Genomic DNA, 72,089 nt, shown 5'->3' on the forward strand with positions numbered 1-72,089 from the left:
TGCAGATCGTATTGCAAGACTAGGGCACTCGATGTCAGATTTATAGGCCTATTACTTTTAACCTCATTTTTGTCTCCTTTCTCTGGTAGCCTTTAACAGAGCTATTTTAGCTGTTTCCCAAACTCCCTAGTCCTGCACAATACCAAAAGACTTGGTAAAAAATAACTCTGAGCAGTTCAACTATTCTTAACCTTAATCTCACCTAACACAAGCAATTTTAATTCTTTGCTGTCTGGTGCTGTTTTCAGAGTGCCACAACCCAAATCTAGAAGCAAGAAGAGAAATGCATGTGCTTGCACATCACATGAGGTACTCCTAGAGCTCTGCCAGCAGTAAAAATACATTGGGGAAGAATGAATCTCTGCCTAGAATGGATTTCTTAAGGCCAAATCTCAATCTAAATTAGTTTGTTATCTTACAAGATGCACTGCTTACACTGCTTCTGACAGACTTAGCTGAGGAAGGTAAGTGGTGCAGTGACTGCCTGTGCCCAAGATCTAGGAGAAATATTTATCCTCTCTGCCCCATTCTTACTGTGATCCTGTGCTGTGTGATTTGCTTAAGAATTAAATTGTTGCTCTGTACCTATGGTTTTAATTCTTTGGTTAGAATTGCTCTTAGTAGTTTTCTTTAGAGTAGCTGACAAGCAGCTCTGTGTGTGTGGTGTTTGTGCAACATGGGGGTTCCCAGGAACACTGATTTGCACCAGTTAGTACCTCAGGCTAACAAAAGGTTAGTGGGTTAACCTTGTTGGTGAACGAGTCTAATGCTGCATTTTGTTTGGCAAAACAAGTGTCTGTGTTATCTGACAGACCTTTAAATAATCCATATTTGTCATTCTGTTGAAATGTTCTTCTGTGCTAAGCCCAAAATCCAAACAGGGCTGTTAGGGATTTCATATTTGTTGCTTTTGTGTCCTGTTTATATAAAGTCTGATTTAATAGATGTTGATTGTCTTCAGCATATGGTGTGTAATTTAGTTCCTGTGGTAGGTTGAGAGAGGGCCTAACTCTCTCTCCTCCGCAGAGTAAGAAAAACCACAGCTAAACCCAGTCGGAGGAGCAAAGCTATATATTTACAAGCATATATGGAAAGCAGGTTATATATAACACAATATACACAGGTATTTACAACATATACACAGAAATATACAGCAAAGAGAAATAACACAACAAAAATCCCTTCCCGAGGAGGGATCCCCTCCCTATAACCCCCTCTCTCCCCCCCACCTCCCTTTTTTCCCAAAAAGGGGTTAGAGAGAAAGAAAGGCAAGTTTTTAAGGAAAAGAATTGTTAGTAAGCTTCAAAAGCCCATGCAGGATTAGTTTTTGCTTATCTCAAGGCCAACTCCAGCAGTTCGCGAAGAAGCAGGCAGGGAGAACAGGCTGAAACCCACACTCCCCCAACTCCCAAACCAAACTGAACTGAGAGAAAAAAAACTTCCAACTGCTCAACAATTTAAAGTTGCATTTTGTCTATCCACCAATGAAATTCGTTTAGAATATCAGAATGCTTTTGTTCTAGTACCGAAAACATTCAGCCAGAGTGTCCCAGCACTGTTTTGTCTTAAAGGCACAGCCTCGAACGATCACAGTTCCCTACTACTTCTATACACAGTATATGAGCTTGGAGGAAAATTAAGAAAAAAAAGCATTAATTAATTCTAATGCCTGGAATACCACTGAGTCACCCTGATAACGGCATCTTGTTTCAGAAGATATTTCATATTCTCATGGCTGTGCAAAAGAACATGTATATTAAAAGAAAAGCTAAGTGAAAACATCAGAAAAACAAGACCATTCAAAAAGCAAGATACCTAAACTGGAGAAGCAGAACACTCTTTAAGAAAAAAAAAATAATTTTCTGGTGGTCTTATGTTTCCTTTTTCAGTATTTAGGCCTTATATGAGATTATTTAAAAACTGATGTTATAATACTAATTCTGCAATATGTTTTAGCCCATCTGAGTCTGCCTAATAGAATGCGTGGCAGAATGCCTGGCACTGTCTTCCTCCCCTTATCTTTTGGTCCAGAGTAGGTTGTGGGATTTTTAATATTTTTTTCCCCTTTCCCCTTTATTATTAGTTTTGCAAATCCGTCATGTGAAAGGCTGTATCATGAAGATAGTTTGCTATCCACTGTCTGACAACTCACTCAAATTCCTGAAGAAAAATAAATATTTTATTTTCTAGCCTAGTTCTGGAAGTGTTCATGAATACAAATAACAAATGCAAATGGTACAGAAACGGGTATTAGAAATTGAAATGCCCATTGTGTATTTGATACAAATATATTCATTATGCTAGAAATGCATGATGACTGAGAGATAGTCCCTGTTGGTCAGTGGTGGCTACAGTTGATGGATACAGATTATTAAATTTTATCTTAATAACAAGTAGTGACAAAGTGGCGCAGTGCTTAGCAATGCATGCAGGTGTCTGCTATATGAACACATGCAAATATATTTTTGTAACAGTCAGTAAAATCCCATCACTTCTCTTAGCTTGCAGGAAGAAGCTGATTTGAGTCCATATGCACCTAAAAGTATATAAAATTAGGAAGTCGTTCAAAATGTGCTTCCTCACAGCTTCAAGGCAGTACTGGTACAGGTCTCTAGGCCAGGCAAGTTGAGTGGACAAACACAGTGACTCATTGAGGGGTTGCATTCAGGGTTTTGGTATGGGCTGGGAAGGCAATTTTAATTGTATCAAATCCTAGCACCTCAGTGGGACATTCCTGTGGCCATTGGTACTGGCTTCTGATGCCCTGCATCTTCAGTGCTCTCATGACGATGGGTGGGCTGCTGAGGCTGTTCCTGGGGTCAATCCTGGCAGTATGACCTGTTCTCCTTAAGATATCAGGCCTGACCAAATGTAGTTACCAGAAATGCTTGCTAGGGGCAGCCCAGATTCTTGAGTGTAATAAGCCATGTGCTGCTTGTAATGAATGGCAAACCTGTGACTGATTTTAGGGTAGTGGGGACCAGAACATAGCACCTGTGAAGGGCACTAGAGCAAGCAATGAGGCTCCTGGAGAGCCACCCCAGGCTGCATTACTGTCAGCATGTGGGGCTGGAGCCACGCTGCTCACCAGCTTAGCCAAGGGATTGTCTTGGGGGAGCTTTGGCTGTCTCTAATGCTTTCTACACCCTCATTCTCAAACCCAGCAGGACAGACGTGAAGGACTTTTGTGGGGAGGCTCTGCAAGGTATGGAAACAGCGTGCTGGTGATTTGACCATTAAATGTTCTGCATTTATGGATTCTCCCATTTCTCTGACCTTCTGGCCTCACAGTTTGCCTTACAAACAAGGTCTGAGCTGCTCTGAGTTTGAAGGAGTGTGTTTGACTTAGTCTTTGTGCTCTGGCAAACTCCCACTGCCTTCAGGACAAGTTTGATTTAATATAAGAGTAAAAATCCTTGGGGCTTGGCCTTAGGAGAGTAGTAAATACAATCAGCTTCTTTGGTCTGACAGAATGAATAAACAGAGGCTCTTGGGCATTCAGCATCAGCAGAGATTACGAGGGAAGATCTGGATCGCATTACTGATTCCCAGTTCGTGGTAACCACTTGTGATGTGGGCATCAGCCTGGACATCCCAGTGAGGGGCTCCCCTCCATGCTTTGTAGTAGTTAAAAAATAGTAAAGGTATCAGCTGGGAGAGTGAAATAACAAGAATATTAGAATAATATTATTATAAAAAAGCTTTCTTTGTGCTCAGTTCTTATTACTCTGACACTAAAAGGAAATAGCAGGAATGAGAGAGCTTTTACTGGGATGATGGAAATTTGTGGAGATGCCAAAAAACTTCTGAATGAGAAGAGAGTGAAGAGTTTGGTGCTATTTAATTTAGATGAAGATAAACAAGAAGGGACATGACAGAGTTACAGCAGGTAACTGAGGCAGTTGAGAAGGTAAATCCAGAACCAATTTGCCTCTTTTTAGGACACCTGAATAAAGGACAATTGATTAAATGGATAAAATGCACATTTAAGCCTAAAAAAGGAGATGTTTCAACTCATCTTAAAGAAGCTTATTGCAATGAGGTGCAGTCCAAGCCAAGCAGCTAGTGAATCTGTAAAAAGAATGAGACATTTACATAGTTTTTTATTTTTTCCTTTTCCCTTGAGTTAGCTTTGTTAAAAAGTACATGGCTTTAGGGGGAATTAAACTTTCAGGTTTCATGGTTAAAGAAAACCAAGATACTCCAGGTAACAATTTCTCTTATGTGCACAGCATTGTCAGGTTTGGAAGAGACCCCAAGGATCATCTAGTTCCAACCTTCTGCTACGGGCAGCAACACCTCACACTAGATCAGGGTGCCTAGAGCCACATCCAACCTGGCCTTAAAAACATCCAGGGATAGGGCTTCCACCATCTCCCTGGGCAACCTGTTCCAGTGTCTCAGCACCCTTATGGTGAAGAACTTTCTGACACCTAATCTGAATCTGCTCTCTTCTAGCCTGGATCTATTCCCCCTACTCCTATTAGTACCCAACACTCTAAAAAGGCCTTCACCGTCTTTCTTGTAGGCCCCCCTCAGATATTGGAAGGCCACAATAAGGGATTCTCTTTGCCTCCCATGGACTTCTTGCATTTTCTCTAAAACACCTGAAGCTGTGGCAGGACTCCTGCTCTGCTGCCTTATGCAGACCACTGCTTTTAACTGGCATGGCACTTCTGGAAATTTGACCTATGAAGTAAATAGTTTTACTCTTCCATATACAACCCAAACCAACTATATGTACAATATCTAGGTTGGACCCCAGTAGAGTATTGCATTAGTTCTGGCTAGCTGAGATCTGAGGTGCTGTACCACCTCTACACCAGTCTTGACCATGCTTAACTGCAGGTTAGTTTTAGTCCTTAACATTTTTCAGAGCAGCCATTCTCTGATATTTGTTATTGGCCTGGAATTTGCACAAATGAGTGCAAGTGCCAGGTAGGCCAGAGAAAAGGGCACACACCAAGTCCTTTTGTTTTCAGTACCTTGAGTCTCAGTAGTTTATGTGGCCTGACACTGTCCCCTGTGTGAACCGAAATGGACGGTTTAAGCTTGCATGCTCAATTTTGTAATTACTCTAGCTTAGGAGCAGGTAGAAGCTAATGAGCAATAACAAGTTTAGACATGGAAATCCACTCCCTATGACTGTCTCTGTACACCCATACTCTGTCTTATTAGGGTAAACAAACCAAATTAAATAAAGGTGTGAAAGGAAAATTTTCTTCACAATGTCTTCTACTAAGCTGGTGCTAATACACTTTGCCTCTTTCATTCAGTATGAAGTAAGGCTAGTCTGTAGATTTGATTTTGATAGCATGGGTATTACTGAAGTGAATACCAAATGCAGCTGCAGAGATTTTAGTTAAGATGATCAGGTTCTGAGGGATAAGTCTTTGAGAAAAAAAACCTAAATATGAATAAACAGATGAATATATGTAGCTCTGAAAATTGCATGAAGGAACTGTGGCTCTGTTCTCACTTCCTCCTTTTCCTTTTGCAGGGAGGATTCAGGATTACCTACTGACTCATTTCAGATGCAACTACTCAGGTCTGGGCTCATTCAAAGATAAGGAGCTTAAACCTCTTTTTTTTTTTTTTTTTTAAAGTTTATTTTATTTCAAAGAGTTACTAAACATAGCATCTCTGCTTGAAGTTGCTGTCTTACAACTCACATAAATACCTGGTGAGGAGAGGGTTAGCACTTTACTGCCTGAGGTGTGGTCAACACTGAAGTTCTCTTTTCACTTCTCTTTAAGTGAATTATATGTGCACTACCACTCCGGAGACACACTGCATGTTGCTTGGCCACATGGTAAATATGGTGTTTTAAGCTGCACATGGGGAAAAAACAAAACAGGCAATGAATTCCTGAAAGAAATTATCAACATAGAGAAAAAAATTATCAGAACTTACTGAAAATGTAATTTATTGTGTCCTAGTTTATAAAATGAGGTAATTTTATTGAAGTCATATTAATGGGAATGTAATTCTTTGTATCATAAGGAACAGGATTAGAAGTCTTCCTGTGCTTGTACATGTGCTAGGACTCTGGGTTAGCTGATCGCAGTCTGGCAGAGCTCTGTGGAGCAGGTGGCTTTTGGCCTCACTGTGATTCAGAGGCTTGACTTTCCTGAAGTGTTTTGTTTAACAGATGACAGGTTTGCCCTTTATGTACTCCAGCTCTGACCTCTTGGGTGAAAACCCAAATCCACAGCAACCCCTGAAGTTTTTCAAGTGGACCTTTCTTTGGCTTTATACAAGGTTCCCTATGTGAGAACATCACTGCTTTGTATGCTGTGGCTGAAGGGCCTTTGGGGCTGCACTGGGTTGCTCAGGACTGTCCAGTTGAAATCAACTGGAGTGATGCTCCAGTCAGTTTTATGAAGAAGCTCAAAATCAGTTTACTTCTTTTTCTTAAGCATTAATTGCTTTCTTTTGGAATCATACTCTCAGAAGTCTTGCAGATGAAGGCCAGATTTGGAAATAGCTTGGTGAAAGCTGATGTGGTTGAAGTAGGAGCCTCCTGAAAACTAGGTTCTGCAACCCACAGTATTTATTGCTGGTGCTTTGTATCTTTAGTGAATTGGGAAAGTGAGGACAGAAAGAAAAATAATTGATACAGTTTGGGCTTTTATGCATAAGGATGCTACATTAAAGTGGTAAAAGATTTGGTAGGTGTTAGGCTACACCTACAATATTGCATGAAATCCTGACAAAAAACACCATTACAAAATATTGACAAACCGTTGAGAAGCTGAGAGCAACAGCAAAGTGCTCAGAGGAGAAGGGCCCAAATGATGAGAAAAGATTAAAAAAAAGCTATGTGCCATCTCTATGACTTTGCTAGAAGATGATTGATGGAAAACACAGAGAACTTTGAAAGGAGCCTGAACTCAAAAAAAAAAAAAAAAAGAAAAAAAAAGAAAAAAAAAAAAGAGTAGTTAGGACAGTACAGGAAGGTATAACTAAGAGTGATGGGGTGAAATTAAGCAAGAGAAAATTTAAGCTGAATCTTAGGAAAAAATCATTACTGAAATATATTAAGCTGCTGAGTGATTGTCTGTGGGGACCAGTGCAGAATGCTGCCTGTAGATTGTGTAGCCTGGGCAAAATGTTTTCAGGCATGCAGCTGAGGAAGCTCCAGAAGCAGGAGACTGAAGTATACACCTTTATGAGTGGTATTGCTGTTTTATATGCATAGTTTACAGGCATAATTTGCTTAAACCTAGAAAACCAAAGTGTCTTTGATCACTCAGCCTTGTTGAAATTGGTGGGAGTAGGATATGTAAACATCTAACAGAGGTTTTGGTCTGACGGGCTTGATCTCATTAAGAGTAAGGAACACAACAGCAATGTGTTTTATTCCTAAATGTTAGTATGTCATCACAACCAGACCTAAGTGGGCTGTAGGAGTCCTGTGTAGGACATGGGGCATACTGTGCTATCTTGCACTGCACCAAGGCAGTGGCATCCATCAAGGTATCTCCACAGCTCCGTTGACTGGGCAGCCTGTGCCAGTGGGCCTGACTTACTTCCCACCCTCTCCAGCCCACAGGTGCTGTGTCCTGGCAATGTGTATCTTTTACTGCAGACACGGTAAAGCTTTTCAGGAAACAGCCACATTGTTCTTGAATCAGGAAGAAGGAAAACTTTCCTTCTCAGGTGTGCCTGAGCAAGATGGTGTCCCTTTCTGTGAAAGCTCATTGTTCTTAGCCAGGATGTGGGACCTTGTATTCCTAAAGATCTTCCTAGAAGTGGGGGTCAGGGTGGCATCTTGGTCTCCAGGAGAGTTTCTAGCTGAAATGTGGGTTTGAATGTGGGAACTTTGCAATTCCTGGCAGAAATTCCAGAATTTTTTAGAGAAGAACTTAAATTTCTTGGGCTGGGGGTTGACAAGAACAAGCCCAAATAGTCCACAAGCCAGGCACCCATTGGAAGCAACAAACCCAGTTTTCATTCTCTACTCTGGTGTCTTCCTTGAGAAGTGATGCTACTGCCTTCTCCATTTGCATTTCATGTATGATTTATGTTTTCTGGGTCTCAGGGTGTGAAAAGTGAAAACTTGTTTGTAGATTCCAATATGCAATACAGAGTCAGGCTGTAGGCTTCCCAGCTTGTCATGATTGTTAGAACCTTCCTGTAAACAAACTTTTAAGGAACATCTCAAAAATTGGTGTTGAAAAATGGAAGGCACCTATGGATTTTTGGGTGCCTTTGGAGACATCTGGCAGCTTAATGGGGGTCTGAGGACTTCAGTTTTCAATAAAGGTGGAATAAGCAAGTACTTGAGTGAGAGCAAAAAGTCACCAAGGTCTGGGTGGTCAGAGGTCCTGCTGGTTATGAGATGGTGTGTTTGTTTGTCATATGAAACTTCTGCAGCACTCAGTCTGCATTTGTGAGGGAGAAAACTAGAAAATGAGCCTTGATGAAGGAAACAAGCCCATTCTTTTACCTCTCTTTCTTCTTTTTAAGAAGTTTTGCTCCATAAAGCTTCATACTGTTTTTAGAGGTCTGGTTCTCCTATACAACCATTTGAAATAGTTTTGAGGTATTTTTTTCCTCTATTGCTGCCCTTTGGCTTTTATTCTATATATTCACTACTCTCTATCTAAAGAAACTCTGCCTAAATTCCTTGAGGGTCTGACCCTTCCCTTAGCTTTAGTTTATGCTCCTTTGTTCTTGTGTTTGACATAAGCTCAAACAGCCTTGTAAAATCTCATTTCTGTTCCCTTCAGGATTGTGTATTCCTCTATGAAACATTTTCCCCACCCTACTCTGCCCTGCCTCTTCCTAGAAAAGTGCTTCTATTTTAGTAACTGGTTTGTACAATTAGTTGTTATAGTTCTGGATTCTTTTGTCACTTTCTCCATTACTGTCTCCATTACACACTACTGTTCTACACTGAGTTTTAGTTATAAAAAAAGCTTTACTAGTGTTTTGGTTATTCAGGACTCCGTCTTCCTTTATATTCTCCTAATTTTTCTCTTCAGCAGTTCAGTAAAAGGCTCAACAAACTGTAGGTTGCTTTTATCACATTCTATTTTCAGAAAGGTGTATTTTGATCTAGGTTTGCTGCTGTTCACAATGGAAGATGGACTCTCTCTTCCCTGAAAGTTTTAAGTTATGTGCTTAATTAATCAAAATGATCCTATACAAAATTCTAAGTTACAAACCCCACAAGTGGCAATGGAAAATTCACTTTTGTAAAGTCTATTTGACTTTATGTTCCTTTTTAGCAAGAATTCCAACACCGAGTCCATACATTGGAATAGTCTTGCAAACTGCCCTCCTGTCTATAGCATAATGCAAATTATTTTTAAGCCAGGTGGTAAGTAGAATCCAGATAAACACATTGCTGCATGTGGCTTAAAATTAAAAGGAATTTGGCAAGAAGAAAGTTGGTTGAAGAAAGGAATGAAAAGTCACAGTGAAACTTGTTTGCTAATCATACAAAGGAGAGGAAAGCTTCTGCAACACATCTCTTAAACAGCTCATGCTGCTTTTTAGAACGTAATTTTCCAGTTTCTTTTCCCTGGAGTATGCCATTAGCTTCAATCCTCCATTAACTTCCTTGGTAACTTCTTAAAAGAACTCTCTAGAGATAAGCACGTCTCTGGAGGGCCAAATATCAGTTTGATGAAATTGAACAAATGAGTGACTTTACTGGGAGGCAATTTTGCTGCCTTTTTTTTAAGTTTGGCTTCAGTCAGGAAGTAGAAATTCTGCTGTCTTATGTTTTATGAAATATGGAATTAGTATTAATCTGGGCACCTCATAATTAGTTTATATGCTGCACTGGCTAGGAATTGAAAGGAAAAAAAATATAAACTCTCTCATCTCGAACATTTGTAATAGGTATTATTCACAAAATAGGATCCTTTATTCTGCAATTCTTACTGTGACCTTTACACACTTCCTGGGGTCTGCACTGTCTACAGAAGTTTCTCAAAATGAAATGCAAAATTTAACATAGGCTTTTTCTCCAGTTATGGATATTTTTCAGGATTAAGCTTTAAAAATAATATAGCTCACGTTTTAAATGATTCCTTCCCTCTACCCAAAGGAAGTACAACCGAAGACAGAGCAAAACCACTTCATCTTTTCAAGCAATATTATCCCAGAGTATTGTACAACATTTTCTAGCAGACTTTGTCAACCTACAGATTCCTACAATATTTAGTAATGAGTAAAACCCCAATTTTTTTATTATTGGCTAAAGTATATCACAGCTTTTTGTAATGTGGGTGAGTTTATGGTTTGCAGGGTTTCTGTTGTTACCACTCAGATATAGCAGGTGTCTCTGAGGTAGTGGTCTTATTCTAGAGCATAGGGCACTGTCCTCCCTTTACCTTGCAAAATTCAATGTAAGAAAAATGGATTCAAACACACGTTACAATTACTAGGATAAAAGGAAAACTGATAGCATTTACAGGCAACCAGCACCAGAACAAGGGGACACAGTCTCAAGCTGTGCCAGGGGAGGTTTAGACTCGAGGTGAGGAAAAAGTTCTTCACTGAGCGAGTCATTCGTCATTGGAATGGGCTGCCCAGGGAGGTGGTGGAGTCGCCGTCCCTGGAGGTGTTCAAGGGGAGATTGGACGTGGCACTTGGTGCCATGGTCTAGTTGTGAGGTCTGTTGGAACAGGTTGGACTTGATGATCCTTGGGGTCTCTTCCAACCTTAGTTACTGTGATACTGTAATATGTTATGTTCTGTATGAAGGCAGTTTTCATGGGCAAGAAACTTCTTCTCCCCAGAAGTATATATGTTCATATGTACATACATACAAATATGTATATATATGCATATTAAGATAATCATTAGGCAAAGGATTTTTTTTTTAATTAGCTATCCAATATAGAGGCCAAAGGTGTTTTGGCATGTAGTAGAATGACATGTTTAGAAAGAAAAGTCAAAGAAGTCTCCTGTCTACAAATAAAATTATCTATGTGTAAGCCATCCATGGGAGATAGGGAGATTTCTCTTTACAAAGATCAGGGAGATAATTTCTGTCACTGTGTAGTTTTTCAGGAAAAGGATTTCCCTCTTCCTTGTCCATCCCCCCCCTTCATATACACAAATCAGAAATGTACTGTCTTGGCTCAAGCTGTGGAAAAGTTTTCATAAGGGTACTTGCAGTAATGAACAAGACCAAGTTAGCAGACTTTTGCTTTGCTTTTTGAGAGCCATCTAGTATATTAAGATTCCCATCAAAGCTGATTACCTAGCCATTATGAGTGTACATTACCAGCTTCATGCTGGATAACTGCAGCAAATATTCTCCTCTTGGTGGAATGCAAGACACCTCTTTGCTGCATGGTATAAAAACAGCTGTTGGTTTTTATTCTTTGATCAAGTCAAAATTTAGCCTTGGGATGAGGAGTTAAAATGACAGTAGGGACTGGCAACCAGCCTGCTATCACAGCAGTACAGAAAAGATAGACTTAGCACGTTTCCAACATCCTCTGGCCTGTTTCAGCACTTTAAAGAAAACAGATGCAATTATGATGGCTTTCATATAGGGCTTTGCTTTTGTGCTGCAGCTAGAAATGGTGTTTTTATAGTGCACGCAGCACATTAGAGTCTTCTGTGTTCCACAATAATAATTTTGGTCTTTATCACTGTGCAGGTATCACATGGTCTAGGAGCTTAGCTGAGCTCTTGCAATAGCTTAACTTTTTTATCGACAATGAGAAAACAAATCTTGGCATTGTGGCAGGATCTGACTTTAGTCTTGAAGTTTATTGGACAACACACGATGTGTTTGCACAGCTCTGGAGATATTCTGGATACTTTACAGACAAATGTAAGCCCAGCCTTTGCTGCAAGGAACTTGCACCAAAAATGCAAGGTGGCACAGGAGTGGAAGAGAAAGCAGAAGATGACTGGCAGGAGGACTGGGAGTAAATCATTAATTTCTAGAGCAATGTTGACATCAATATGGTGAATACCTAAGTCACCCAAAAAGCTGCTATTTTTTGTTTTGTTTTGTTTTGTTTGAACTGTGTTTCTCTTTTCTCATTAAATACCCTATTTTACAATCACATTAATGTATAACCACTATGAGACCATGTGTGTGGCAGTTGCTATAGGTCTGAAGTCACAGGTCACTGTGCTGATGGCAGCATGACACACCACCAAACTAGCCATGGGCTACCAAGCACAAGGCAGCAGTGTTACTCTGAGCATGGTGCTACGGCACTGCTTCTACCCAGGAGCGCTCATCTCAAGACATGATGCCAAATCTGCCAGTTCACACACTGTACAAAATAACCGGGACAAGAGGACACAGTCTCAAGCTGTGCCAGGGGAGCTTTAAGCTGGAGGTTAGGAAGAAATTCTGCACAGAGAGAGTGATTGCCCATTGGAATGGGCTGCCTGGGGAGGTGGTAGAGTCACCATCATTGGAGGTGTTTAGGAGGAGACTTGATAGGGTGCTTGGTTGCATGGTTTAGTTGATTAGGTGGTGTTGGATGATAGGTTGGATGTGATGATCTCTAAGGTCTCTTCCAATCTGGTCTGGTCTGGTCTGGTCTGGTCTATTCTAGTCTATTCTAGTCTATTCTAGTCTATTCTATTCTATTTCTCTCTTGGTCACAGAACAATTTTAAGGACATAGCCCAGCGCAGTAGGGCTGTAATCTTGTTTATTCTTTGCAGACACTACATGGCTCTCTAAAAGCCTTAGAGATCATCACCCCCTTGTTATCATAGCAGGTATGCACCTTGTAATCTTTTCGTACTAATTGTTGAGAAAATGTGCTTGGTAGTCTACACCAGCAGAATCCCAATTGCCAAGGTAATTAATAGTGTTACAGACTTCAAGGCCATAATGCTCATCAGTTATTAATTAGCAATTCATTTTGCTGAATAAATAATACTTATGATTGATGATGGAACTTGTAATTGGGCACTAGTAGTGTTCCTCAAGGGAACAGCCTCTCTGCAAGTATTAACTATGACAGTAACAGCTCAGAAACCCAAGATCGTCTGAGAAAATCTACTCTGAACTACAGTGACACAATCTAGCATTTACATTCAGTGGTGGAAAAGTAGAGCCTCAACACTGGGGACTTGCCTATGGCAACTAAATGCTATTATTTTTGTTTATTTTGCTCCTATTTTGCTTCATTTCAAGCATTGCCTTCCTATAAGGAAATGTCCTATATAATTTTATGGCATGCATTACATTGTCTTTATGAACTTTCATACACATTCTTCATAAATTCAGAAGATTGTATAATAAAGGAAATACTTTCCCAAGCATAATAACCAGTTTAAAAGGAATTTGCTCTGATTAAATCTATTTCAGATTAATAGATGGTGGAAAATAAATTTTATTTTATATTAGTTGGCAATACCTTTTGGCATAAATAAAATTGAACTCAGCCCTCCATCCCCAGAACGGAAAGAGAAGCTGGTAAATAAAGCAAATAAGCTGTTAGGTTTAAATGGGTAGTCAACAAAGACAAGTATAGGAGGTCAGCTGCTGACCAGATGCTGCCTTCAATTAATATTCCAACTCTAAAAGACATTTATCGTTTAGTTTTAAAGGCGGAGCAGCTGAGTCATAAAAACAGCCCACAAAAGAAATTTTAAAGCATTTATAATGGCTAAATGGCTTGAAATAAATTAGCCCTGAAAATAAACATATTTTGTACAGTCTCTGTGAAACAAATTTCTTCTCTGTGTAAATTGCTTGGACTAAGTGGGAGTTTCTGTCTGACAAGAGCATACATTTGCTTCATTACTACATGTGGGTTATTTTTTTTCCTTTGAAAAAGGGTTAATAAACGATAAGATATCATTGCCAACTAAATGAGTCCTGAACCCTTTTAAGGGAGGAAGATGCTGCAGAAGAACAAGTTAAAATGAAATGCAGAGACTGTGTTGTAATGCTAACAGGCAATTAACAAACTCATGGGTGTTAATTATCTTCATACTGTATCATGTTCAATTAGCTCAGCCCCTGCAACAAAGGCAACCATGAGCAATTGCTTTGATAGGCGTACAGTACTTCATTTGTAGTTAATCGGTTTAAGCCTTGCAGTTGCTAGGCTACACCAGTCTCCAGAGGTAAAAAGCTGCACAGATGCACTATGTTTAAATGACGACAGAGAACTGTTTAAACTCAAACCATGTATAACTCTTTATCGATTTTTCACAGAAGATCTCAGCTCTGATGATAAGGTTTTGATATATTTTCCTGCTACAGCCAGTTCCTTGGAGTATTGCAGAAAAAAACCCCTGTCAATATGCTTCTATTATGATCTCTTGATCTGTGGCTATAAAAACCTTTAGCTGCAGCCCTTATTATAAAATAATGGGGGAAGCAATATTTGATTTTTTTTCTTTTCTTTTTCTTTCATTTTTTTTGTCCTTCTGCTCTATAATACATGGAGATTTTTTCCCCAGTACCTCCAGAACTAATTTACAGCATGTTACTTCTGTATTTCAGTGTTACAATAATACAGAAGAATTTCTAGTACTAATTAATTTGATTGACTCTCAGCACTAAAGGATCAGCTGTAGCATCATGAACTTTAACAATAACTACCGACTGATGGGCAGTTCACATCAATAAGACCATCACTAGCCTCCCTCACCTGTCACCAGGCAGGGAATGAGCAATAACCACCCCCTGCAGATGCACTGCTTAGCACTTTCTGCCCGATTAGCAATTTATAATGGTGATCAAGAAACAGTCAGCGGCAAATCAAGACAACTGTCTGCCTGCCTGTTTAATTGGCCTTGTTTGCTTTTTGATAAATGGCTCGTGACTGCTACAGGCCTCCGTATTTTGACTTTTAATAGGCCACTGTGATTAGACTACCAGCAGATACTAGGTCAAAACTGAGGGAAGGAGCAAAAAATGTTAATTAATATCAATAATAGGCAATTATTAGTTAGACAGAAGGACCTACTAGCTGCGTGCTCTAATGACTAAGAGATAACTTGAAGGGAAACAGTGCCAAATTAGCATAACTGTGTATGCAGGCTGCATGATGGATCCTAGCAAACATCTGTTATGCGAGTAATTCAAACAGGATTCTTTCTTTTTGCATGATAGTCACAAAATCATTGATTCTTTTTGGTAATTTCAAGACAGTAATGATACCCTAGTGGCTACTGATCTCTTGGCTGGGCTTTGTGACAGTCCTTCATACCAAGAGCTAAATAGTAAAAGTAGATTTGGGTGTGGCTTTCAAGATTTTAAAGTTAGTAATTCATATATAAAGGTCACTAATATTGTACTTGGAGGAACACATGCTGAGCAATCATGTAACTTAAGTATTGCTCCCACTACAAATAACTTCCCCCCAACTGTGTCTCTTTTAGGAAAACAAACAAGCAAACAACTGTGATCACTGAAATATTTTGTCATTGCTGACTTTCTGAAAATACATGAGGAGATATGATGTGGTGTGGTATGAGAGGTAAACCCACTAGGCATAGAAGCAAAGGAGCTCCTCAGACTCTCTAATGAATCTAGTAGTCTGTGATGGGTTTTAGGATGTCAAAAAGTCACCTTCATTGCAAGCATGACCAGGGAAAGAACACAGAAGCAAAGTGGAAGCATTTGACTTACAAGAAGTATTTTAAATAGACTTTAAAAATTAGGGTTATGGCCCTAGATTTTAGGGGATACTATATTCTTGCAAGCTTAAAACTCTATGTGAGCTGAACTCTTCTGATGGTAGAGGTTAGAGAGGGCTTGTTCAGGCTACGTTATCTTGTAAATGCTTTTATCACACTCTTGGTGTGATTGTCTCTTTTTCACTGAAATGGTCAGAAACAATTTTTAGTAGGGATGGTGGTAGTGTATACTATATGATACTGTTCTGCCTGTGTGTCTCCCACCCTGCCTGCACAAGCATCTGCATGTGTGTAAGGAATTAGTGAGAGTCAAACCCTGACAGAGCTTTGCTCTGGGTATTTATAAGGGAAAACTGCAGTCTCCTTTAATATCGATGTGACATTGATGGAAATTCTGTCATGACTGAAGAAGACATGTTGATTCAGAGTCAAGGCTTGATTATCAAGCCTAGAAGAAACATCTGTGTCTGCTGGCTCAGGGAAGTGCAGCAAGCGTCTGTAGAGGCTTATGCTGATGGAGATGGAAAAACGACCTCCAGTTAAGGGCCACATCTCCCTCCCTCCCTCTCTCTCTCTCTCTCTCTCCATCCATCCATCCCTCCTTTCCCAGGTGTAAAATCAACAGGTGCCACCAATCTCTGATTTTCCCAGTCAGTAACATATGCCAACCAAGATCAGGTTGATGGACTGTCTAATTTGGACATGGTCTGGCTCTTGGAACCCTTACTGCCTCAAGTGAGCCGACATATGCTACAATTGTTTGGAGAAGAAAATATTTGTGCAGAGCTTTCTTTGGTATTTCAAAGTCATTACATGACCTATATTCTAAAGTTAGGGGAAAATGCAGTATATGAGAGCTCAGTTCTGGTGACAAGATGAGAAGTATGCTGTTTCAGATGTCTTAAAAACAGTATTTGGAAAAGAGAATATGCTCCTGGCACATCTTCTTTTGTAGGATTCAGGTGTCTGACTGCTGAGAACCTGCAGTGCTGAATGACAGAAGAGGGAACAAAGTGTTTCATGCTTAGAAATGCTTTACTTGTCAAGGGAAATTTGCTGGAAGCTGAACCCCTCTATTCACTGAAAGGAAATTGCAAGGAGCCTGCAAGATTTGGGACACCGCTTGTAGGGTTGGACTAACATCTATGCACTGTGTTGTGTGGATGCCTTGTGCCTTGGATGAGGGCAGATGGTACATGGAAAAATAGAAACAACAGTCTAGGAGGGAAGAGAAAGTTGGGTAGTGGGTGCTGTTTGGGGACACCTTCTTCCTTGTCTGCTTGTCTGTCCCTTCCCAGGCAACTTGCATATGCCTTGTAGAAGCCACTCTTTCATTCCAACAAATACAGGTGGCAGGAAGCCTAAGTACTTACTTTCCTCATTTTTCTCTTCTGAGTGGCTTCTGTTGTTTAGTAACCTCCTTTCTAAGGTGTCACAGACCTTCCTGTTCTTGCAATTTGGCAGGCAGTGCCATGCAGCGGTGCCTTGACTTCTGCTTGGTAGCCTAATTCTTTGCAGCCACAGGTCTGTGAGAGCTCCCTTGGGCTAAAAGGAATTGTAGGCACAAGCACAAATTACCTCCACCTGTTATGACTGCTTTTCAATGTTGTTTCTTTGCAATAGAACAATATATACGAGCCCCAGAGGAGATGATGATATAATACTATGTGAAAACACCTGTCCCAAAGAGTTTAAGAGCTAAAAAAAGTGGAAAGAGATGTTTCCACTTCATTGCTGGAAGCAGAAGCAAAGACCAGCAGTGACTGAGGCAGGCTTGGTTCACTTTCCCAGGCTCCAGCCCCAAGTCTTAACTACAGAGCTATTCTCCTAAATACATCAAAAGCTTCCCAACTGCATTAGAAACAGTAATATACATTTAAACAATGCTTAATGGACACACATATCACCTGTGATTGTATTGTTTTTCTACTATAACTAATACACATAGACATTTTATTTTACATTTACAGGAAATTAAGAATTATCTCCCCACTTAGAATCAGTTTTGTTTTTTATCTTACACTGAGGAGTAAGAAAATATGTCATCTAAGCATTCCAGGCAGCAATTGCCACCTTTTACCTCATAAGAAAGATATTTTACTGCTCATCTTGTGCAAAGACAGAGGTACTTTGTACTTGTGGCTTTGTATCCAAAATGTATTAGGAGATGCTTAACAGATTCAAGAGCTGCTACTTAAATTTTGAAATTCTAGTTAATACAAGATGGAACCATCATGGAGGTACCCTGAAAATGATAGTTTTCACACTTTAGAAGAACTTACTTTCCAAGCGGATGTCTCTCTGCTAAGTTTCATAAAGTAGTGGTAAATAATCTAAGATTATTAACTACAGATCATTTACATGCTTCATGTAATTTGTGATTCCTTTCAGCTGTGACTGTCACTATTATAGATATTGCTGTTTAAATACAAAATTATCTGAATTTACTATTTTGGGCTAGGTGCTTCCATCTTAGTCAGAATTTCTTAATATTTTAAAAAGAAAAAAAACCAAAACCTGTTTTCTACAGCTGAATTTTAAATCCTCTTGTTTCTATACATGGAATATTTGAAGGCATCTGATGACACAGTAAAAGATTTTTTTTTTTTAAACTCTAAGCTTTTCTTTCAACAAGATCTGTCTTGGAAGTAATTTGTTTAAAATACAGGAGTTCTGAAATCTTAAGGGCATCTAACTTCAGCTCATTTGTTGTCTGTTATCCATCTCTCTTAAGCATTCTTGCTGTCTAGAGATTTAAACAGTAGTCTGGAGGAAGAAAACAAAACAAAACCAGCAACCCCCTCCTGCAGTTGATGTACCCTGATTGACCTTTCTGTTTTCTCATTTATTTCGCATAAATTAGTTTACTAGCCTCATCAGGGAAATAATTGTGGAAATAGAATGTTTATACAGCATGGAAATATTGCACTGAAAATCACACACGCTACAAGATGTTTTGATACATAAGGACTGTTGTTTGAAGAGCTTCAGGAGGTTTTAATTTCGGTAGATAAATTTGGCCCTACTAGTAGGTGTGCTGTTTTTGTTTTTTTTTCCAGTTCCCTTGAAATATGTGAATTGTTCCAATCAACAGAAGTGAGTTATGCTAGCACAGAGAAGTCTTCAGTCCAGTTCTGGGCCCCTCAGTTTAGGAAGGATGTTGACTTGCTGGAATGAGTCCAGAGAAGAGCAACGAAGTTGGTGAGGGGTTTGGAACACAAGCCTTATGAGGAGAGGCTGAGGGACCTGGGGTTGCTTAGCCTGGAGAAGAGGAGACTTAGGGGTGACCTTATCACTCTCTACAACTACCTGTAGGGAGGTTGTAGACAGATGGATGATGGTCTGTTCTCCCAGGCAGCCAGTACCAGAACAAGAGGACACAGTCTCAGGTTTAGGTTGGATGTTAGGAAGAAGTTCTATACAGAGAGAGTGATTGCCCATTGGAATGGGCTGCCTGGGGAGGTGGTGGAGTCGCCATCATTGAAGGTGTTCAGGAGGAGACTTGATGGGGTGCTTGGTGCCATGGGTTAGTTGTTTAGGTGGTGTTGGATTGGTTGATGGGTTGGATGTGATGATCTTGAAGGTCTCTTCCAACCTGGTTTATTCTATGTATTCTATTCTGTGTATGTATTCTGCTAAAAGCTGAAGCCCAGAGCCTTTTGCAGGAAGATCAGACCTGTGTTTTGAGGTCTTCTTGTTCTTCCAGATCAAATCTGACCTAGCCTCTTCTAAGAAGCTCTGAAGGACACATTGTCTTCATCACAGATAGCCCCAAGAAGTTACTTTTAGGTAATGAGTACTCTAGAATATGTATATTGTTTTTCTTTCTTTCTTTTATTTTTTTTTTTAAGATTTTTGTCCTCACATAATTTTCAGTTGTCTTCTACCCCATCTCATAAGAATTTCCTCATAACAAGATATTTGAAAAGACTAGGAAATGATAGCCTCCTTTGAAAAATGGAATTAAAAATGTTTTCTATAGTGTGAAACAGAAATAATTCTGGAAGTTGGAAAAGCTTTGAAGAAAAAGTATTTACATCAGCTTTAATTGTGTTTAAAATGGATGAGTGTATTACATAGGTCAGATCTCCATATTCCAATGAACCCTACATTACTGGCCATTTTGATACCTGTGACAGTCAGTTTCTATGCTAGATGAACACTATTTGAAATTATTTAATCCCAGACCAGAAATTTTACCCTAACTGACCAATACAGCAGACAGACAAGCTAGAACAAACACTGAAAGAAAGCTCTTGTCTGAAGGTAGCCAATGAGGAAATGAGGATGCTTTTCCTCCTCAACTTCATAGTATCACAGTATAGCTAAGGTTGGAAGAGACCTCGAGGATCGTCGTGTCCAACCTGTCTCCACAGACCTCATGACTAGAACTTTTTTCCATATGAAATGTTTTTTCTATGTGACATAGTTCAATAGGGAAAAAAATAGTGCCGTGTGGTCTTTCTTTTTAAGATTTTATATTCTTCTATTGTGTAGCAGAAATGTATGAAAAGCTCATCCAGTCTCAGAGTAGAAGTTTTGTGTGACATTAGAAGAGAAGACCCTTTGTGTCATATGAAAAGTTGATTTGAAAGTTCTTTGCTTTAGCTTTTATAAAACCCACAATGCTTGCCTTCCTTCTTAAACGTTACTGTCCTCACTGTAACTGTTGGAAATTTGCAAATGAAAGTGGCACTGTGTTGGTATAGACTCTAGTGTATTAGGAGTACAGTATTGAAATTAAAACCTGAACCCAACTACAGTATTTGAAGATAAAATTAGGACACAGTCTTACTTGTAAAGGTTAGAGATGAGTTGAATTAAAGTTCTCCAAATTCAGAAAAAAAAAAAAAACTTCTCTGCCTTTCTCACCTTTCTTATACTTGAAGGCATGTGGAAACTTTATCTTAAAATTCAATTCAAATATCTGCTAACGCATAATGGGTTTCATCAGAAGTATCTTCATGTCAAATAGCGTTGGAAACCACTCATATTTGAAGTGCATTGCTCTCTTTCATGTGTTTTAGCTTATCTGTACTAACCAAATAAACTACTGAATAGAAAAGTAACAGAAGCAGAATGTTGTCTTTAAGCAATGCTCTCAGGGTTTTGTACTGCAATAGATGGTTACATGTTGTGAGGAATGTGTGGACTTTCAGGTGCTATTAGTGTGAGAAAGAGTCCAGCAAATATTACAAATAAATAAAGCAGGTGGAAAGAAGAAAACAAATGATCTACAAAATGTATCTGGAGCACAGCAGCCAACTGTGTGTTTTTCTTTTCTCCCCTGAAAATGTGTTGCCTTTATATGATGATTATATTGTCTTTATGTATCTTAATCATTACTAATGAAAACAAACCTATAGGGAAAAAAGTTAGTATTCCTGTTACTTGAGGATTTGTTTTGACTGGATTAACATAGAAACCATAGACTTTAGGAAGAAGGAGACTGATGGGAATGCAAGGTCACTCTCAGACCTATCCATGTGCTGTGGACTCAGATGCACAGAATGCATTTGGGAGGAAAGGAAAAATTCTGCTCTTATCTAAGCCCAAATCCTGCAAGATTTATTCAAAATGAAATCTTTCAAGTGTATCCATCTAATCTGTGAGACCAGATACAAGATTAATTTGAATGTACTGCTAATCTATAGATCTCTAGACACTGGAGTTTCCCATAGGGGCTGCCTGAGATGCTGCCTGACATGTTGATGCTCACACAGCTTGTTGTCTGAAGAGACCTGAGCATCCATGCTCTGCAGATCTGCCTTGCCCAGAGGTTCAAAACAACTTTAAATTTATTTTAGACTCAGAGTGCACAGCATGAGCACTTGGACGTACTTTCAACTTTTATCTTTGGACTGCCTGTGAGCAGATAGAGCAGGAAAACCACCATGGTGTCCTGGTACAGCTACTCATCTGTTAGGTAGAAATCAAAATCATCGCTGTCAGAGGGAAAGATCTGTTATTCAACTTTCTAAAAATGTTTACCTTATCAAAGCAAACCTCAAACTTCCCTAAATAAATCTGTAGCTAATTAGGAAGTAAGACTTCAAGTGAAGCAGAACCACCTCTCCCTGAATATACAGTTTGATGGGATCAAGCTTAGAAGAGGGGATGCATATTCGGATTGCCTGACGCTACTTCTATTGATACAACCCCCCCCAAACCACTAAGAAAATTAAATTATACTACTTTATAGTTTTCTGGGTGAAAAATATTTTGCTCTTGGCTGGCCCAGAACAGACTTCTTGCCCCATCATTTTCATATAATATATTTGTGTTTTTACATTCTTGTAAAAAATCAACTACATTTTGTTTTAGCTTTATTTTCCCCACCCCCTTAGTGAAGTTTATATGATGGATGCAAGCAAACACATCACATTCACCCAGCAGCTAGGTGAAAACTGCAAATCTCCAAGCCAAAATGAAATAAACCAGCCAATAGCAATTCCATTACCTTAGGAAAACCAAACCAAACCAAACAACCCCGACAAAACAATAGAGCCAGTGGCACTTTGGTTTTATCCTTTAGTATTTTACTTATAAAATCTGTGTTCAAAATAAGCCAAGTAATTTCTCCCAGAATACAGAGGACCCCAGGCTTACAGTTGAGGGGCAGCAAGGGCACTTCATAGCTCAACCATTGTGCGGCTGATCTCCAGGCCCTGCATGTCATGAGAACAGATATAAAACTGACTTTGCTCATAGGCAAGTCATCCTTTGAGACTGCTTTGAGAAAAAGGCTTGTCATTAAGGACAAGCACCTTCCAAATATTATATGGACCTGGTGGTCTGCTTATCCATTTGTATACATATTCTTTCCCTTGCACTTGGGTAGGTATCTTTGGCTTCGAGGGTGGTGAGACTCTGGAACAGGTTGCCCAGGGAGGTGGTAGAAGTACCATCCCTGGAGGTTTTTAAGACCAGGCTGGATGTGGCTCTGAGCAGCCTGATCTAATATGGGGTGTCCCTGCCTATGGCAGAGGGGTTGGAATTAGATGATCCTTGAGGTCCCTTCCAACCCTAACAATTCTATGATTGGAATAAGGCTGTAACTGAGGGTTTGGTACCCTCTTCATTTATACCTTAATATCCTTTTTCTCTGTAAGCCATATTTGTACTGAATTCAAATAAATACAAACTGTGTATTAAATGTATCTTTAAACCTGCTGGTACAACCACGATTTGTGCATCCAACCATACACTGAGTTATAAATTACTGTTCTTTTCTAGACTCTATTTTCAGCAGTCAACCTGTAGCTATGTCTTTCCTCAGGAATTGTTCACGGTGTTAAAATATACCGCAGTTAACTAATGTTCTGTTTAGCATTTTTGCAAGGAATAATTGACATAGATGCACAATCAATGCTGTGTATACTAACTTAAATTTAGCTGCTTCAGCTCTCATTAATGCAAAAAATTGCATGAAATGCTATATTCTGATGGTGAAAAGTTTAATAAATGAAGCACAGTTCTGCTTTTCTGTCTTTTATGTTATGCAAAATAAGCAAGGATTTGTTCTTTAGGGTAGTGAGGTGTTTTTTGAGGGGGGAGGCTCTGGGTGAGAGCTTTGGGTGGGCCAAATACCTGACCAAATTTTCAGGGAATCTCCCAGGTTTTATTTTTGTTTAGTATCACTTAGTGAAATTTGAATTCTTTTCCTTGGTTTTAATATTTAGTATATTTTTAAACTATAGAAGTTTAACTGTGACATAAGGAAGTTCTTACTTAGGGTGGATTTTTAATTTCACTGCTGTCCACACTGCTGTGTACTCTCTTGGGTATGGATTTTTAAGAGTGTATTTTCTTCTTTATATTTCACTGTGTAACAATTTCTCTTTACCCATCCTCTCCATCCTCTAAGCAAGTCAAGAACAGACAATAGATACATACTAATGGAGCTGTGTACTTGCCATCTGTAAGAGCAGCTGCTCTCCTGCATCTGTACAATATGTTGGAACTGAGAGCTTCACTAATCTGCATAATAAGAAGGCTTATCCCACTCTAGCTAATAATCGCAAGCAATCGATGCACTTCATTCCCCCACTGTAGAGCACAACAAAGTTTCAGTATGTTTACATATTCTCCAGATATACAGAGGTCAAGCAAAAGAATGGTCTGTTCATTCTGCCCTGAGCAAAGAAAAAAAAAGTTTCTGTTCTCTGTTGTTTGTGAAACTGTTACAAACAACCTCCCATTATTGTATTCTTGTTTTGCAATTCAAATAGGAGATCAGAAACATTAAGAACTGAATTAAAGTATCAGTACATCCTATCAAGCATAGTTTTTAAAGTGCCTGTAGAATTGAGAATTTTGGTTTTGTAGTATCACCCCTCTTTCTAACCCTGACCCCTATGAAAGCATGACATTAGCTATCATCCTCACCCTATATCTCCTAGTGAATGTAATCCAGATAGAAGACAGATAATAATGATTTTCTTTTGGTACTAATTCACTACAGAGAAACACTTGTGGATGATTGTACATATGTCCTCCTCCTAACTGTTGTGTGTATATAGGATGAATTTGAAATTCACAGCCATTTTAGAATGTAAATTTGATCCATGACTCCCATGCAGGCAGAAATGGCTGTAATGTTATATTATGCTGAGGAGCAACAGAATGAGAAAGAAAATAGGCAGAGAGCAAATGATAAGCAGTATTTATTTTCATTTTTTTGATGATATCAGGCTGAGATATATCTCTTATCTCTATCAGCATCCTGCAGACAGCAAGGCTGAGAGATGAAAAATGATGAGAGAAATTCCACAAAGAAAATAATAAAGTAAAATCTGAAGGTAAGGGAATATCTGCAATCCTGTTACAAAACCATAAAAAAATAAAAGCTATTCTTTAATTTCTTTGGAACTTTTTTCAATTGTGTGTTTTCTAATGTTGACAATTTACCCTAGAAGAAATGCAAGAGACAATTCTGAAAGAATACTGAGTATGGGAGTATTTGCAGTGTTGACTTAACAGGGAATCACTCCATACCTAGTTTGTGCTACTGACAGGAGCTGTAGGCTGTAGTATCAGCCCATAAATGGTGGGCAAACAGGTCTTCCTTCCATCCCTCCCCAAGGAAGATGACAACAGTGCCCACAGTGACTCCTTGAAACCTTCCTGGTTATGCTAACCTATTTATAGAGCGTCTGGATAGCAACGGGATTAAGAGCAATGCCTACAATAATCGATGAACTTGCTACAGCTCAGCCACAAACTAATTCTGAAATTCTTCTGGTGTACGGTTGTAAACCTAAAACCAAAACAAACAAAATTTTCTGTGTTTTGGTACAGGGCATGCTAGGCTAAACCATTCCACTGTCTGCTGGGTGTGACCTTGAGCAGTACCTGGTACAATAGACACTGAACTGCAGCGCTATCGGTGTGATGTTACATTTTAGATACCATATAGAAGAATGCTCAGCAAGCATCATGGTAAAGAAACGTGCCTTTTCCCTATGTATCTTGTGAATTATGAGTTGTAGGAAATAAAAGATTAAAAAAAAACATAGCAGCAGACTCTCCAAGCAGGGTGCCATCTGGAATATACAAAAATTGGTACACCAGTGCTGTATAAACCCACCAACATCCAAGTAGCTTTTTAGCTCCCATGGACCTGATGTTTTATGATCAGGCATGGCCATAGCAACATTTAGAAGACGCAATCAGTTTACTCTAGCCCTGTGAAACTGTGGTTTTGATGGGTGAAGGCCAAATGCCTTCAGAAGCAGAGGGGCTGAGAACCACAGAGAGCTACCTCCTTGGCTGGAGGCCCCCACGCATCGGAGGAGCTTGAGCAGCTTTTCTTATTTCTGCCAGCACAGGGAAGTTCTTGTGGCAGCACTTGCCATTTCTGTTGATCAGGATACATAAAGCTGCTTTGAAGCAGAAAATGCTGAGAGTTGGCAATGATGATTTTACTTCTCATGGTATCAGTGTGATGGTGTTTTGTTTTTTTTTTTAATCTCCTTGCACACCAGTAGCTGGACCCATTTTTCAGACCAAGCCTCTTGTCTTGGTAACATAAACCAAATATACTAGACATTTTTATGTTTAAATCAATCTATTATTATTTTTAGTTGTCCCAAAAGTCAGGGCTTAAACCTGAATATTTGATAATATGGTGCTGGTGATTCCAGAGACCATACTTGTGAGAAGTTGTCTATTTGTGAGCATGCAGATAGTAGATTCACAGGAAAAGGGGGAGTTAAGGCCAAAGCACTTGTGACAAAATGGGGATTTTCTGATGAGTGTTAATCAATATTCTGGCTCTCGTTCTGGAGCCCAGACAGGCAGCCTTGGTGTTACCCATCTGCATTTGTAGGTGTGTAATAGTTGCCAAAACAGAATTTAGGAAAACACGGTTATGTGATTTTCTCCAAATCTGGAGTTTTGTGATGTCCTGTATGCAAGAGGTTTTTGTCATATTGCCAGTTAATATTGTCATTCATACTGCAAAGGAGCACTATGGTTGATCTTTTTATGTTTCATGCTATTTTCATACTCTGAGCTGTATAATGTGGGAGGAAGCTTGGGGGGGAAACTCAGACCAGGAGGATTTGGAGGTAGTATCACATCCACCAATCTGCCTTTTCACTGCAGTCAGCCAGACTCTTTGCTCACATCATGTTTGAAAAAAGAAGAAAGAAACAGTAGCCCTAGTGGGGAAAAAATCAACAAAACCCAGTGACATCCCCAGATGTCCACTCTCCCTTCAGTGACTGACAAATGTGTAGCAGATGGTGCAAGTGCTCCCAGATGTATTTACAGATCAATGTAAAAGTACCTAAATAAATAACCAACAGCAAATGCAAGCCACCTACCTTACTGCTGGTGCCTTGGTGGCACTAATCAAACTGACCTGACTGGAAACATGGAGGAAGAAAAATTTGCTTCAAGATACCTGTGCTAGTGCATGGAAAGGAAATGACAGATTCCCAGTTGTGCTTCTCATACTTTACAATCTCAAGCTTTGTTTACTCCTAAGGAGAAATTCGGAGACAGTTACATGCTTTAGTTAGTAATATTCCCACTTCAGTCAGTAATATTGCCTTCTTCTATGTAGGTGCAGTGATCTTATCTCAAAGGTAGAATCTGACTTTGTCTACCCTCCATATGTATGAAAATGTTGAGTGATGTGCACTCGCCATATCCTGTAAGATTCACTTGTGGAAATCACTGTTTTCCCTGAAACAAGTTGTTCTTGTTTTTCTAAATCTGGAAGAAGAAGGGGAAGGTATGTTTACCTTTTTAAATTTCCTTATGTAGCAACAGCAGCAGTTTCACTGAAGTTCTGGTGGCAGGGACTCTATGAAAGGCTAACTATCTGGGTAAGGGACCTAGCCCTTCTCATTGCATCTCAGTAGGCTCTGCACTGGGTGACAGGGCTTTGCTAAAGCAATGAAGGAACATGGAGTTGCCAAAGCAAAGATTTTTACAGGTTTCATGGTTTAGAGAAGATTTGTTATTCCCTAAAGCTAATCAAACAGGAAAAAAAAACCTCAGAAAACCAATAAAACACTTCCCTGTGGCATTAACATCCACAATTATGACATGCTCTGTAAACAAATGTGGGCACTGCACATCTGCCACCAAAAGACCTCATAGTCTAAATAAAAGTGTTCTCCTTGAAGCTTCTAGGAGGGCAGATATAACCTGTATTCCCTGTCTTGTCTTAAAAGCAAAGAAGCCTTACACACTTGCCCCTCTGTTTCCTGCTTGGGCTTTGGCACTGAAGTTACTAATGTCTGTTCCAAAAACAATTGCATATAAACACATAGACTTGTGAGTAATAAACTTATTACTTGTGAGACAGTTCTCATCTGGGAAATACTTCAATAAGGGCTATTAGAAACATTGTTCTCTGGAAAATCTGGGGTAAAATTTTTGTCCAGTGAGGTCAAGGACAACAGTCTGCTCAGGGAAAAAAAAATAAATAATAATAATAAAAAAAAAGATATCTGTATTTGAAAATTATTTCAAGCCCCACAGTTACCATCTAACTACCAGGAGGATTAAAATAGTCATCTTCAATAAGCAATGTAGAGATATTTCTGTATCTAGGTAAAACTGGAACATTGTAACTTCCTCAGTTTCTCTGAATTTTAAATAGTTCCTGTGATTCCTCAGTGTTAATACAGGAAGAGATTACTGAACTACCTAGCTTTAGTGTGTATAGTTTAGTATCAGTGTACCAATAGATTTAGCCTACTATAGCAGCACTGAGCTGAATATTTGTTCAAGCTGAGAACCTTCTAGGGCTGCTTTCAGACTTCACCTATGAAGTTTCCCAAGCTGGAGAATCTATTACTCCATGTAGTAGTTTGATTCATTATCTTCACTGTTAAAAATAAATGCCCTTTGTCTGTTTTAAAATTGTTTGCCTCTAAGTTCCAACTTTTGTCTAGTTCTTAATAACACTAACACAATAAATTCTGTATAGTTACACAAATATTGATTTTCAAGATGTTTTGAAGTAATGGATGCTCTTAAGAATACAGCCACACAGAAATGAGCAGCTCTCACAGCATATTGACTCAGTCGAGGTTTTGCACTCAGCTACAATGGGTCCAGGATTATCCTCTTCTGCTCACAGGCATTAGGAAAATAAACCTTTGCTGGATAGTTATGATTCTTGCTCTGATGAATATAGTGGTTGTAAAACTCACTTGTTTGTTTTTTTTTTTTAAATGAGTTTGCACAGTTTCTATTTTGTATTGCATGGAATACAGATTTAGATCCAGGCTGTATATCCAGACTCCTGAAATCTAATGAGAATCCAAGTGACAGTCAGGTACTGCTAAATCTGTGAGTCTGACATGGGGGCAAAAATATTCAAAGTTAAAAAGAGAGGGCAGTGACCAAACACTAAACCTGATTGTAGGATTAGTGGACTTCCTTAAGCTGTATGTACAAAAACTTGCATCAACAACTGGACAGTGTTTACTAAATGAAACCTTCTCTTGCTGCAGTACTTTGCTTTCAGGTTGAAAGCACAATGTACCCTTTATCACAGAATATTTCTATTTGCCTTCCTGTTAGCTCTAGTCTGCAGTGCACTCCAGCATGTGTGCACAGGGGGCTTTATTGTGTGTCTGTGTTGGCAGTTGTGATCTCCTGCATGTGTTATAGCTGGGAAGACCAAAATGGACATGTACAGCAAAATTGGAGAAATAACACTGCTGCTTTGGGAAGGGGGAAATCTTAATTTTTTAATTTGACTTTGGTTCTAATTCTCCATGTCCAAAGGCATAATTGCAGCTCAAGAAATTATAATGAAAATACTTAGGTAGGACAGCAAAGACAGCAATGTCTACCTAGGGTCCTGGATGGAATTTGCAGTTTCCGTGGCACAGTGCCCTGTTCCTGGGAGCAACCCTTGCTGTTGCAAGCAGAAGCCATATGTTTAACTGTGTTTTAGCTATAGCCTTTGTGATCTCGGGTAGCCAGATTTGTTGCTCTGTTTAAATTCCTCCATTTGACACATGAGAAAATTGACACTTTCATCACTAAAGTAAAATGGAGTCAAAGATTCAAGTGATAACCATGCTCTAAATTTATAAAGTGCCAAACCATGCCAAACATTGTTAGTAGAAGTCTGCATTTGTCAAAAAAATCCTGATTTTTATGAAGAATAAATTAATTGCCTGAAAATGATTAATTTTTCATAACACCAAAGGACTCCTGTGAAAATGTGATTAATGTTAAAATCCCAGTCCCAGTTCAGTATGAATTATTTTCAAAAAGAGAAATTGATATGAACCATAAGATATCTCTACCTATCTAGCAACCTGGATGTATATTTTCATTCTCTAATTCCTGTTTTATTTTCCTTTCTACTTCCAATAAACATTAGAAGCTATTACGATGTCTCCTATCAACAGTATTGATGTTGTATCTCCTACAGCTTACATGACAGTACAAGAAGTTTCTCTGTGTCCAGACATGGAGATACTCCTGACTGAACATCCTTATCACATGCAGAACAGCGAACGGTACTGAGTGAAGAGCAAAAGCAGAGTTTTAGAGAAAGACTGATGGACATAGCAGGCAGGCTGAGCTATTTTGCTCTGGGCAAGCCAGTCTAGATAGCAAGAGGTAGCACAAAGTCCACTCAAGTATCTTTACACAGTAATGGAGTAAGTACATAACCCGTTACTGATGCTGTGCTGAAAAAATAACTCCAGGTGTACTGCAGATACCCAGACACCTTTTGCAAATATAAGAAAATAGGATTTGGTTTCCAATACTGTTCTTAAAATGTAAGTAAGCAAACAAACAAAACTGCATATCCAAATAAGTCTGCCATTGCCAACAGTAAATACCTAGTGAGAAGGAAACTTTTTCAGTGCAATTTGAAAGTAGCAGCTTTGAAAGACAGCTGCTTCTGTGCACCTTTAAAGTTACTTAGCTTTTCCTTAGCTGTGTACTATAATGATTTGTTCTGTCTGAAAAGACATGCAGCAAGGGAGTGTATTTTCAGTTCTGTGATGAGCGCTATGTGCTTACCCACAGGAATATGGGCAAATCATTGCACTGGTGGTGCTGGAGGAGATTTGCACTGAAAAGACCAGCGAAAATTCATGCTTTAAAATATACTAACAGTGCTACCAACAGCAACAAATATCAGACCTTCTTGCTGTTAACTTGGAGCAAGGAAAAAAAAAAGTAAGATGAGAAAGATTTAAAGATATTGAATAATTGGTAAAGTCAAATGATATTTTAAATATATTAGATCTTATGCCTACAAATGCAATGGACCGTTTTCCCCCCTCTCATTTGCATCATTACCATGCCAGCTGAAATAAATGATGTTCCCCTTTTTAGTCTATGACATTGTAGTGATGCCATTTCACACATCTAAGTGGGAGCACATTTTGCTTGAATAAGCCTATTAAAAAAATTCCTTGTTTTTGTTGTACCAATGTATGCTGTGTGTGACAGCACAGCAGGTGGCTATATCGAGGTGGACTCTAATTAATTCAAATCAAAAAGTGAGAGACCCAGATAACAAGCTCTACAATTAGCAAATTACATCAAGTGTATGTAAGTAACTATCAGCATGTTACTGCCTGGCCACTGGTGTCCTAGTGGTAAATCCAGCCAATTCATGACTGTAGTGAGTACCTCTCCAAGCGGAAAACCAAGGGGAGCTGCCTGGGTGGTTTCCCATTGCTATCACCACCATCTAGCTGGACTCCACGAGCCTTTCTGTCACACTGGGACTAAGTGCCAACTGGGATGAAAAGTCTGGGCTTCAACCTGGGTTGCACTGAGCAATGGTCAGTGGAGTTGTTGTGGCCACTCATTTTACTAGGAAATAAAGCAGTAAATAATAATAGGAAATGAAATGGGTGGTCTTCATACCTCCTTGTTATTACAGTGTCCTGAGCTGTACAATGTATTTATGAATAGTGCAGCCTTACGCCTACTTTTAAAAGCTGTGCTGTGAGTATTTCACTGTGCTTTTCAAAGTAGCTATAAAACATAGGAAGGGCTTAAGGGGAAAAGATTCTGCTCCCACCCTAAATCAAAAGCGAGCAGACAAAGGTCAAAATACCAAAAGTCACAAGAACATTAACACTTAGGATATAAAGATTTCCTAAGAAACTAATGCTTGCTCTTTCCCCAGATAAAGCAGACACCTTATCTTTGGGAGTTTACAAAATGGAGCCAAGCTATACAAGTAACCACTTAACTAAAGCAAGACCTGGATCTTTTAGCAGTCTGCAGTCATTAAAGCTCTCGGAAAGTCTCCCAGGAGCCAATATGCTTGCTTAAGTATATGCTGTAAAAGGTCCCTGAGATTTACAAGGAACTGCTCCATGCTAAGCTAGGCACCATCTGATAAACAAGCAATTTTAGCTTCAGGCTAAACGATGCTCTTTGAGGCTTTGATTTACAATGCTGCAGATGATATATTTGTAGTTCTAGGATAGGTTCTGCTGTGGACCTGCTGTGATTACTCATCCATGAACCAAGTTAGGGCTCAGATCTTCAACTAGGAAGTCAGAAAATTGTCAGTGGAGTAAAAAATGTTTGTCAAAGTTTATTTAAATGCTAACCACATTAAAAAAAAAATAAATAAGCAAACGGGGGTGAACAATTCTTAAGATTCCTAGGGAACAAGCCTTTTTTTATTTTTTCAGTAGTTTAAGCTTAAATACATTTTGAGTGAAAAAGATGTGAAAGTAAGTCCCAAATTGACTTTCTGGACTAATTTTAATTTCATCAGACTGTATTTTGAAAAGACGAATGCAGTTAGCTTAACATCTTAAAACAGAAAATCCTAACTTAGAGTTTATGAAATTTCTCAATCCTGTTATAATTCTCCCTGATACCTTAAAAACAGCTGGGAAGGAACAATACAAGGGAAATCACATAAACTTCAGAGATTTAGATTTAAAAACTCAGAAAGCCTTAAGGGAAAGCAAGCAAGCAAGAATGGAAGCAGAACCTAGCATTTCAGGAATGTGCTGCTTTTGTAATTTTTTTCACAGACCTAAGACCTGTGGGGCAAATCCTGCACACTGCTGAATGCCTCCTAAAATGTGGTGAGTAGTCTCAACTGCTATTAAAAGCAGAGATTTTCTAGATGTTCACTAACTGTGCTGTCAGGAGTATATAATTAATGTTTTGAAAAAATAAAAGTGATTTTAATCTTGTCACTACAAGCATTTTGATATGTTTCTTTTTTCCTTCCAGGAAAGAACAGAGATCAAGCATCGCTAACAGCAGGTCAAACACTAAAGTTTTAATTCAGGAAAAAAATAATGTTAATTTATTGCTTTTTAATAGAAGCAATGTGGTTTGAAATTCTGGAATTGTTTTCTCTAACACTAACTGTTGATCTTACCAAAACTGACATGTCACTAAAGAAACCTGGAAGATGGTAATGATGGTTTTCATTATTACAAAATCTGTAGACAAATTTTAAATGTATACTTAAAGTTTTGCTTGTTTTTCTAGGTGTTTTTGAAATGTAAAACTTAGGCTTCTGAAGACTGGATCTGAAGATTTTCAAGAGAGCTTTGATTTTAAAGTCTTGTTTACAAACTCACATTTAAGTACAAAATTTTGTTTCACTTTTAGACCTACCTGTCCCTGGCTTCTTTAAATACTTAGTCCATGAAGCTCTCTGCTTTGGAAGTGTACCATGCCCTGAATTCCTGCCACCTTGGCTTCTTGCAAAGTTTAACTGCATTTATATTGAAGTTTATGAAATCATTATGATTTCATAGTGCAGAGAAGGCATTTATCAAAGGAGCATATGATGGAACACAAACAAAGCATGCTGTTTCAGAAAGCCTCTGGGACTCGGCAACTGCAGACAGGGATGTTGGCAGCTGTGCTGGTGATTTCCTGTTGGGTTGCAAGTACATCACAAGATAGCTTTTAGCAAATACCTTGCAAAGAGTGCATGTTTTGGATGAGATACTCAGTTATACATAGCCCTGTGTTGTGTTTCAGGACTTCAGTTAAGTTCAGAGATGTGGCACTTAATTAAATATCAGTGAAGGATTATATGCAGTGTCTGGAAGTTTTTAAGTGTGGCAAGTGCAGTCACCTTAGTAGCAATATCTGGAGTTAAGGCTCCAAAACTGTATAATAAACCACTATCTTTACAAACTTTCTGCAACTCACTTTTTTTTCCCCCTTCCTGATTCAGATTTAGAGTATAATGTTTCTGTTGGAACTTCTTAGTATAGTTAAATCTGGCCTGTGAACTGAAGAACCAATGTGTTTTTTTGAATGCCAGATGGTAGATGCTGACCCTTATGTAAAAAGGCAGTATTCTGACTTCTATCCTCTTCACAGTCTAGGTAAAAGTAATTAAGACCTGCATTTTCTGTAGCTATTTCATGTGATATAAAACAAATTCTACCAGAAGCCTGATAATCATAATAAGCAGGTATTTCACAGGAAGATTCTGTTTTACAAAGTCCCCCTGTTCAAATTTTGACAACTTCAAGGAAGTTACTTTTAATTGAAACAACTCAGATACTGTGCATTGGCCACCTTCCAGAGGGTGAACTTGTGTTATTCCCAGCGACATGACTGGAATTTGCAGATTTGTAAATGAGTGGTCTATACATATACATGTGTGTACATTTGATATGTAATGTATATGAAATACAATATCAAGATTCAATTAGCAATATAGAAGGCCACTTAAAAGGAGCTTGATTTTTGAAGTTGTATGTAAGAGCAGCATGGGTGTTCTTTTTTCGATTTCAAGGCTTTACCTAAAATTAAATACGGTATCTTTAGTGACAGAATTGCTTGTAGAAAAATAAACAATGTATAAAACAGAGCTTTTACTAGCATAATTTTTTATCTATTCCTTCAGCGAGAGAGACTCTGTGGAAGGAGATTTTCTACAAGTATAGTAAGTTAGATTTCAGTTTCTGTGTTAAAAAAGGTAAAACCAGTGAATACTTGCAAAGTCATGCTGTGCTGCAGGCCAGGTACAAACGATTTAACAGAGGTGGAGGGAGGCTTTGCTTGCAGCCTTACTACTCAGCTGATATTTTTTTCAGCTGTTTTAAAACCAGGTGTGACCCAGTCCTTTAAGTCAGAGGACCAATGATGCAAGCAGGGAGGAGTCAAATCAGGCTGAGAGCAGTCACGACTGAGTGGATGCAGAAGTGAGACGACACTGCTAATTGTTTCCTAGCTATGAACATTCTCTACCTCAGCAGCCAAATGTAGGTGAGAGCAAGACTCACAGGTAAAGATAAACATTTTCTCTGCTGATCAGAAGGGGTCATAATAGCTCACCCAAGTTACAAAGAGAGGTGGAAGCTCTTTGCTCCTTGCCTGTCTGCCTCTTATCAGGAGCCCTGTGCTTTAAGGGTGGGTGGATGTGTGGAAAGCATTTTGGGTTCTGTTATCCAGTGATTGCAGAGCACACATGCTGTCTTCTTTTGAGACGCCTGCTCTCTTTGCAGACTGCTTGGACAAGCAACCAGCAGAAATGATTATCCCTCCTCTTATTCTAGACTAATTAAAATAATTATTGCTCTTGGCAGGCTGCTTTCTACTATTTTTCATCACTTAAAGCCTTTCTATCCAATGCCAGAGTATTTGGACTGACAAACCCAGAGTATGTGGTTTGCCTTGTGCTCTGTTCCTGGGGTTTTCTGACCTTTGGGCCTTTGTCTCTGAGGTTCCCCTAGCCTAGTTTCAGCTGTCAAGGTCACATGAATGTGGAATCTGAATCCTCATGAATATCATTATGCCCCAGAATTTTCCCAAGTTCTGCATGCTGGGACCTTTTCAGATCCTTTGCAAGGCTACTTATCTTGAAAAATAAAATAAATTGGTAAATCTCCATTCCAATTGCAGAAGATAGAATCTAGGCAGCTCACAAAAATGTGGAAATATGCAAAGTAAACAGATTGTTTCTGACAGTAACAACCCTGCGATTGTATAAAGCATCATCAAATTGCAACATGCACGTATTAAGCTTTGAGAACAACTGAATTCACAGTGACACATTCTCAGCTCTTGAATTCATTATCACACCTGCTCAGCTTGGAGATCTGCAGTATCCTACCTTGTTCTCAAAGGTGGCCTCCAAAGCTGCACTGTATTATTGAGGTATTCTCATTTGGATTCAATTTTCTGAATTTCTTTGTGAGCTGCATGGAGAATTGTAGCAAAGGGAAGACAGAAGTGTGCCAAATAATGGTAAATACGTACAAACTTTTCTTTGTGTGCTACCACCTGCAAAGATGTCCACAGCAGCTCCTTAAGTGCTGCTGAAAGAGAGTGTGAAAGGGGTAACGTGCTGCAATACAGCTGAATCATGTTATAATTCTGGTTGTAGAGAGCCCAGCTGAGCTGATCTCCATTTCCTTCTGTGATTTATAACAATTAACTGTATTATGTAGAAATTCCTAGGGAAAAAACCAAAATGAATCCCAAACCTAAAAATCTAATTCATTGGGCAGATGGGAATAACTAGTCACCAGAATACAAGTTTTTTTTAAACAGAAGAAATAAATATTTCTGGGTGTAGCTGCTGGGCTGCCAGCCTCCTAATAAACTTTCATTGCAGTGTGCAGAAATATGCACTTCATGACAGTGCTACAATCTGGAACCTGGAGAGTATATTAGGGATTCTTTAAATCAGCATATTAATGGATGCTCTTAGGGATATTTTTTTATAGTCTAATATATTAACATGCTGTAGAATTTAAAAGTATTTTTAATTGCTGTGAATTCCTTCAGTTCTACCAGAGAGTCTACTGAAGTAACCTATTGCAACAAAACATGCATGCACAGATTTGTATTTGACACTTGTTGGTAGGTGTTATTAATGAGGGTATAAATGTATTTCTTTTTATGGTTGTCTTTTCCAGAAGTAGTTAAAGCTGGTATGGCTAGAGTATGAGAGTTCTCTCATAATAGTATTTATTTACAGTCAAAGTTAAGGTTATGTTATGATGCAATATATTCTGTATAAAGCAAAGGAAGAAATGTGCCCTGACTGTCCTATTTCCTGTTTCCATGCCTCCCCTCTCAGTGGTCTTGTCCTGCTTCTGCCAAACTCTCTAGCTATTAGCTGTGGCTAGGCTCAGTTGCCATTGAAGTGGACTAATGGTGGATTTTGAAGGCTTTCTGAACCCACTCTGCCCTACCTGTCTGATGGCAATAGGCTCTGCTTGTAGTTTTTTGGATTGTGTAATTTATTTTTTTTAAAAAAATTGAAGTGGCAGAGAGTTGTGTGTGCAATGAGTGCATAGGGCAAAAAATTAATATGCATCAATCATCAAGATTGATGTTTCCACTCAATAAAGAGCAGAGATAGGGAAACAAAAGGCAATATTTGTAGAATACCAGGAGAAAAGAGATGGATTTCTACTGGAAATAATGGACATTGTGCAGGGCTGAGTGAAGCCTTTGTTTTTATCTTACAACTTTGTTGTGACTTTCAGAAATGTAAAATTATTTGCTTCTGGAAAAGGTCTTTCAAAACAAAAAAAATCTTTAGAAGCCAAATAAATATACAATTTCACATTTTGAAATGAGAAAATGTCTACTACTGTCTTGGAATACTTTTGTTTTGAGGGGAAAGGGGATTTAATTGTTGGTTTTATGACATCTTTTGAAAGCTTTTTCAAGGGTTTGACTATCCTGGCAGTACTCATTTCACTTCACAGTAGGAAGGTAAATTGTGCTCTTTAGAAAAGTGAGAAAAGTACATGCATTTTACTAGAAAATACCTTATATTGATTGTCCAATATGAATTCAGTAGAGGATGTGATGCTATATTAATATTAGAAGCTCTGCTAATGTTGCTCTTTGGATCTCTTATATTTGATCTGATTAATCTCAGAAGAGGCTTAAATAATGGGAAAAATGGGTTTGTGTCTTGGATTCTATACTAGGGGAGGGACCGTCAAAAACAGGATCAAGTCCTCAGAGTGAACCTGAGTGATGCACAGCTTTTAAATAGAAGAGGTTTTGCTTTCCCATTCTTTGTTTTTTTTTTTTTTTTAAAGGGTTATTTTTGAAAAGAGATGCTTCAAACTGCTCTCCCAATAATTCTACCCCTGGAAAAGTAAGGTGAAGTTTTGATATCAATTACAAAACATCAAAATTAACCTGTTGGTCCTCATTTTCAGATGACCTTTCCGTTGTATTTCCTTACATTTCCAGTGTATTTAGGGTAATGTTGCCTGAAACCATTTAGATATTTATGCATACACATTTTTTTTTGCATCCAATATGTTTTGTTGTTTTAAAGAATGAGGTAAGGAAGCTACAGAAGAAATGTAGGGAGTGACATGCATATGTCAGGGGAAGGTGTAGTGGAGCGGCTGGAGCTTTGCAGAGAAAGGGCTCAAACTGGACACTTGTCTCTTGAGTCTCGCAGCTGGATACCAGGTTGTACAGTCAGGATGTAAAAGAAGTTCTTATGTCCTCAGCTTGAATCCTGCTGGAAACTGGGAGTCAGTTCTGTAGTTAATTTCCATGTGATTGATGTTAATGATAGTATTTGTTAACACTGAGCTGAGGTCAATGCTCCGAAACACTTGCAATTTCAACTACCTGGGACTGCAGATAGCCCTTTGGAGGGTATTGATTAAGTAGAAGAGGCAGTCCTTTTGAGTTTTAGGTTTTACCAGGTTCTGAAACACAGTGACTAGTAGACACATTGATTTCTGCTTTGTAGGTGAACATCCAGTGAAATACTGAGGATGCATAATGGAGATCAGCATGTTTAGCTTTTAGGTTGTGGCTGAAACAGTTTTGTCACAGAACAGAAGTATCTTGGAGATTAAAAATGCATGACTTGGGTAAAGATTTAATCAGACAATTTTCGTTGGAGTGTTGTGTAGAGCTATTTTAAAGATTTAGACGGATGTGTTTTAAGCAGCCGCAGGCCAATGGTGTTACGATTCCACATAATTTAGTGAGTTGTAATGTAATGTATAGCCAGTCACATTGCAGATTAATGGCTTGATTAAATTAGGAAAAATGTGTACAGATCACACTTTAAACTTTTTAAAAATAGCAGTGTACACTAATGAACCAAGCTAGTCTCTTATATTACCTGCCTCATTAGAGTAATAATCTGCAGATCTTGCTTTTCAGTATGGTTATAAACACTTTTTGACGTGTCAGTTCACTCTTGTTTTGCATGCTTCTATGATTTTTACAAAAAAAGAATTGGTTTATTTGACCTGCCTTACCTTGACATTTTTTTCCCCCCAAGAAAATCAATATAGTAAAGTAATTCTTTCCTGCTATCCTCTTCTTCACTAAGGTTTTTTTTTTTTTTTCTTTTGAGAACAGTCAGAAAATGTCTTCTTTTCAATTATTTCAGCTTGTTTGCATTAAATCCTTTCAAAGGGATCCACGTAGATGTGTTACTTTAATAAGGATGTCTTCCTGAGATATAAGCTAAATAAAATTTTACATTTAAGGTGAGTAAGAACCAGTTATGGAGAAAATTGTTCAATATATGTTCCATCCTAATTTCTTTTTTCATGCAAAACCTGCTCCAGCTCTGAAGCAGGATATGAGTTTGACAATACAGTATGCATAATTTATGCTTTTGGCATTCTGTCTGCCCTTTTTCTGGAATCCTACATATTTAGATAGGTAAAATCACTCTTGCCGCCTATCAATACAGTTTGTTTTCTTGCAACATGTAACAGAGCTTACTTAAAATTACTAGTCTTGGCTTTGCATGGCAGATCCTGACTGAAACATTATCTTTGGGTACTGTACATTTATGAAGATTACAGTAACAGGGCCTGGTGGATAGAATTTCTCTGACACCATAGTAATTAGTCTTATTTTTAATGGTTTAGATGACTTTCAACATGGCTGTTTCAGAAGTTTTGCCAACTTACAGTTTTGGTTAAAGTCAAGTGTAGTTGTTGCTCATTACTGTTCAAAAATATTCTGATGGATTTACGGCTCAGGTATCATTTACTTGGCCAAAAGATGTTTTCTGCTGCTGAACAGGAGCCTTGCCCTTGCTGATACATGTGTGCTTCATTCAGTATAATTTTGTGATACCACAAAGAATTAGTTGAATGCTTTGATTAGCCTGGGGTGTTGTGGTTTTTTTGTTGTGGTTTTGTTTTTAAACCTTTTTTTTTTTTTTTTTTTTTAATTGGAAAGAACTTTGCAGAACCCTGAAACAGATGTCATTAATAGCTTTGGAACAGCAGAACTGAATAGAGTTTCTATGTAATATACCTAAACTGGAATTTAAACTCAAAAAATAAAGACCTCCCAGGGAAGAAATGAAAAATTAATTTCTTTCCACTGAAGTTGGGCTTCTGAGTCTTTCAGGTACTTCTTCAGATTATTTTCACAATTCACTGAAATTATAAAGCTTGAAGTCTATAATAACAGCAATAATGATGTCAGCGTTTGGAGGGCATAGCTCAGATTCTTCCAGTTGTTTACAGTGGGGTGAGGGGCTGCTGGCTGTGCTGCCTGATTGCAATGTCTGCTTAAGGCCCTGGGGATGAGGGGATGATCTTCACAGCTGGAAATGAGTTTGTGTGTAGCTCCACCTGCAAGGTGGAAGAGGATGTTCATACAAATGCTTTTCTAGATATTTCATAGTTCAGATTTATCTGGTTCAGCTTTATGGCTGTAGAAAGAAAAAAACCAAGGCATATCCATGCATTTAGAAAACAAAACTTTTTCCCCATGCCTAGATACCATAGCTGCTATGAGTTTCAGCTACTACAGTCAGGGGCTGGAAAATGGTTGTGGAGAGACTTTCTACTCTTAAATGTGGAATTTCCTTCATCCCTCCGAAAATACTTACTAAAAGACAGGAATTGGTCCCTGATGGTTAATTCACTGTCACAGACCATACAAGTCCATCCTTCCCAAACATTTTTTATTTACCCATACTATTACTTGGAGGGAATAATATTGTGAATGCCACATCCCCCAAAAGTGTATTGCATGGTACAGAGCCCAGATCTATGAATTTGTATCAGAAATCCCTGTGTCTGAGTGCTGTTGGTGGATTTGTCTACAGTTACTTACTTTTCCCAGAAAGTGTAATAATTGTTTAGCACTGGAACTTCATCAGCTGCTTTGACATGTTGCAGTTATTTTTCAGCTGTGAGGTCTGAGTTCGTGGTGTTGCCCCCTGCTGTGTATCCCTTCCCTAATGAGGTCAGGACTGCTTTTTTAGCAACTCCTTTTCTACCTCAAACCCATGTTTGCCTTTGACAACACAACCGCTTCTTGACTCTGTGCCATCTTGCAGCTGTCTTACAGTAACAATGACCTCTATGCAGGCCTTGGAGGTGCTGTGCTCGATGTCTCTGTATAAGGCTTAGTTCCTGGCTGTATCACTGCTTCCACAAGTGGCCTTGTGGCTGTGGACTTGTCACAGACTCTGAATTCCATGAACCAGGTGATAGGTCTCCCATCCATGTCCCCAGTAACTCAAGTCCTGTTTCCTTGCACCTAGTGTATTTTTTTTGAGTGAATGTTTTCCCCCTCCGTGATAGAAATCCAATAGGCAGGGAGAAGCTTAAGTTTAAAAATCATACTGTTTATACAGCTCTTCTTAAAGATACTGCCTTCATCATAGGTGTCTGTAGTAAACATAGCCAGTGAAACTTAGATGCAAAATATATTAGCTGATTAAATTATAGCAAGTATGCACTGCAGAGTTTCTAGAAAGAATAATTTCTGGCTACCATTGTAGTTTAAATATTAAATTCTAGATTTTCCCATTAATTTGTATTTTCAACACTATCTTCATGACTATTTCAGTCTTTCACCTCCAGAATTATACGTTGAATCAGAATACAAAATAGGCACATCAGGTGAGGTTTAAAACAGGGGAAGAGAAATGCTTGGGTTTGTGTGGGAGCTGTGTGGCGTAAAAGTTTGCACTCTTAAACGAAGATTAGCATGTAGGAGAAGCTTGTTTGCAGCAGGAGGGCAACACAGGGACAGAGCTTGGCCAGCATATATGTGTGCAGGTGGACCTTTGCAATGCGAGTTAACATTTATATCTGTTATTGCCAGTACTTTGGAAACCCCTTTGTTTAATAATCGCAAACTGAGCACTTGAATGGCGCAGTTACCTGCCTTGGATGTGTGCTAGGCAGCAGCAGTTGGACACTTTCTAACCACACATCTTGTATTAAAGGGTGGGGTGCCCCTGAGAGAGCAGTTTTTCGGGTTCCAGTTAGGTTTTACACGGGGTCTCCTACTCTCTCACCCTGATATAGGACTAAGTGTTGTGTCATAACTTGAATGGAGGGAGAAGCGTTACATCCAATTACTGGAGTTGCCATGGGTGGAGTGAGGGGGAACTGTGCTGCTTATGGAGTTAGTCTGGCATCCAAACTGTGCCTGACTGTTGGACTTTGATTCTGTATTGACTCTGTGAAGCTTGCAAGGAATTCTGTTTCTCTTCAAGCATTTTATTCTGCACTTCCTGAGCTCAGCAGCATCTCTCTTTACATAGAGATCACTGTCATAATTTATGACATGTGCTTGCTGAATTTAGTACTTTGTAAAGGCAATAATCTTAAGTATGAAAAAAAAATTCAGCACTCCAGGCAGTAATAGAAACAATTCTTATATTCCTGATATACTGTAGCATTTGTAAAGGTTAAAAAACACTTGATTTTCAGTTTGCTTCTGAAAGACAGTCTTCAGCTGATTGCTTTTTTGACATCAAAATGACATCCTCTCTTGCACATTCATAATTTAAGATATGAAATATGTTCCAAAGAAAAGAATGGAAACGGGGTTTGGAGTTAAATGCATAGCTCTTAAGACAAAATTAGCAAGGAAGAACACATTCCTAGTCCTTATATTTACTTAATACATACACAGGTTGGGAATGAATACGTTGTATCATGATGTATATGTTCTCATACATAAAATGGAAAGCATAAATATTTGTAAGTAATCTCCTCCATAAAGTGCCTATTTGAAGTCAGTGGGAATGTTATATGAAAAAAAAAAAGAAGATATTCAATTTAATCTCCAAGACCAAGACTCTGATGTAACTGAAAGTGGTGGAGGTGGTCCTTGAAAAATTTGAAGAATTAATTCCTCAGTTATGCTCTTAATCTTTACTTTTGTAAAATACTGTTTGTGGACTCCGTATTACAAATTATTACTGGCTTAGCAGTGTTGGCTAGTGATAACTGTTAAATACAAACTATTTATGCTAGATCTTCTGTTGGTATAGATGGAATTAAAGAAGTATATTTCTGGTTGAAATCACTTTTGCAGAACAAACTCCCCCAAATTCTTTTGGGGAAAAAAGGCACTGGGAAATAACATAAGGTCTTGCAGAAACACTGTGTTTGCCAACATCATGCTGCTTAGATGTACACCAGGCTTTTGAAATCCTCGCCATTTGGTGAAGGTTTATTGGATTATAACTCCCTAGGAGAAGCTCAGCTGGTGCAGTGGTGGGTGGTGACTTCAGTAGTTGCATAAGGGTGAGTAGGTGTGCCTCACTGCTGCTGACCAGGATGTTTCAGTCCCATTCCCTCTCCATTCTCAGAACTGTGTGCTGGCACAGGTGTTGCTTACCTGTCAGCAGCCCTAGCAGCACTGAGCTGCCGTGTGAACCAGTGGGTACTGAAGCTTGCAGAGGTGGTTAAAGTTTGAATGGCAGTTAGAAGGTGGTGGTGAGGTTGGAGCAGGACCACCTAGGCAGGAGCTGAAGGGGAAAAGCTGTTTCCCTCCCTGCATTTTGTGCCAGGGAGCTTTTGGCTCAATTTTCTTGGAGACAGCAGAGCAGCTGGGGCAATTGATGGCGTCTGAAGAACTGGTTCAAATGTTTGTTCCCTCTTTCCTTCCCCTTCCCACCCTTGTAGAGCTGTGAATTACTTGCTTAAGAAAAGTGATTAGAAAATACATACATTCACAGAAATTTTGGCTTTCAGATTTGCACATCTTTATATAGTTACAATACTTGGTGTATTTTAATGTTGCTGTGTGAAGGATGAAAGTATTTGGGTTTGTATTCTTGATATGCTTTTTTCTTTCCAAAGAATTACTGTTCAGTACTTGTCTGATCAGTTGTTGCTCTCTATTCCTGCATGCAAGGGTTAAAAAGTGACTGTGCTTTAACAACCCATTATCTTTTTCTCCATCTTTTTACTTTTAGCAGTTCAACAAGTTCTGTTAGTGTTCTGTGAGCTTCAGGAACGATAAAGAGAGTAAAAATATTCTTGGAGATGTGTTTGCTTTTTTCAAGATCTACCTTGTCTTTTTGCCTATAGTTTTTTGTCTGTAGTTATTAACTATAGTCATGGCAACATTTTCAATGATTAATTGATTATTGCTTAAAACAATAAAGCTGCTTATTAAGCAAAACACAGTGAGAACTTTTTTTTGTAAGAAAGCTCTTATGCACGCTACCAATTTTGGTGCTGTTTAAACTAATGAACCGCTTGCTTTAATGAGGTCTTGACTGCAGTCTTGACATCTTTCTTTAACTCTTGATTAAATCCTATTTTTTTCTGGTATTCTTTAAACAGAAGCAGGGGGATGTGGGGGTGTGGGTGGGGATGACACACAACATTAAAAGCATTGAACTTTCTAGTGCTGGCAGGAGGAGGCATGTCTTTTTGAGATCTTGTAAAGCCAGGTGTCACAAAGGAATGTAAATTATAAAGTTCAGATGAAAGCAGGATGCAATCAAGCCAATTCCTTTCTTAATTTCACTGTTATTTACTGAATTTCACTGTTAATTACCAAATTAACACATAAACCTCAGTGTCCATCCATCTACAAGTTGTGGTGTGCTCCAGCCACTTTCTGGATACTGACAACTTCCACTGCCTGTGTGAGAGATTAGCCAGGTTTTTACAATTTATACAAATATTTGACTTCTCAAGTATCTACATATAGCATCAACCTTTTCAAGATACTGAGAAGACTTTGCAAATCCACTCAATGATGGGTAAAGTTAAATGGCCTGCAAGTAGCACTGGCTTAGGCAGAAGCTTGACCAGGTGAACTGAATCACTGCATCAGTGTTTCCATGCCACAGCCTTGCCACCTCCTTTCTGCCTGTATGCTTTCTACATGTGATGGATCAACAGCATAAATGTCTTTTTCTAGCTGAAGGCCTCTGCTTGCCTGAGACATTAGGACCTACCCCACTCGACAAAATTAATTACCTTAAACAGCTGTCATATAGATAGTTTAATTTTCACTGGTGTAGTCTTTTATTTTTGATAGTTTGAAATTCTTTCAGATCTTTCATCTCCCTCTGTTTTAACCTGTATAATTTATTTCACTGTCTTTCTGCTACTTCCACATCTCTCATCTGGGATGCAGATATAATAGTTCTTCAATATGACATCATAAATATTTGAAATCAGGCAAAATGTTCAAATGCTGTAACTCGTTGTGATGATGCAGCTTCCAGTAAAGAAGATTTGATGACAATGAGCATGTCCCTGTCTCAGTCACTTGGCGTATCTTGCATTGTTCCCTTTCTTCAGATTTTGGAAGGGTGCAAGCTAAAAGAGTTAGTAGCCACAGGAAAGAATGAGGTTCTCTAACACAGTTAATAGTTATGCCACTTGTTGTGAGATTTGCTTGTAAGCCTGTATGTCATCTATAATGGCTCTCTCTATAATATGGGAAATGGAGGCACTCAGCATCTTGCATACTGTCTGACCTACATCTTTCTTTACTAATGGGGCTGACAGCTTTCTCCCAGGAATATGATAGGGACATTATTTGTTTTCTCAAGAGTTTTTTGTAGCTTCTCAGGATTTCATCTCACTGATCTACAAATGCAAAACAAGACAACAGCCCAACTGCATGCTTTAGAAGTCTAATCAGATAGTAAACTAATCAAACTTGATATAATTTCATGGCCTCTAATAGGGTACAACCTGTTTAGAAAGCCTAGGAGTCAAATTCCCACCACAATAAAAGCAGACCTGTACTGCTGGCTTGCCAGGAACAAGTGCTTCCATGGGTCTCTAATCATAACTTGTACAACTGTTAAATACAGTAGGGGAAAAAACCAATTCATAATTGTGCTGTTTCCATCAGCAGTCACTTGGTTTGAATGTAAGACAGCTGAAAAACCTACATTCAGTTGATTTGGTTTAGTGATCCTTTACTGAACTACCCTAATTCTACTAACTTTACTGGGAAGCTGTGTGAATACACCAGCAAATATTTATGCCTTCTTCTACTGGCAGGAGAAAGCTTTTTGTAGAGAATTAAAAAAAAATGATAAATTGTATCACCAAGCAATAATTCCACTGCCAGGATTGTCCTTTGCATCCTTTGTCTGGTTCCTGAAAGTAATCAAGGTGTAGGCAAAAAACCAAAAATTAGTCTTACAGCTGTATTTTTACCTGTCTGTAAACTTTCAGGTCATCTATTACGTATTATAGATGACAATGTTTATCAATAAAATTGATTTAAGCATCTTAAACCCACAATTAGACTAAAATTGGCATTACTAATATATGTTAATAATAGGATAGAAACCTCATTTTGTGAAACGATAATGATTTGTACTAGTTTGCAAATTAAACTTTTAGTGTTATAATTGGACTACTAATGTACTGTTGTTAATGCCTGAAACAAGCTAATTTGATCTATTGTTAGGCAATAAAGCTCTTGGAAACAAATGGTGACAATAAATCAGAGCTTTGCAAGCTGTTTTTTAATTATTTCTTTTTTTTTTTAGTTAAAGCCAGAGGATGGATCCTTAGAAAGGGATCTGAAAATCACATGAAGTGCTTTGTAGATATGATTTAGAGGATGGCAGTGTTGAGCCTCTGCTAGGCACAGCAAAAAGAGGTGACCTGTCTGGAATATTTAAAAAATCTATATATTGTGAGAAACTGATGTTTAGTGAAAGCAGTGCTCAGGTTGTAAACACCATAAATACTTCAACGCTTTAACTTAGGCTGTACACTAATTACCACTATTTTGGGGGAAATGGGATTAAATGCAGTAAATGAACGACATGTTTAAACACAGAATATGTACAAGGAAACCCTTTTTGTTAGGTATTCAGCAAAAAACTGTCACCAGTCACAGCTCTTAATATTGTTACACTCCAAAGGGCCCATCAAGAAGTTCTTTCATCCAAGAGTGATTGTGGAGTTGTTGATGAAAATCCATGTGAAAGGCTTGTTCAAGTTCACATGAAAACAACCCCAATGTATTTTGCTCTAGCAAGGCAATTGGGAAGAGTTGCTGCTGGGGATTGGGCAGTGAGATGGGTGGGCAGACGTGGTGAGAGAAAAGCTGTGGGCAGAAACTTATAGTCTCATAGAATTGTTTCAGTTGGAAAAGACCTCTAACATTGAGTCCAGCTTTCAACCTAACACCCCCATGGCCATAAAATGATGTCCTGAAGTGCCACATTTAACACTTTTTTGGAGCGCCTCCAGGGTTGCTGCCTTCACCGTCTCCCTAGGCAGTCCATTCCAATGCCTGACCATTCGTTCTGTAAAGAAATTTTTCCTAGCATCCAGCCTAGAGAGCCTCCCCTGGTGCATCTTAAGCCCATTTCCTCTTCATCTTTCACTACTTACTAGGGAGGAGAGACAGACTCCACACCTCACTCCAACCTCCTTGCAGGCAGTTGCAGAGAGCCATGAGGTCTCTCCTCAGCCTTCTCTAAAATACACAGCTCCAGTCCCCTCAGCCACTGTTCACAAGACTTGTTCTCCAGACCCTTCACCAGCTTCTTTGTCCTTCTCTGGGTATGCTCCAACAACTCAATGCCTTTCTTATGTTGAGGGACCCAAAACTGAACACAGTATTTAAGATGTGGCCTCACAGCGCTGAGTGCAGGGGCACACTCACTTCTCTACTCCTGCTGGCTATACTATTTCTGATACTGGCCAGCATGCTGTTGGCTGCCTTGGCCACCTAGGCACACTGCGGGCTCATGTTGAGCCAGCTGCCAACCAGTACCCTTGGGTCCTTTTCTGCCATGTAGTTTTCCAGCCACTCTGCCCCAAGCCTGTGGTGTTGCATGGGGTCATTGTGACCGAAGTGCAGGACCCAGCACTTGGCCTTGCTAAACCTCATACATTGGCATTGGTCCACTGATCCAGCCTGCTCAGATCCCTCTGCAGAGCCTTCCTCCCTTTGAACAGATCAAAAGTCCCACCCAATTAGAGCCCAAAATGGTAAATTGAAAAAAAGGAATGACTTTTTCTTGTGTAAAATAACCTATGTGAATTTAATGATTTTTTGAAAGGGAGAATGCTGTTGCTTTTTATCTTTCATTCTTTTCAAAGGAAAAGTGGTTTGGTTTTGGTGTCTGTGAATAAGCAGGCTGTTACTGAGATCCCTTTCCCTCTGTTACTCCTCTACATATAAGCTAATATGCAAAGATTGTTTTCCAAAAATGAATCATTGAAGTAAAAAAAGGCTCAACTACTGAGTTTCAAGGTGTAGAAAAATCCTGCAGTCATGGAGATCTGGCCACATTTAAAGTGTATGAACTCTACAGCTATGTTTGTATCAGTTGGAAGCATTTTGGTATCTCAGGTTTTTCAACCAAAAAAATCCATGTTTCTTTTCCAACAAAAATTGTTGTTGTCTTTGTACTATTACTTTATTTTCTTCATAGTAATCAAATGTGAAGCCGTAAAGTCCCTGTTCAGACCAGTACTCTGGATGTTACACTTACATTCTTCACTGGATATTTTTTGGATTTCAACAATCTTTGAAGTATTTACAAGTGGCAGCATTCTACTGTAGTATATTCAGTGACACTTCTAACATCACCAAAACAATCCTCAGCAAGATGAGAAGTCCTGACACAAATAACTTTAATTTTTTAAAAGCTGTTTATATAGCTTCGAAAAGAAGAAATAGCTATTGAAAAAGACAAACAATTCTTCTGGTTAGATATATTGTCTGTGGGCTGATCCAACATTGCCATACAAGAGGAATAAACTTTTAATGCAGCACCTTGACATAATGAATTTTACTAATAACTTTCTCCTACTATGCAGTTACACCTACTTCTATTGTAGTAACTTTGGTGTTCTATATTCATGTTATATGTTCCAGTGAAGGATGTCTGTAGTGAATCAGTTCCTGCTTTTTGGATTTCTGTATGCTATCATAACAAATCAGATGATATACCTGTGCATCAAAAATTCCCTGTGAGTTGAGTTATGGTTTTATTGAAACAAAGAGGATTTCTTTTTGCAATTGAAATTGTAGTCATGGAGTCATAGAATGGTTTGGGTTGGAAGGGACCTCCAAAGGTCATCTAGTCCAAGCCCCCTGCAGTGAGCAGGGATGTGCTCCATTAGATCAAAGTCTCCCAAACTTTTTCCCTAACCCTGAAGGAAAATTATGATGGAGGGGAAAATTTGATAAATACTACTCATTTCTAGTGAAGAAGCTGCAAACCCTGAAATGGATACAGAAGAATAGAAATGCCTAGGAAATGGAAAAGTGAGTGCGAAATACTTGGTGTTGGAAGTTGTGAGATGGAGTAGAAAGACACAACAGTTTGGAGTGCTTGAGGAACTATTTTATTTTTATTTTATTCTATTTTATTTTTAATTTATTTTTAAAATTTAAACAGCAACAGGCTTCTGGCTGAAAGTGGCTGTGACTGCCAGTCACAGTATTCTGATGTCAGTTGCACTGGGGAGATACAATGGTCGTGAATTTATATTGGTGCAGAAACACATAAACTATCATTATGGATCTGACCAATGGTCCATTATATCCCCCATTCTTTCAGCAGCCTTTACCACTACTGTTAGAGCTCTATAAAAAAAGCCTCTAAGCAGAAATGGATAAAAGACTGTAATCCTGCAATTACTATTTTGTTGTTCTCAGAAATTCTTTAATATGTTTATTGTGAGGTTTGCTAAAGCACATCTAATGCATGCTTAAATAGGAAAAAAAAAAAAAAAGTTATCTTCTGCCCTGATCAGAGCTGGACCTGTGCAAGGCAGCAGTGAAACTATTCTGCAAGGATTTTAGTTTTAAAATATATTTCTAGCCCAAATCCAGAAAATACCAGTGCTTTCCATTAGTATATTGACATCATTCTGAATCTACAGCTTTAGAGGGTTCCCTTCCCTATTGTGTTGTCTTCATAGCCTTTTTTTTTCCAGTCATATTCAGCTGCCTGGAAGAACCATGACTGGAGCTGCCTAACCATCTCTGTTTCTTCTTTGACTGAAATTTGGACAGAAAGTTCCTGAGCATTATGTGAACTGTGTGACCTTATAGGATTGGTCTAATTCCACTTTGAAATAAAGGGTAGGAAAGAGATGTGTATATTTGGCATCCAGTAGCAATTTCAGTTAGACAAAATCAGCTTTGGCAAAGATCAATCAAAAGGAGCTAACTTCAACGGAACTTGCTAAGAATTCACTGGTGCACCTCTGAGCTAAAATGCTAACACATACAGAGTGTTTATCAGCTTTGCGGTAGATAAATGACAGGAGAAATGTGATGCAAGTACATGGAGAGGGAGCTGGTATATGCTAATTTCATTGTGGCTTTTTAAAAATCCCCTTATTAAAATTCAATGGAACTAAAAAATGAGAGAAGATCTGCACATTTAAAAATATAATTTGTTCCATAAGTGAATGACACATCAAACTTCTTGAAGGAAGAAAGGGGTTGAGAATGGAGGGAGGAGAAGGAGCAATCACAGGTTGCAGCTGTTCGAAGTGACAACTCAAACAATTTACAAATGTAGCTGCAGTGACTATGTTGCCTGGAACAATAAAAAGCAATAGAAGTGGAGGTATTGAGAGATGATGACTAAAGTTGCTGGAATAGTAGTAATGCAGTTAAACATACAAAGGATTTTGGAAATGGAAGATCCACAAGAAAAGAAAATGAAGGAAAATAAATGAGAGAAACCCAGAAAATGGATATAAGGGTGTCCCAAGCAGCTCAATATGTCAGATGTGCATTCTTGTGGAGACTGTTTACTAAAATACCAGGATTGTTCGTGTGGCTTTGTATTATGAAGCATAACAGGAAACAGCTGGCAGTAGTTTTACTGGTATGAAGGACTGCTACTTGTATCTAAATCTAATGAAGCTATGTGGAGAGGTTGTTTGCAAAGACTGGAGAAGTTACAGTGCCAGGTTGCCTAAGTCAAACCAAGTCCAGTGAAGGACTTGTGCTTGAGACTTAAGCAGCTCATCTTGTGGTCTTTCAGCAGCATGAGTTCCTGTACACAACTGCAGGCACCCCAGTAATTCACTGTGAGTCATCGTGAGGTTGCAAGTAGTAGTAATGGATGTATTCTGAATGGGTGGCACCATCAACTCCTGGACTGGGTCTGTTTGCTTTTGGGAGTCTTCTGATAGAATTGGTAGAGAGAGTCCACACATGAAGCATGGAATAACTGCTGGTGTCAGTGTCTTGAAGATGTATACTCAGATCAAATGGGGAAATGTATGGAAAATGTACTTGGATGAAGAAAAGCAGAATACAGCCTTTGAAGTAATGTAGTAGAAAGATATGTCAAGTATAGCTGGTTTTAGACCTTTCATTACCCCAACCGGGAAGTTCTCCGAAGGATTTTGTTTGGTTGATGGTTTTTGGTTTGTTTGGTTTTTTTGCCATTGGTATGGAAAACATCAGCTGAGGGAGAATGCACAAAATCTGTAATTACCTTAAGCTCACTGTAGGGAACTAATACCAAAAACTCCATAAAACTAATAATTCTGTGCAGTGGTAGATGAAGACTAGAAAAATGACAGTTTTAGATAACAAATTAAGATGACCATGTCAGTACAGCTGTTCTTCAAAAGCTGAGAATGATAGTTGTCACACTTCCCATGTAAGATGAAGTGAAACCACTATAGTAAAGGCAAAGGAAGGGAAAATAGTATGAATTATTATCAGGGCCTTTATTCTGAGATGTAGAAACCAGTATTATTTATAGAAGACATATAATCAGGAGAATTGCTAAAATAATTCTATGCTTGGAGAGTCTGAATTTCTTATATTTAACTTCTATCAGACTTCGCTTTTTTCTCAATTTGAGTGAAAATACAAAATTAAGGATCTGAGAAAATGCCGCAGTTAAAATTTGGACCTGTTGTTCAGTACTTCTATCTTTCATCCATAAGAATGCAAAGTCTGTAGCTAGTGAGTAGTCTGTGAAATGGAGAAATCTTTTAAGCCTTTCTGCAGAGCACATCTTTTCAGTTGACTGTTAGCTGCTTCACCTTTTTATTGCCACCATTATCTTTCTCTTTTTACATATGTATAATATAACAGTATGTATTGCAGAGCAGTCTGAAGAAAACCAAAGAGATGAATTCTACCTTCTGATGCACTACTAGCACCCACTCAATAAGAGCCTTAAGTGTTTGTTTTAAAATAAGTCATTGACCTATAAATCAACATGCTACAGTTGGAATTTTTAACAAGTCCTGCAGAAATTCATCATAAAACCTGGTCTGTTCTGGACTCATCCATTGGGATAAACCCAGGGTTTAACAAAAGCAGGGCTGATGTGAAAGTGCTAGTGACAGGTTCAGCATCTTGATCCATTCTATTTTCCTGTGTGTCACTGCATAACTGCTTCTGACTAAAGCAAAAGTCTTCCAAAGATGTATGTGTAAATCAGAGCCAGTTTATAGGTAGGCTTAAGTATCCAAAGCACGGTTAATTACAGCTGTGTGTGCTGCAGTTCTGTGCTAGGAGTTTGATAACACTCCTGCATTGCTGTGGAGTTAGATTTGACCGGAGAGGGACATGAGGGAGGTATTGTGCAGCTTGTGAAAGTGTTAATTAGCCTTGAAATTTCAAGCCACTCGAGTGTATTAGCCTACAGGCAGCAACTGGCTACTTAATACACTCAAGCTGTTTAATATTTCAACAATGTTAACACAACAATAATGAAGTACTTACTAAGCTACTATGCATCTACGAGTCTTACATGACAGTTCCAACCTCTTAGAAAATGCAAGCTGGAGGAAATGCTGTACAGATCGCGGAGGAACTGAAGGAGAGGAGCCTGCAAGATCTGAACAAACACTAATTATGTTTGCAAGTATTCACCTTCTGAAATGAACTATCTGGTAATTTTTACTTATGGAAAATAGGAAGCCTTTTTCATATAGAGATTGTCAGTCTTAGCCTGCACTAGGACAACACATTTTGTTGCAGAAATATAAACAGTTTTACTGTCCTAACTTAACTCCCTGGCATATAAATGCTTTTGTATTAGTCTGACTTAAACTTTCCTATAGATAGATACACTGTAAACCAGGAAGGCTATAAATCTTCTAAATTTATTTTTAGAAGTCAAAGGGACAAAATATAGAAAATTAGAGTTGCTCTCTGCCCTCTACTTACATGCAGCTTTTAATATCTAGAATCTAAAGTTGGGTTTAAGCTAATATTTTCTTTGGAGAGAAGCTCTTGCTTTGACATGTTTCAATGGATTTCTCTCTGCAGTATTTTGCTTGCAGAGTTTTTTTCCCCCTAGGTTTGTTGTAAGCAGTCTATCCCATTTATTCCATGTATTGTAGGTTTTCTTACCATTCTTCCTCTTTGCTTATGGTCCTAGCAAATGCTGCATCCTGTAATTCTATTGCTGCTCTGCTGTGTGTTTCTCTAGATACCTTATATTGCCCTCTCTTTTGTAGCCTTTTTTTTCTTTCACCTCCCAGAAGCCAGAGAGTATGTATGCACAGAAGTATCTCAGACCAGATTTATTTATGAATTTGCCAGAAGCAGGTATTTATGGGTATACTCTGTTTATCTTTCACACAGCTGCTTTGGTTTAGAGCTACAGGAGTAAATGAGTCCTTGAGTGAATAACTACATGTCACCCTGAATAGAGAAACCCCCATGTACTTCATCTGGGAAAAAAAAAAAAAATCAGAAAACTGGAAACTGCATAATAGCAACCAGCCAGGATAGCTGAGCCACTTCAAGACTTTGGCACCACAAGGCTTATGTAGCCATCTTTGCTGTTTTCAAGTCTGTCTTTTCAGTTTCATTCCCAAATGTATTTGCCTCATAAAAAATGCAGCGATACAACAGCATAAATGTGTGTAGAAAATATCACCTGGCAAAATCAACAGAGGGGAAAACCAGCATGTTGAAGAGAAAATTCTACCACAGCCAAACAAGACTCTAAAAAAATCAAAAGATGCAGTACTAATAGCACTAGAGTTTGTTCATGTGTTAAATTTAGAGTCTTTGTGGTGCGGTGCTGAGCAAAGTTCCGGAGCTACCTATGTAGGAGGCAAAACGCACAGTCATACCATGGCACACTGCATATTGATAACAGGTTCTTCTTTTTCTGATGCCAGTTTTAAGTAATTTAAAATTGTCTCTTCAAAAATGCAAATGTTAAAGCACAAATCCAAATAAATTTCAAAACGTGCAGTTCACAGATGAGTTAGTTTCTATCACAAATGATAAAACCAGTATGAGGTAGCTCTTAAAATATTTGCCTTAATTTTCTTCCTCTGCCACTTTTGCTGCAGTAGAAAAGAGGTTGCTTGCATGGTGGCTGACACTGCCTGAATATCTACTTACCTATTCCTCTAATCCCTTGGTGTTCACAGGAGTTTTCTTTCTTTAAATATTTTCTTTTTCCCCCTAAAGTAACTTGATGTATTTTGTTATGATATTCCTGTCAACTTCAAAATAAAGCATTTGGGTGAGGAATGCCAGCAACTCCTTTTAAATAATTCTCTAATAACTGAATTTTATTATTATTGATCCTAAATGTAAAGTGACAAAAAAGAAAATCAGATATCAGGCAGAGCTGTATGACAGTGGCAGCTTAAAAAGGTAATCGTACAAAGTGAAACATGGGAGGTCTTACTACTATGCACACTCTGCTGTTATTTTTTTCTTTGCCCCCTTCAAGTGCTTAGGTAAATTCTACAAACAAGTCTCCAGCAACAGACTCTTTACTTTAAATATCTGGTCTGATATCACTATGTAGCTCAAATAGTGAACTTTATATAGGCTTTTATTTTCTTGCCCTCCTGTAACAATTACTCCGCTGCTGAACTCACCTTTAAATAGAGCTTCACAGGTATGATGTAAGCCCAGAGCAGGGAGAAGAGCAGCGGAACTTTATGCCTTTCTGCCCAGAGCTACATGGAGGATTGGAGGTCCATGGATAAGTGGGAACAGATGCATCTTAGCCTGAAAGCAGACTTAATGGGGGAAACAGAAAAGGAGGGAATTGTCTTGCTACATCAGTATGTCCTCACAGCTGGAAGAGTATGGCTTGGTCAGGATGGTTGCCTGCTGTGCTAGTAAGGGTTGGAGATCTTTCTTCAGAATGAATAATTTCTTGTTTCTCTCCTCCCATAAATGTTGTTTAAAGGTAATAATTTAGTCTGTCACTTTGAAGTATTGAAATTAGAAGTTTTTTTCTTTTCTTTTTTTAAAGTAGCTCTGGTTATGGAAAAATGCAGCATGACATTTCATTTAGGATAGCTACCATTGTTGCCAATTTCATATGGACAACAAAGTTTTGCTTTAGTTGCTAGCATAAGCCAAATTTTTTAGCATCAGGTGGGCTAATGCAAGGGAGAACTCTTGCCACAGGGAACTTCTTCAGGGCTGAGGGCTCATATTGAACCTGTGAAGGATGTGGGAAAGATTTTTTTTTTTTTCAATTGCCTGGGGAGATGAGGACTTCAAACCAGTTTTACTGTCATCAAGTGCCTCTTACACAAACTTTAGGGAAAAGCTTATGTGAAAGACTGTACTAGGAGAAGTGATGGATTTGGGGAGGCTACTCCATAAGAATTACTGGATGTGAGTAAGCAAAAGGGATTTGGATGCCTTCCTGAGATGGGAAATGAAAAAGTACAGCAGAAGTGAGCTATGCCTATGGAATCTGTATCTGAAGATTCTGTTTTGCCAAACTGAAATCTGACTGAAAGTGGAATAGATGAGTCTGAAGATGACAAGGTTTTGAACAGAGCTTGGAGGCAAAACCAAACATAAAATGCAACAATTTAGCTGGTGGCCTAAAGCCACAAATTTTTCTTCAGTGACTTCCATGTGATTAATTTTAGTCTGTTTAATTTTTGAGGACTTTAGGAGATAGCAGGTAAGAGCTTTCTGAGCTGAGATAAGGAGAAGTGTCATCCATTTCAACATCCTCTCCTGATTGTGACTATAGTCATTAAAAAACAAACAAAACTCTGCTGAAGTCTGTTAGAACTGCATCTATTGGTTCTACATAAATTTTTGTGTGTTACAAGCCTTTACTTTTATAATGTTTACCATGTAGAAGGTGCAGTTGCCATTTGCTATATATCAATTCAAACCAGTTCTCTTTGGAGAAGTAACTTGGACAGCTGCTGGAGTGCTGAATCTAGACATAACTCTGATACTTATTCTAGTTGCAGGTATTTCAGAACATAGCATCTCAAATCTGGAAAGGAAATGTAAAACTTTCAATAGTTTAAACAGGCTTCAAATACATAAGATCCTCCACCTCTATGCTTATGCCTTTTTTTCTTCTTTTTTTTTTCCTTTTTCTTTTTCTTTTGTTGCAATAAATACTGCCAGGAAAAAAACATGGGGGTACATATTTGTCAAAAACATTCACATGTTGTTCTGTTTTCTTAAAATACTTCCAATATAAAAATATATTAAATTTAAGTGACACAGCATTTTAGGATTCTGCAAACTGGACCATAGCCCATGACATTTATCTCTAATTTTCAGAGTCACTGCCATTGTCCACAGTGAGTAATAGCATTCCTATGAATGTTCCTTAGTTCTTACACAGCCCCTGCATCCTTTGATACCCATAAAGATCACAACCTGAAAGAGGTAAAACTTTTCAGTATTAACTACAAAATCTTTCTAAATATAACAAAAAAAGTAATTGGGTACTTTGATTAAATTGGAATGGACATAAGAATGATTCGATCTTTGGGATCACTGTAAGATAAAATTCTATAGCTACTATGAAATTAAACAATGTTTTGTCACCTTCTGGAGTTGACTGTGGATTTTTCTATTACTACCAATTGTCATTGCATTGTGAATTTTTCAGAATTGTGCAGAGCAAGTCAAAACAGTTTTCATTTTCCAAGAAGTCAAGAGTATGACCGTGTACAAGTTAGTGACAATCAGACCTGGCTTCAAGATGCACAGTGTGAGCCAGGTTATATATCCAGGCATACTCATTACATTTGTGAACATTCAGATTCTTGAAATACATTGTACCCACTTAAAAGCAGGGTTTATAAATCTGAAATTGGGGTATTCACTATCAGTGGATGTTATACTGATGCTCTTCTGGCAGGTCCATCACATATGAAAATACTCTCTTTGAAATCTTCCACAAAAATGCATTTGCCTGCAATTTTGTTTGTAATGGATGAGTTCACATTGAGTACTAGACTTGTAGCTGTTGTGTAATCCTACGATTAAATCTGAGTGAAGATGCTTTTAAAATTTTCCTCTTATGTTTTTAGAAGTGATAATTCTTGCTCTTTGGTACTCATTGTGGAGACTGTGCACTGTTCATGATATGCAGCAACTTTGGAAAATTAGAGCAATATGATATAGAAAGGGAAACTCCTGGTTCATTTGCTGGTTTTAGCTCCTGTCTTATTGATCACTGACTCATCTGGGAGAAGATAATAATTTGTTGTCAGATAGGTGAGATGGTTGCCTACATGAACCATATGATTTATTACTGACTGTCACAATAACCAGTAAAACAAAGGGAAAAACCCTTCAAGTTACTTTTAATTTGCTGGATCCTAGCTATTGTACTTGACTAGCATATGCTATTTTAAGTCATGTCCACTTATATGCATCTATCTTTTCCATGAGTTATAAAAATAACTGTGACACCGGGATTCTGACTTGGTGGAAACCAACTTAATCTCTGTTACAGTAGTACTGTTACCAGCTGTGTTAAACTGAATTGACCTAAGCTGATAGATAGTTCCCTAGCCTTCTAGCATTACACCGAATGTATTTAACTTTCCTCCTTTCTCCTTTCTCTCCTTTTCTTTCAAGACTGTAGAGGAACCAGCTTCTTTTCTTTGGGTTTGCACATGCTTGCATGAAAGTGAAATCAGTCAAAATGTATTCTTTTACTGCCAGAGAGTTAAGATGAGCTTTTCATTTGACTCTTGCAGCAGTGAATTCCATAGCTGAAATTTTAGGAAAATTATCTTTTGTACTCCAGAGACTCTTCATTGACTAACTTTTGAGACTTAATGAAAGACACCTGTTTGAAAAACACTGAAGATGTCCAACTCCAAAAGTGAAAGGTGAAGACAAAAACATATTCTCAGCTCATTCTCCTGCCATGTAAAATAAAATAACAAATTAACCACATTGGAAAAGAACTCAGAGATCATCAAGTCCAACTTATAACCTAACACCTCATGACAACTAAACCACAGCTCCAAATGCCACATCCATTCTTTTTTTGAATGCATCCAGGGATGGTGATTCCGCCACCTCCCTGGTCAGCCCATTCCAGTGGCCAATTACTCTTTCTGTGAAGAACTTTCTCCTCACCTTGAGCCTAATTTTCCCCTGGTACATCTTGAGACTGTGTTCTCTTGTTCTGCCACTGGTTGCCTGGGAGAAGAGACCAACCCCCACCTGTCTACAACCTCCTTTCAGGAAGCTGTAGAGAAACAATCAACCCCCCATCATTCTAAGAACATTTTTTTTTCCTTTTGGACTTTCATTTGCAAAGGTTTTATGCCTTCAAAATACATAAACCCCACCCCATTTTAATCCAGAAGGCTATCCCTATATGATTTGGAGTAATTTTTGTCTGCTGCTATTGCTCAGACATGTGGGAGAATGGGCTTAGTTATTATCTGTGATTCAATCTGCCCTTTGAAAAAAATGTCCCAGCAATTACCAAGTCAGTAAGTTCATCTTTCCAGTTTCCTTCAAGTGTTGTAGTTTTAAGTACTTGTTTGAAGGTAAGAACTGTATTCCCTCACTGCATGAACAGTATCATACTGTGAGATTTACAAGCAAGCAGCTTAATACCTTCCACAGTATTGTCTTCAAGGTATTTCACTTCCTTTATTTTCTGTCTTTAGTAAATAAGGCTGCAAGTTTCAAATCTGAGTGCTTAAAAATAGGCTTTTGGATCTGTAATCAGGCTTTTAAATAGCACTGTCCAGATTCTCAGAAGTGAAAATGGGTTGATTTTGGAAGTGTATAGAGGGTATTAGAAGAACAAGTTTAAGCAGCTAACTCTGGCATTTTTTTTAACCTCAATTTTATGGTTTGTACTGAGGTATTTTCTTCTGATAATGCAAAGGTTCACAGTCCTCCTCATGCAGCAGCAAACTCTATACTACTTACATATACAGACAACTGTAGTCATAATGCTCTTCTATGACTATGGATAGAGTTGTCAGACCATAAATGCCCTTAATTTAGTTTGCCTCTTAAAGTTATTCCATGCTTGCATGTCAAAACTGGGTAAAGTGTGTGAAATAGATTCTTTATTCTCTTTAATTCTGAAGTTTGAATGATTCAAACATGAAATATATATTTTTAAAAAAATGTTTTCACTTTATAAAGCTGTTGTTTCACCTCTCTGTTGTTTCACCTCTCTGCCAAGACTGCATTGCTTAGAAACATATGACCAGTTTTTCTGTCCTACCCTCTTTTTGCAGTGCTTGTACAGTTACCCAGGGATGCTCAGCAGAAAGTGACTGTGTAGCGGTAAATCCTAACAGCCAGGTTAGATGTACTCCTGCAGCTGGTTACATGTGTTCCTGCGGCCAACGTGAAGGGATGTGAGTGCAGAGGCAATGCAAGGTGTCCCATGATTAACTTCACTATTTTAGGCTCAGGTTAGACAACTATAAGAGTACTCAAAAAACCACCAGATATGGAATAGGTAATTAGGAGCCAGCCCTGTATATTTCACTGGCCACACTGTGTTCCTGTATTGCTTCTCCCTGCCAATGTTCTCTCCAGAAGTAAATTTGTGGTTGTGTTTTTCCATGCTGTGGCTGGGTCAAAATTACAAGCTTACCTCGTAAGCAAGCAGAACATCCTTCAAGGAAGGCTTCTGAAAAAAATATGTGGAGAAACTGGTGTAGCCACATACAGTTGCAAACAGGTGCCTTTAACTATAGATTTAGTCTGTTATGACAAAGTGTGGTTTAACCTAAGTGAGGCTGTCTCATTGCATGAGGGAGGTTTGCCAATCTGTGTGAGCTCCAAAGCCCAAGTTGTACAAGCCCTTAATGTTTATCTAATGTAAAATACTATTGCTGTTGTTCTATAGCCAAATTTGGATATGTGAGTAAAAATATTTGCACCTTCATATACCATTTCTGGGTCCAGTGCATATTAGAAATGTCTGAATAACCTCTTGTGTCACTAAGCTATTTATTTATCTTCATGTTTAACTCGCTTCTCGTGGTAAAGAAGGCTTATGGAATGACTGCCTCTGTGTCCTGTCACTCCTTCAGCTAGTGGAAAATGGTGCTGTTCAGACAAGTGAATAACTTTTGTGTCTGTTGGGCAGCTTTATCAGGTTCATTGCTGCTGGTTTTGGGGTGGGTCACTGGATATAAAAGACACAAGCCCAACAGAGCTCTGAACACTATCAGGTACCAAAGTAGTTCAGAAACCAGACTGGATTGGCTCCATCATTGACTGAACTGCTTGTTGTAGTTTAGGAAATGGATAATTGCAGTCAGGCTACATGGTCAGACTCCAAGTTTCAGTCCCAGAGCTGAAGAGGAAATGGGGTTTCTGCCTCTACTCTTTCATCTGGTTAGCGTTGCCTCTAATGTCTCAGAATAAGGCTGCTTTGGAAAACAAAGAAACTGTTTAAAAGTACTTTTATTTTTCTGTAGACTGGTATTCAAGGAAGAAAAGGTTGGGAGTTCTGTGTTTGAGGGGGTCAGTAAGCCTAAGGTGATACACTTGATATCTTCTACCTGAAATTCCAAACTTTTTAACAATCTCTTTTACCTAAGCCATTAAGGAAATTAAGAAGCCTTAGGATAAGGAGGAGAGGTCCTTGCACAGATTGTTGTTCAAAATATAGAAGGCAGATAAGGTAAGTGCTTGGTTACTGCAGCAGATGGGGTCTGCCGGTGATGTCCTCTGTGTGTGTATGTGTATATATATCTATATATGTGTGTATATATATATGGGCTTGAGAAGGGGGAGAGCAGTGAGGTGACTAACTTTGCTGTTGATATACAATTATTCAAGGTAGTGAGGGTGAAGGTAGACTGTGAAGAATTACACGAGGACCTGAAGAGACTGTGTGACTGGGCAATAAAATAGTAGATGAAATTCAGTGTAGATAAATGTGAAGTGATGCATGTGGGGAAAAAAACACTAGCTTCACATATAAAATGATTGGCTCTGAGCTGTCTGTTGCCACTCAGGAGTGAGACCTTGGGTTATGATGGATAGTTCCATGAAAACATCAGCCTATGCTCAACAGCAGGCTAAAAATCAAATCAAGTTTTAGAAATTATGAGGAAAGGACCAGAGAACAAAACAGATAACATCATTATACTGCCATATAAATCTGTGGTTCACCTGTACCTCAGATACTGTACATGGGCCTGACTTGCTCGTTTCAATGAGGATGCATTAGGATGGGGAAGATTCAGAAGAGGGAAAGGACAATGCATACAAAGGACTGAGTAGGCTGGGACTCTTTTCTGGGGAAAAAGTCATCTGAGGGTGATAATGATAGGATTGACAAAACTGAAAGGATGGAGAACCATGGATCTCTCATTGCCACTTTCAGCACAAGAGTTAAGGGCCATTGAATGAAACTTGCAAAAAGCTGGTTTGGAACAGGAAGAAATATCTTCCAGAATGAAAAATGCACTTTGCTGAAGGTGTGCAGAGGGTGTTGTGGAGACTGGGCAAATAGTAGAATGGAATGTCTGGACTCTCTCCATCAGCTCCGTGCCCTTCCTATATTGAGGGCTCCAGACCTGGATGCAGTACTCCAGGTGAGGTTTCACCAGAGCAAAGCGAAATGACAGAACCACCTCTCTGGATCTGCTGGCTATGCATCTTTTGATGCAGCCCCGGATGTGATTTGCCTTCTGGGCTGCAAGTGCACACTGTCTGCTCATGTCCAGCTTCACATCCATCAGCACCCCCAAGTCCTTTTCCTCAGGGCTGCTTTCTATTGCCTCATCCCCCAGTCTATATTGATAGTGAGGATTGCTCCAGCTCAGGTGCAGAACCCTGCATTTGCTCTTGAACTTCATGAGGTTCACCTGGGCCCACCTCTCCAGCTTGTCCAGGTCTGTCTGGATGATATCCCATTCCTCTGGTGTATCGACACCACCACTCAACTTGGTGTCATCTGCAAACTTGCTGATGGTGCATTTGATCTCACTGTTTGTCACTGATAAAAATATTGAACAGTACAGGTCCCAGTACAGACCCGTGAGGTGAGGCTGACAGGTTGGTAGTTCCCAAGGTCCTCCTTTCCACCCTTTTTAAAAAGGGATGTCATGTTTCCGCTTGTAGTGGACTCCTATCACAAGGCTCCCCTTGTTGTCCTGATCCCTCATACCTACCCATAAGCTTTCAGCCTGCTCGTGGTTATTTTTTTAGTGACAACTCTTTGGTGGGCAACACCTCCACCACTACTTCCTCTCCTCTCCTTTCTGAACAGCTTGTAGCCATCAATAGCTACACTCCAGTTGCAGGATTCATCCTACCAAGGTTCTGTAATTGCCACTGTGTTGTAGGTTTCTTGTGGCAGGACAGCTTCCAACTCCTTGTTTGTTGCCCATGCTCTGTGCATTGGTGTAGAGACACTTTGGCCGGTCTGCTGGCCATGTCACCTTATTAGAGGGGCGCTCCACTGCTTCCCCAAGATGCTTCATGGGAGCTATGTTCCTGTCTCCTATTACCGCAGAGGCTCTTGGTTCAGCTCTGTAAGACCTTGCCTTTGCTGTAGTGTTCACAGCACGCTTCAGTGCATCAGCTGGGAGGCCCTTACTATCATTCCATCTTTCCAACCCTGATGTGTGTCATCCTACCACTTGCCACAGATAATTTAGATATTGTCATCATCTCCCACCTCAAGTGAAATGGCAGACTGAAGGCTATCTTTAGGCTCCTCTCTAGTGCACCTGTTTTTAACGCCCTCCTGCTCTGAGCCTAGTTTAAAGCTCTTTCAACAAGCCCTGACAACTCATGTGCCAGGATCTTTCTCCTCCTCTGAGACAGATGTACTCCATCTGTTGCTAGCAGACTCAGTGCTGTTTAAAGTTCCCCAAGATCAAAACCCCCAAAAGTCTGTCGGTGGCACCAGCCTCTGAGCCACATGTTAATCATGCTAATTTTAAGAAGCTATAGAGGATGTAAAGGAAATGTGAACAAGAGCTAATTGTATTAAGCCCGTGAAATTAACTGGAGTGACTAAAGAGTTTTCTTGAATTGCTCTACTAGTTTTTGGAATATTATACACACTCACATCTTCTGTTCTCCAAATCAATGTTTCTACTGAATAAAATAGACAAATACTGAATTCAGGATATCTCTTGGGGTGATGGGTTATGAAAGAGAAAACCAGGCTGCTGATCTCATATGTGGAGAATGAATGTTAGGTGTTCGTGGTGAGAAGAAAAGGCTGAGCCTGAGGCAAGTATAGACCAGTTAATTGCTAAAAGCCTTTAAAAATAAACTGCTAGCTGCTACTGTAGTGTGTCTCATCTGTTCTAAAAGACCATAAGTTGGCATTTGAAGGAAAACATGAAATAGTAAAGTAGTCTTTAGAACATAAGTTGGTATAAAATTCCAGAGTTTGGCTGATGGAAAGAGAGAAAAGGACTTTTCTTCTGAAATACTCTGAGGACCCCTTCCTCTACTTTGCTCTTGCAGTGAAGAATTTTTTTTTCCACATATTGAATTGGAGTTTTGCTTGTTAAAAACCTCCTGATAATGTGGACAGATATGTAGCAAAAGTGATTGCAAGAATGAGCAGACATTCCTAATTGGAATGATAAACAAGTTTCTCCTATTATTTTAGCAACAGAAACACACTAGACTTGTAACAGAATGCCTTGCCTAAACTTAATTCATGTCTTTCTCCATGTGTAGTACACCTGTGGCATGTACTCTTTGCAAACTAGTTTGAAACATAATAGCTGATCTGTCCACGTAGCAGGTTATGCTCTCTCTGGGTAATACCGACCACCCCTGTAATATCCCTCTTGCTCTGAACTGTTGGTGCAGACAGCTGCCTCAGTGACAGTCTGACTTGCAGCCTGCAGGTGTGTACCACAAAGAACCAAAGCTGTGACAAATGCAGAAAACCTGTGCTGCACTACGAATGATGATTAGTAAATCCAACAAAAGTGTTTTGTTTTATGAATTAAATTACTTTTTCTTCTAAGACTGAGGAGAAAATAACTTAATGCATGAGTGAAAGGCTGTGGACATAATTTACTTGGACTTTAGTAAAGGATTTGATGCTGTCTCCCACAACACCCTCCTGGCAAAACTGGCTGCTCATGGATTGGATGGGTGGACACTTCGCTGTTTGAAAAAATGGATGGATGGCTTGGCCCAAAGAATGGTGGTGACTGGATCTAAATCCAGTTTGTGGCCAGTCACTAGTGGTGTTCTCCAGGGCTTACTATTTGGACTAGTCCTTTTTAATATCTTTATCAATGAACTGGACAAGGGGATTGTGGATGACACCAAATTGTGGAGAAGTGTTGATCTGCTTGAGGGCAGGAAGGCTTTGCAAAGGGATCTGGACAGGCTGGGTTGATGAGCTGAGGCCAGCTGTATGAGGTTTAACAAGTCCAAGTGCCAAGTCCTGTGCCTGGGTCACCAAAACCCTATGCAATGCTACAGGCTTGGGGCAGACTGGCTGGGAAGCTGCCTGGCAAAAATGGACTTAGGGGTGCTGGTTGACAGCTACTGAACCTGAGCCAGCAATGTGCTCAGGTAGCCTAAAAGGCCAATGGTATCCTGATCTGTATCAGGAATAGTGTGGCAAACAGGAGTAGGGAAACGATTGTTCCCCTGTACTCAGCATTGGTAAGGTCACACCTCGAATACTGTGATCACTTTTGGGCCTCCCACTAAGAAGGACATTGAGTTGCTGGAGCAATCTAATTTGCTGCACAGTCTGTGGCATTTCTGCAAGTCTGCACACCTCTAGTAGTCTGTTTTTCAAAGATGTTTTAATTAATTCACAGTGGTTGCTACTATAAGGATAATACCATCTCTCTGGACATTTTCGTCTAACATTTCTGTTGGGTTTTGGTGATATCATTAGTTTGATTTTGTTGTGTGGCCAAGGAAATGTAATTCTTCTGTTTTTACACATATTAATCTTGAATACTTTGTGCGCTTTGCAAAGCAAAGTTTGAATGCATCCCATCTTGATTTCATGTTTGTTTCTTCTTCTTTGTTTCCCCCCCCCACTCTTTTCTTCCCCTAGAAACAAGGATAAGAAATTGGTTGATGGGTTGGACGCGATGATCTTGAAGGTCTCTTCCAACCTGGTTTATTCTATGTATACTACCAGTAGAGAAAAGTGTGATAAATTGAGTATCTATAGGGGAAAAGATTGGCAACTCTAAAAGGGGTCTGAGTCTGCCCACTTTAGTACTTCCCAGCAGAGATATCTGATTAAGTGTTGAACCATTCTAAATAGCTAATGGAGGATTTTCAACCAGAGCTTTGGAAGGCAGGCAGCTAAGAGTGAAGAGATTTAAACAGAGATGTCTAATCAGGCTAAGCCTGTGTCTAATTTCAGGACCTCAGAGTGTTGCATCCTCAGAGTTATTCAGTCATGCTCATGCTCTGGGGCCCAAGTTAGCACTTTTGTGTGATTCTGGATAACCCTGCCCCATGATCTTTCTGTGTATGCTCCTAGAATTATAGGTTTTCCAGGTTTTCAAATGTAAGCTGATCTCACAAAGGAATTATTACTGAGATACTGAGCAATTGTGAGATGTCTTCTTTGCTACTGAAGGCAATGAAGATAAATTATCAGAAGATTCACTTTCCCTTGCTAGCTTCCCACTTTCTATTAGAATAAGATGCAGGGGTTCACTGCGTTAGAATTTGGATCAACTTAATTGGAAATATGGTAGACTTGCCATAAGATAAGAATTGTCAGCAGAAGACCGAGTATCATTCTGGATATTGATTTTAGTTAAATTCAAAGATAGTTGTTGTTCCCATCTAATGTTCCCTGACTGTCTTTTTGGAGTATTAGAAGGCTGAAACCAGCATTAAGAGAAAGAGAAAGAGCTTCCTCAGCAGTTCATGGCACTGATGGTCATTTGAGTTTGTGACTTAAATTGTTTTCTTACAAAGTTAATCTTACTCAGGTTTCAGAATTTTCATTCTGAGGTTTGGAAATGTCGCTTATCTCTGAATAAAGCAGAAAGAGGAAAGAAAACTACTTAGTTTAAAGAATAAATGTCATTAATATATCTTTATATTTTATAATAAGGATTATTACTCTACAGTAATAGAAGTTTTCCCTTCAAATTTGCCAGAGCAAAAAAAGGTAATCGTTTCCCCAGGCTCTGCCTTGCGCTATCACTGTATTTCACTGTACAACTCATACAACTAACTTACGAATTTTTACTTTATCTGTTGAGCAAGGGCAATATGGATATGTCTACTCTCTTGACTTCTTGATGAAATATTTCTAAAATGTGGAGGGCATCCTCAGTTATCCTTTTAATCAGTTAAACCACTGAAATATTAAGCTTATACCTACCCCTGTAGAAAGGTAACTCTAAACGACAATTTAGATATCACTGTACAGGTCTGACACTTTGTTCTCCATGTTGCTGTGTTACATGGTGTTACAGATCATGTGACAAAAGTCACAGCTCAAAGTCTTAATTACCGTAAAAAGTCAAGTTTTCTTGTGTTCTTTAGATGATTCTAGTGAGTGATATGTGCTTACTAACAGGTATGGAGTTAGGCTGCTTCTGTGCTCGCAAAACTCATAACACTTCTTTCTAACTCCAGCTACTGTCTCAGGAAAATAAGGGGGAAATATTTTGATTTCCCAAAGCTATTTTACATGCCTGCAAGAATAAAATTAAACTCACAACAGTTACCCCAGGGTGAAGGAGCCTGAATGACCCATCTAAAAGTGAAATATTGGTGCCCCACCTCTCCTCTTTACCTTACTCTTCTCTCCTGCAGTTCCTTAAACTTGGAACAAATAACATGAAAGAAATCCTTGTAGAAACAAAATTCTCCAGGAATTGGGACTGGGAGGGCTGTTAGTGGCATAACTTCAGTAATTTATAAAGTAACTAGAGACCCACTGTTTTCTGCCTCTAGGAATTAGAAATTATCTTTTGTTTCTCTTAATTTAGTTCTGGTTTATGCATGGGTTGATGAATAAGGTTAAAAAAAATGTACTTAGAAACTGGATTCATGAAACTGCCAATATTTTATGAAGTATGAATCCAAATTTTGATCAAATCTGTCACTTGAGTATTGCTGTATGTTGATGTAGAAGACACCTGAGAACTTACTGATGCTAACCGATTAGGATATATATTGTGAGGCCCATGAGTGTGTGGAGAGAGCCTTCCTGATTAATAGTCCTGCTGTGAGTGTGACATATCTGTGCTGCTGTGTAACTTTTCCTGGATGCTAGACACTACGTTTAATGATATTTGCCACTTCAATAGCAGGAAAAAGATTGAAGTGATGTTAAATTGCTATTCTCACTGTGTGTGCTGTAGAAAGGGAAATGAAACATTAATTCAATGTTTTTTCTTTTGTATGTGCCTGTGAAGTGAGAGCTCTGGCTTTAACCCATTAATCTGCTGACCCAGCTGTGCCCCATCTAGGAGGAGTCTGCCTCTGTTCTGTGTAGAGATAAATCTCCACACTCAGAACAGTTCTGGACAATTATGGCACCTCTTCACATCCTAAGAGCCTTCCCATAAGTTTAAGAAACACTCCCCCAAAACCTGAGAACTAGACAAATTTAGAATTCAAAATCAACCAGGCAAACAAGTTTACAGGCTCCTCATGCTCTTACTCTGAAATGCATTCCTATCTATTACTGCTTCTGCAGCCTAAGGCCTCGGAAAAAAATAGTTTTGAAAATGATACCTTTAAAACCAAAAAGATACTGTTTTCACATTACTCTTAACAATGATGCAGTGTTGGAGGAGTATGGAAATAGTTCAGTGCCTTGACTGCCACCTACTGCTCGCTGCTCACTCCCGAGGGCTGCTGGCTTCGGCGGCTGGCAGAGTCTCACAGTTTTGTCGAATTTGAAGAGAAAACTACTTATGCATTTTTAAACTGCAGTTGAATTTACAAATATTAAATGCTGCTAGTGGTCTTAATCTATACATTTCCAGTGTAGGAGGTGCTGAAAAAACTTGAGAGATAAACTTAGCATATGGAACTAGTTAAAAAGTTGGAGAACCTCCGCATCTGAATTTCAAAACCTACAAAGCTAAACAAAGGAAACTACTTGATTTAGAAGGCTCTTGGACCTTAACTGTCAAATATAGGTTTTAATAATTTTTATTATCTAGCAGTTTTCTAGTAGAGTATGTCAGCTAACTCTCATTTCAGCCAAGCGTGAATTCCAGGGTAAGGGGAAAACATAGGAGCGGTGCACCCAATGCTCTCTTTGCTGCTTCACAAAAGGGCCCGTCCTGTATCACAGAATGATTCTTTCTAGTGATGTCTCTCGTGGCGACCTGGCATCATTCACCATCAGTGTCTTGTGCAGTCTTGAAATTCTGAGAATCAAACAGCACAGTTCACACCCTTTTAATGGCAGAATTTCTACCCCCCCCCCCCCCCCCAACTTTTTAACAGCTATAATGTGCAGCCTTATACCATTACTTTAGGGAATGTCCAGGGCTGTCACTTGGTGCCCTTTTGTCTTGTGTCCTGCAGTAATTGTAACAGATATGCCCCGAAAACACTGGAAGCATGCACACTGAGTGCCATATGACAAATATGAGGAGCAAACTGTCTTGCTGCATTAGTCTTATTCTGATCTCAGTAGTAAAGAGGTGAAATATTCTTAATAAGAAATGTAAAGATAGTCATCATAAACTACATATAGGGGAGCTTTTTGTGCAATAGGCTTGCTGATAGTAAGCACAGTTTGTTACCTTCAGGGTTTCATTTACAACATCCCTTTTCACAGTTTAAGTGCCAGTGTTGGGAGACAGATTTAAATCCTATGAAAACCTTTCACTCTGTCCATAAAAACCCCAGAGCTCATCTTCCCTGTGTTTACAATTCTGGGGAGCAGCAAAGGGATGCTAAGCTACTTCTCACACAGCTCAATCGGAGCCCTATAGGCTATTCGAGAAAACAAACAAACACAAATCCCCAACAAACAAAACCTTAGACAAACCCAAAGCAAAGAAAGAACTGAACCCTCCCAACAACCTACTTAGTACTTCCCAAAGAATTAACTGTTAGGGTCCCATATCTCAGTTGGGTTAATATCACCCAACTGAGTAACAGAAATAATTCTTATAATTTAGGTGACAAATAAAATGATACAAACAATGAATAATGAACAACCACGCAGAGTGAGGCACTTACCTATTTTTCTGGGCTTAAAATTCCTTTTGATAATTTTTTTTTTTACAGAGGTTGTCAAAGATCCAGCGACTTTCTAATAATTGTGCTCTCTGTGTAGGCTTTTCAGAAGTAAGAAAAATGCAAATAATATATATGTTGAACTTGGCTCAATGAGTAACTCAGCTGTACCACTAACTTTGAGAAAGCATTAACTTCTGTTTGTCTGTAGCCCATCTCCAGGTAAATGTTATTTTAGAGATTAAGAGGCAGTGCTTTTTCTTCTGGTAACATCAATTTGCCTATTAAATAAAAGAAAAGAAAAAGAAAACTAACATTTCCCTCTGATAAGATGAGTAAGAAAACTTGGTGACTTTTAAATTTTATTTGGATAAATAATGCTTACAGAAGCTTAGCTGCTGTACTAAATCTTATAGATTATGGTGTAAGACACCTATGAAACAGTATTTTACCCTTCCAGCTGTACTTCTAGGAAAACAATATGCATCCAGAAGAAAGCTTCGTAGTGTACACAATGCAAATGTACCATTAACTGGTTAAAGGTATTTTCTAACTGATACAATTCAAACATAAGTGAAACAAAATCCAGCTGATCAAATATTATAGAATAATTGTTGGCAATATTGATCAATTAATTGTTTTACCTTACCCAAAGCTGTGCTAGACCCCTCAAAGCCCAGATAAATGAAGGCATGAAAAGAACTCATCACTTAATTTCAAATATGACAAAATTAGAAGACAAACCAGTGAGACTGGTGAGCTAAAGGATTAGAAAAGGTTGTATTAATAAGTTTAGGTAATTGTTCAGCAAAGTCAGTCCACAGTGTGCTTGAACTGCTATTTTTGGGCACAAATAATAATAATAAAATAATCTTTAAAATAGTGGCTGAGTTAGTCCTTGGGACATGGCAGAAGAATGGTTTTAAAGGGCATTTTATGACCCACCAAGCCCATTCAGGGGAGTAATGCCTTATATGCAGTATATCTCTGAACAAGAGCTTTGTCTGCAGGAAAGCTTGAAGGATTGGGTCCTTTTCCATCATGTGAGCCCCCACCATTGTACATAGGTAAGAAAAGCAAATTCAGGGCTGGCTGTGTTACTCAGGAGTGAATTACACATTTCATCCCAAACCAGTGCCAATGAATCCTTCGAATCTGAATTGCCAAGCGGTAGTATAATGGCAAACCTGACACATATTTGATAGCTGTAACCTTATTTACATTGACTCTGACAGAACTCATCACATTATAAAGCAGTATTAATAACATGTTAATTGAACTACTAAATGCCATCAACCATTAAAATTATCAGTTGCTGCTGCAATCTTCTAATGCAGCTAACGGCACTATTTACTGAATGCTAAAGGAAAAAATAGTTTTGCTTAAAATATTGATAAAGAAGCTGAAAGAATAAAATTAAGTTGACCTTTTGATAGATGTCTGCTTATTGATTTAAATTCACCCATTTTGTGAATGATGTCAAAGAGGTCTGTTAGAATAGAAGCATGTATAATAACATGAGCTAAACAATTTTTATTTCTTTGTGTGTCATTATGGAGAGATTGAAGCAAGCTTCACCTAAGTGTAGTGATGCAAAAAAAATAATAGTACCCAGTCTGGATGTGAGAAAACAGAGGAAAACAAGAGCTTCATATTAAAGTGCCTTCTAGGTAGCTGACATGACGCATCTAGTCAGACGTAAATAATGACAGACGGAAACTATCATGAGGTCTGTGAAGCATCAACATGCTGCCATCATTTTCTTTCTAACCTTGCCTTGCTAGCAGCTCTCAGACTTACAGGCTGAGAGATCATTTAAAAAGCAAATCCTAATGATGCTGCCCACTGTAACAACAGCCAGTGAGATTGGCATCAATTTACCTCAGTTTGGGAACTCAGGCTAGCAACCATGGCTGGCTCCTTGACACCCCAAAGAGGCACTGTCCCTCCCTCCCTTCCTGGCTCCCTGCAGCTCCCTGCTCATCTTGCTGAAAATGATCCACCTGTATGGGCAAGGGGGAGAGCAGCCACTGCTCTTCCATCTGCCTATTGGCAAATAAGCCCTTCCATTTAAAAATAATTTTATTTTTCTTTTAAATTAGATTTGGTGTATTTGGCTGCAGGACGCATGGAATTTTTGTTGTTGTTGTTGTGTATGTTTTATTTGTGGTATGCTTGCATAGGAAAAGGGAGGGAGTAATGTGCTGGTGTCCCTGTAGCTTCAGCCAAGCAGTGTTATGGTTTAGATAAACACATCTGTACATGGCTGCCATAATCAACATGGAATGGCAGGGCAATTTTGCAGATGCAACTCAGGAAAAAGCACAAAACAAAACAAAAAGCCTCACAACAGTTGTCTGTCTTGTCTAGCTCAGTAGACTCTATAGACTCTATTCAACAAAACAATGTACAATAGAACAGTTGCACATTTTATTTAAGACAGTGACTTCATTGCAAACCTCTGGGAAACAAAGCTGATGTGCAGTACCGTAATGGTATTATCACTTTGCAAATCAGCATGTGGCTTTGCTTGGGTGCTAGCAGGGCATGAGGGCTCAGAGAGAGACAGATGACAACATAAAAAACCCAAGTAGATCAGACTGCTTGTTTTTGATTGTAAACATTATTTTCGTATACACAGTGAATTCCATCCTGTTTGATAAGCCTGACCTCAGGCTGTATAACTGTATTTCCATTGTTTGTATGTAAATTAAAACGTGACACACACAAAAAAATTCCTTCCCAACCCTCCCAATCAAAAGGCTATTTACGCTTCACAGATCTTTCCACTACTTTAAGCACAACTAAGCAGCTACCTCAGGTAAAGAAGATGCTATTTTTTCCAAGGAGGCATTTTAAAAGATTTCCCCACATGCACTTCTGAATGTTCTAAATACTAATGTGGAAATCGTGACTCTCAAAGTAAATAGACGGCACTTAATTATGCTGGTGATGTCAGGTACTGTATAGGTTGATTTCCCAAGGCGTGAGTGAAAAATGTACTATTTGGTCTTAAATTTAGACTTAATAAATAGCTAATTTAGGATCTTGTTCTATATGCAAGGATATAATCACAAGGCATTCATTTTTAAAAGGTTTCATTTATTCTTGTGAGCTTAATTATTGCAAGGAAACTGTGAGCAATTTGTTTTTTTACCAGTGTCTGATTTCTGAGAATGGTTATTAAATATTAAATGGATGCATAATTCAGGCAATTAAGAAAGTAATCACACAAAGTAATGTAATGGAAGTTAATTATTACTGCATAAGCAAATAGTTCATTAATGCTAGTAGTTGCTATGGCTGCATTCTTAATACATGCAGAACTGAAGCATGAATCCTCTGTGTATTCAGAGGTACCAGAAGTATGGTACTGCAAAAAGAGTGCTTCTAATGAAAGACACAGGCAAATAAGGTCATATTGACCCTTGACTTGTCTGA

This window comes from Dryobates pubescens, chromosome 2 (genome assembly GCF_014839835.1).
Source record: "Dryobates pubescens isolate bDryPub1 chromosome 2, bDryPub1.pri, whole genome shotgun sequence".
In the NCBI taxonomy this organism is placed as follows: domain Eukaryota; kingdom Metazoa; phylum Chordata; class Aves; order Piciformes; family Picidae; genus Dryobates; species Dryobates pubescens.